This window comes from Schistocerca gregaria, chromosome 2 (assembly GCF_023897955.1).
Source record: "Schistocerca gregaria isolate iqSchGreg1 chromosome 2, iqSchGreg1.2, whole genome shotgun sequence".
NCBI lineage: Eukaryota > Metazoa > Arthropoda > Insecta > Orthoptera > Acrididae > Schistocerca > Schistocerca gregaria.
This window is the reverse complement of record NC_064921.1, coordinates 631701842-631773930: the sequence shown is the minus strand read 5'-3', so window position 1 is coordinate 631773930 and position 72089 is coordinate 631701842. Positions and strand designations below refer to the sequence as shown.

Below are 72089 nucleotides of genomic sequence, written 5' to 3'. Positions count from 1 at the left end.
CTAGCTGTGCACCATGATCTGAAAGACCATTCTCAACAGGATAAGCATTTATGTCCTTAAACTTATCTTGGTCTATAAAAAAGTTATCTATCAATGTCATGCTGTTCTTGGAGTAGGAAAATCAATGACGGAGCTCAAATTGAAAGAACTGAGTAATACTACAAGGTCATTCTTCCTATTACACTCTTTCAGGGAATCAACAAACAGCTCTGTCAATGACCATGTGACAAGAGATACTCAACTTACATTTACCAAGACAATATAAACATAAAACTCAAAACAGCATTTTCTGGCATACCTACCTACCTACAAAAAAATTACCAAGAGAGATTAAAGAAATTGCAAAAATACATTTATTTAAAAAGGCAGCTAAAAAGTACATGTTATGCAATACATTTTATACATTGAAGGATTAATTAGATAAAACAGAGTAGGGGTTTGATAAAAAATTTTATACAAATAAGTAACAATAATGATTATAAAACATCCAACATTCCACATAATACCTTCACTTTTTTCCTTTCTAGAAATACTCACCCCAAGCTTTGCAGATGACAATACTAACACCTCTTCTTTCTGAGCTCAACATAAAATATTATGGAGGTATGCTGACTCAGTTTTTCAGGATAGGAAATGGGAAGCTGTGGTACAGAAAATGGCCCAGATTGTGTGTGTGTGTGTGTGTGTGTGTGTGTGTGTGTGTGTGTGTGTGTGTGTGTGTGTGTGTGTGTTGAGCCTTCCTGTTAAATTCTCAACAGACACCCACGATATAGGAGCTCAAAAGACTTGCCAGTTACTGGATTACATGCTAAAGAATCATGGACTGACAACGCGGGCGTCGGCCACTCACTGGCAGCATCAGCCAACAGTAAGTGGAAACTGTTTTGGGGAATATTGGCTAAGAGTGGCTACAAATGGCATACTGCATTGTTTTAATCAGATGTAAAAACTCATACAAAACAATTTTTCTTGGTCATTCATTTTTGTAATTGTAAAATGTCATTGTGATGATTTTCATTTTCAGCAACATTCAGAATGGTAGTGAAAACTTGGTTTCATTCATTGAATTGTTTCTTTCATAATCATAATAACTTTGCAAACTCATCAGTTATGACATAATTCTTATTATTGCAAATAATTTCTATCAATACTAACACAGCAAATGTTAGTTTTATTCCTTTTCATCCGTTTTTGATTGCCAATATTTCTGTGTCGTTTGAAAATGTTTAACTGCATTTTCATGTTCTTTTATTTTACATTTAATCTGATAGGAATTGTGCTGTGCCGATGAAGTTAGTGTTGTGCTTTATATGCCACTACATTACCAGACAGTAGCACACTGCTAATTGTTCAGTTTGTTTGGGAGAATGTTAGCAACAGTAATTTCATTTGAACTAATGTTTTGGTTTTGGATAATTGCTTGCACGAGTAGGCTAAGTGTAATGTTCAGCTAAATTGAACAAAAAGTAGAGTATTCCTAGTTTCAATTATCTTTACGCATGTGAGAAATTAGGGATGAGGGATCAGGGTGCTGTCAATCTGAGTAGTTTTATTCTAGCTCAATCAATGTTATAGAAGGTTCTGTTTCAGATGATGCCTTCAAATTTTGTGATATACCCTGATCTGTTATCCTCTCGTGGGAGGGCAGAATAGGGTTTGCATCTTAATAGTTTATGAAGATATTGCAGCTAACAAATAAAAATCTTAACACTAAACATCAGCTGAGCAAATCACAATTTTAATGCACTGATCATGATACAACACTCACTAGAAATTAGAGACTCTGAAGATAACAAAAGATTCAAAAGAAATAAAATGAAAGATGTTAAAAGTTTGACTTCACATTAATAATTAGAATTAGTAATTTGTAATGAGCTACTTTATCCTTAAACTGATTTCACCGTTTGGTCCCCAGTCAAAGGTTCCAGACATAATAGCACAGCATCTACAGCATTGGGCCTTGTTTCTGAGTATATATGACATTCACCAGTGGTTCACTTTCCAGCATGTGAATGCAGACACATTGTCAAATTTAATGGTTGGTCCCGACATAGACTTCAGCAAGCAGAAGGCAATCTATTTCGTGCTTGACCAGAACCTTCAGGATCCCTAAAATTAATTTCCATCAACAGTGTAGCAAGTTCCAGCAGTGCAAGTGAGTATCCACTCCCGTGCAGTGTCATTACAGTGATGGCTGCAGTATTCTCTCACAGGGTCAGACCCAGTGCTTCAGCCATATTTCATTCGGTCATTATAGGCTCATTGTTGTCAAATGTCCTACTGCCAGCTATTTGAAATCAGATATGCCATGTTGTTATTCTGCTATCATAACACCATTCTGCAGATTTTACACAAATCCCATTGTTGGATGTCATGAACGACAGTACTGGCCCATCAGCACATCTACTGGCCAGCAATTGTGCCATTGGGAATACAGTGTTTGCCTGTTCAGTGTGTGGCCACAGCAAGGCAGCTCTGCCACAAAAATTTTCTTGTGGATCCTATTACAGCACCCATGGATCTGGGTGCACATGGATTTGGCTAATGTCTTTCTAGAGGCCATGTCTAATATCTGCTACAGAACTAGCTTGTCCTCCACACTGTCACATCTTACAATTCAGTCCACAGATACAATTTTCAGTATATAGTGTGGGACCACACACCTTGGTTGCCAGTTTGTCACAAGAAATTTGTTCAAATTCGGAAATGGTATTCAGCACGCGGTCAGTCCAGCATCAAATGAAGCGGTCAAGCACTCTGTCAGGACATTCAAATCACAATGGAGGTCCCTAGAGAAACAGCCCTGCCTATTTTTTGATGTCTTACTGAGCAACTCAAATCAATGGCCACAGTTCCACTGAGCTGCTGCACATCTGTCAGCTTTGCAGTCTCTTCGACCTGTTGCACTTGGCACCATCTGCTTTTGGTCTGAGGGCTGCACCTTGGTATTAGCAATGTTCCACTGTCTGGGCGTGCATATTTGGGCAGGTACAAGGGTGGGTGCAGTGCATTGTGGTGGGGAAATATGGCCAGCGAATTTTATATTGTTGTGATGAGTCAGCAGCGCCTGACACACAATGCTTAAGAGTTATGCCTGTGTAAAGTTATACAATAAGCTCCACAGCTCAAACTTCCAGGCAGCATTTTCACAGTTGAAAAGGACCAACAAGAATCAAGTGGCACTTGCTGACATTCCCACCATCTGTATGTCTCACTGTATAATTTATGCACACACCCTTTCAAATCTGTCACCTATGAGAAATTCTTGCCAGGAGGATATCTGCTGGAGTACCTCCCTACATTTCTGAGGCAGCTGGCAGAGGTTACCTCCACCCAGCCCTCATGTGTCCTTGACAAACAGCCTCAAGTGGAGCATCAGCCCATAGCTGTTCCCAGTATCGCCGTTATGCATGAGAAGAGAGTGTTGATAGGGAATATATGATAGAGATCTCAATCACCCCCTCAACTCCTGACGCAGTAACTCCTGACGCAGTAACTCCAGCATTAGTCTGGGCACTTTCAGTCCTATGTGCCTTTTAAAGGGGCAGATTGGGAGGCATGGATGTGGGTGGATGTGGGAACATCACCAGATACATGCACGTCAGAGGAGGAGTTGCTCACTGTTGAAATCGGTGTGATCCATGACTCCACTGAACCAGTGTGACTGGGAGTGACCCATGACTCCACCATAAGCAGCATGAATGTTGCACACCACACACTGGGCAGTGCCACTGGACTTCCTTGGTTCAACCACAGAGTCCAGAGTCAGATGCTAGTTGCTTGCCTTACACTGGCTGGTTTTTCATGTTATTATTTGAAATGTCTCATTCTTCTCCTTCTATGTTTGTACCTGACTGTGCATTTGGACACTTTGTTCACTGTTCAGCTTGATACTGAGTGGCACACATCATGTTACCCTGCACTCATTCTGAGCGTTTTCCATAATTGCTGTCATCTTAGTTTGTGATACATAACCCTAAATATAGAAACTGGAAAGAAAAGCAAAATATTCAAATCATGATAAAACTTTGGCAATGATGCCAAGGTTAACTATCAATGGAATGCACACTATTTTCCAGAAAACTGTCATGTGTTGTTGTTGTTGTTCTGGTCTTCAGTCATGAGACTGGTTTGATGCAGCTCTCCATGCTACTCTATCCTGTGCAGGCTTCATCTCCCAGGACATACTGCAACCTACATCCTTCTGAATCTGCTTAGTGTATTCATGCCTTGGTCTCCCTCTACAATTTTTACCCTTCACGCTGCCCTCCAATACTAAATTTGTGATCCCTTGATGCCTCAGAACATGTCATACCAACTGGCCCCTTCTTCTTGTCAAGTTGTGCCACAAGCTCCTCATCTCCCCAATTCTATTTAACACCTCCTCATTAGTTATGTGATCTACCCATCTACTCTTCAGCATTCTTCTGTAGCACCACATTTCAAAAGCTTCTATTCTCTTCTTGTCCAAACTATTTATCATCCATGTTTCACTTCCATACATGGCTACACTCCATACAAAACCTTTCAGAAACGACTTCCTGACACTTATATCCTCCTTTCCAGGCACTGTCCATTCCGTTCAACTGCTCTTCCAAGTCCTTTGCTGCCTCTGACAGAATTACAATGTCATCGGCTAACCTCAAAGTTTTTATTTCTTCTCCATGGATTTTAATACCTATTTAAAATTTTTTTGTTTCCTTTACTGTTTGGTCAATATAAAATTGAATAACATCAGGGAGAGGCTACAACCCTGTCTCACTCGCTTCCCGACCACTGCTTCCCTTTCGTGCCCCTCGACTCTTATAACAGCCATCTGGTTTCTGTACAAATTGTAAATAGCCTTTCGCTCCCTGTATTTTACTCCTGCCATCTTTCGAATTTGAGAGAGAGTATTCCAGTCAACATTGTCAAAAGCTTTCTGTAAGTCTACAAATGCTAGAAACGTAGTTTTGCCTTTCCTTAATCTTTCTTCTAAGGTAAGTCGTAGGGTCAGTATTGCCTCACGTGTTCCAGTGTTTCTACAGAATCCAAACTGATCTTCCCCGAGGTTGGCTTCTACCAGTTTTTCCATTCGTCTGTAAATAATTTGCATTAGTATTTTGCAGCTGTGACTTATTAAACTGATAGTTCAGTAATTTTCACATCTGTCAACACCTGCTTTCTTTGGGATTGGAATTACTATATTCTTGAAGTCTGAGGGTATTTCGCCTGTCTCATATATCTTGCTCACCAGATGGTAGAGTTTTATCTGGACTGGCTCTCCAATGGAATGTTGTCTACTCCCGGGGCCTTGTTTCGACTAGGTTCTTTCAATGCGCTGTGAAACCCTTCACACAGTATTGTCTCTCTCATTTCATCTTCATCTTCAACCTCTTCCATTTCCATAATATTGTCCTCGAGTACATAACCCTTGCATAAACCCTCTATACACTCCTTCCACATTTCTGCTTTCCCTTCTTTGCTTAGAACTGGGTTTCCATCTGAGATCTTGATATTCATAAAAGTGGCTCTTTTCTCCGTAGGTCTCTCTAATTTTCCTGTAAGCAGTATCTATCTAACCACTAATGATATAAGCCTCTACATCCTTACATTTGTCCTCTAGCCATCCCTGCTTAGCCATTTTGCTCTTCCTGTTGATTCATTTTTGAGATGTTTGTATTCCTTTTTGCCTGCTTCGTTTACGGCATTTTTATGTTTTCTCCTTTCATCAATTAAATTTAATATTTCTTCTGTTACCCAAGAATTTCTACTAGCCCTCATCTTTTTACCTACATGATCCTCTGCTGCCTTCACTACTTCATCCCTCAGAGCTACCCATTCTTCTTCTACTGTATTTCTTTCCCCCATTCCTGTCAGTTGTTCCCTTAAGCTCTCCCTGAAACTCTGTATGACCTCTGGTTTAGTCAATTTATTCAGGCCTCATCTCCTTAAATTCCCATCTTTTTGCAGTTTCTTCAGGTTTAATATACAGTTTATAACCAATAGATTGTGGTCAGTCCACATCTGCCCCCTGGAAATGTCTTACAATTTACTGCTACCACTATTAATAGTCATTATGCTAGTAAAATGATCAAAACCATAATTTCTCAAATTATCAAACTTCACAAACTCCAGGTAGGAGCAAGGGTCTTCTATTGTGCCTGTATGCAACTTCTTTACAGTAAGCAGCAATTTTTCAAATTTTTGTATTATTACACATGGTTTGATGTGGACTGCCATGAATTGATCTCCTGTGCCACACTCATCATCTTACGTAGCAATTAGACCCTGTTCTCATTTATTTGTTGGATGTATTCCAATTCTGTTCCTTTACAGTTTTAACATTGTACAGCTCCTCCTAGTATCATGGAGGTTAAACTTCCTGGCAGATTAAAACTGTGTGCCCGACCGAGACTTGAACTCGGGACCTTTGCCTTTCGCGGGCAAGTGCTCTACATGGAGGTTGTTTCCTGACGTCTTAACACTTCGTACAATTCTGTTCCTTCTTGTCAGTGTTTTCCAAGTGTTCATTCCCTTGCCATTTCCACAGAATCTCCTCACTCCTTACTTTATCAGTTCACCTTATTTTCAACATTGTTCTGTAGTGGCACATCTCAAATGTTCGAACTATCTTCTTTTCTGGATTAACCAGTTGATTAGGGTGATACAGGCAGCTAACCTACAGTAGCATAGCTCGAACTATAGATTCCACACTAAGTGCAAAGGGCCATAGTTAATTAATTTTTGTAGTCATCACATACTTGCTCCTTCAGTAACAGTGGGCATATTCAGTTTCTGTGACTAATGAACCCAGAAAATGAGTCAGTTGAAGGGTAAAATTCGAGAAAGTAGATCTAATGCAGAGGTTTATTGACAATCACTCTTCCCATGCACCACTCACATGTGGAAAAGGTTAGTGGGGATCAGTTAGTGGTATCAGAAGTACCCTCCACCATACACTGATAGGTGGTTTGCTGAATGTGAGAGGTGTAAAAAATGTTATCTGCCTTTTCCACAGCTGTCATGATTATTTCATAGGATGTTTGATTTTCAGCACTATTCGTGGATATGTCATCCTGATACCAAATGTTTGGGGTGTTCTACCAAAAGGAAACTTATTCAGGATGGTATACACTTTTTTCTTTGATCGTTACCTCTCAGCCAGCTTGTTGTTGGTGGATCTAATACTATTAGATAACTCCCTTAATTCTGAATATTTCTGGTCAACTGCCTTCCATACCACATGTAATTACTGGGAGTCAGCATAGACAAGTACATTTTGCCAGATTGATGTGATGATGAGATGCAGCACAAACGTTGTGTTTGTGGCTGGATCTCATGATGCTGTTGTGTAGTGAGCTGCCAATTGTGAGCTGCCAATTTTGTAATGAATTCTGACAGCTGTAAAGTCATCAAGAACTGATGACCTAGTTGTAGTCCTCCAATCCCAAATATGAAGTCATCTTCATCATTAAACAAATTTTGGTGTGCCCAATCTTGCTTTAGAATGGGTGTCTTTACAGTTGTTGACCTTGTTTTTATAGACAACCATAATGTTATTTATGAAACTCTTCCTAAAATTTAAAATTCGTTTTTCTTAACTTATTTCATGTTAAAGTTTCTTGTGTATGTAAATTAGTTTGTAGAACTACACCACATGTATACTTCAAAGTTTTCTCTGTTGTTGACATCAGTTGTCTAGAGCAGTGATGTATTTTCACAATGAGAATTTTTTTTTTGGAAAAGACAATCACCTAATCACCATTCTCTTCCTTCAACAGCTCTAACTTGCATCCTCCACTAGGGCAGCAAATGAAATGAAATATGGTCAAGGAAGTGTAATGCATGGAATTTGATGAGTCATCCTCTTGGGCTCAATGATGACATGTAGGCCTACTGATAAAATTTCTTGTGGTCATTTATTGTGAGGTTTTGTTAATTCAGACCTGCAAGACAGGACCAAATAACCAAATAACCACATTCTGCATCTGTAGATGGGGTGTTTCAGATTCTGGGTGGTTCAGGTGGATTCCTCTTGATCAGGGGTGGGAAACTGTTTTCATTTGGGGGTCATTGAAATCTTACTATTCATTTGATGAATTCATGCAGGACAAACTGGAAATTTAAGCTGGATCCAATGTGTTACATATTCCAAGAAATATCATAGCGTTACTACTTATTATTGTGATATTACTTAGTGGTGTAAAAATCACTAACTTTTTATAAAGTTTTGATATGTCTCCTGTACACAAACCAAAAGGATTGCACATGTCTGTCATGAGATGAATAAACTACAATTTCACAATGCCCACACTCTTTACACCTTCATACTCTGCACCCACATCCTCAAGAAGAGGTGTGAACTGTCAGTGGTGGAGTGCCCTTCCTCTGATTGTATTCATAACACCAACAGGATCTACCACATGCTTTAAGTATGGAATAGCTCTACAAAAGATTTGATGCAAAAAGCTGTGAAAAAACTAGATATCACTGTCTGTGTCTTGTGCTTGTAACCTGTTTTTCAAAAGCTTTATCCTACTGTTGTGGCACAGAATAGTAAGGGGTAGAAATTAGAAAATTTCATTGAAACTGATTTACATTGCCACAGGCAAAATCAAGTTGTGAAAGAGATTGAGGCAGAAGCAGGAAACGAGTTGGTATGTCAAAGGTGAGTCAGGTCAATGACACATTAAGATGTTTGGCCAGTGAGGATATACATGCAACAGAAACTAGACTGTGACAGAAAACTAAAAGTGAGGCAAGCATATCCATTAGCTCATAAAACATTTTGCAAAAAACTTTTACTAAAGAGCACATACTAAGGAACTGACCCAACACTTAACAGCCTGTTACACTTTGCCGGTAGTGCTAATTCAGATTACTTGACATTATCGGGAGCTTATAAATTAAGTTTTACTAATCTCATTGTTAGTTCTCATAAGTTCTCAACTCTGTTCCCCTACTTTCATCAAATTTTTAAGATGTACATACGTAAATAAATACAAAACTTTTTTTCATAGATTTATTTCCATTGTCTTTGGTCATAAGATATGCAGCAGAACAGTCTCCAAGATGTAATGCAACTCACAAGACTTGCACATAAAGTTTGTTGTTCTTCTTTGTGTTTTGTTTTGTTTTTGGAACATACATGGCAGTTTCTTCATTTTTGTTTATTCATTTTGGAAATACATTGACCTATAAGCTGTTGTTGTGTTATATGACCAGAAAGTCTGTTAACCAGATCATGAGACATACATAATGTAGTGCCAACCTCCAAGATTTGCTCCGCGTATTCATCGTAAATAATCATATCGTCTCTTTCATCTGCCACAAGTACTTGTATAAACAAAAAACTTGTTGACATGTGTAACTTACTGTTACCTAAACAAAACACCAACATAATCCAAAGGATACTAATGTGCTGTCACTGGCCACTGTGTGATACTATGCTCATGACACCACTGTGGTGTCGCTGGCCATTGACCACTATTTCACGTAGAATTTGGAGTGGGGCCAAGAATGACTACTCCAGCAGTTGGCCTGAGACTGCTTCACACCCCCCTGTGGGTTCGGGGGTAAGAATAGGCCCACGGTATTCCTGCCTGTCGTAAGAGGCGACTAAAAGGAGTCTCAAACGTTTTGGCCTTGTGAGATGGTCCCCTAACGGGTTTGACCTCCATCCTTTTAAATTTTCTGAAGAGCGAGCCGATTGGGGAAGGGCGCCTTACAAGGAGCAATGTGTCCATCATGCATTACCATATCTAGCCAGGTTTGTCGTCATCGCTTAGCAGTCCCGCTCACCTACCATCTCTTGGGCGTGGATTTGTTCTTGGGTGCAGTTTATTGCAGTCTGCTATGCTGTGTCGCTTTATGCGTCAATGATGATATTGGACTACATCACCTGAAATCCAGCACGGTAGCCAGTCTGTTGTGGTGGGGCCTCCATGTACCCTGTTGGTTGTAGCCCCCTGACTACACAGGGATCGCTCTGCTGATGCCAGCGCAGTTAACTCCCCACGTATGCCAAGGAGTAGATGCCTATCTCCTTGGGGCATTGGGACTCCCGGCAATGGCCATCCTGCCAGGTGGTCGTTGCTGAGGCTGGGTGGCCCCTGTGGGGAGGGCCCTTGGTCGGAGTAGGTGGCATCAGGGCGGATGACCCGCAATGAAGCGTGGTACATCATCTCTTGCTGGCGGCCAGCCGCCAGCTGTCTCTAAGCGTTCCAGGGCTCAATACAACGCAACTACATATCACCCCAAATCGTTCCCCTCCCTGGCTACACCATGGGAGGAACGAAAGGCTAAGGATGCCAGCGAACCATACTCGCCCCGCTACCTGGTGTGTACGAAAGCTGATGGTGAATCCTTTACATCCATGAAGCCTCAGTTCTTCGTCGAGCACTTAGAGGACAAGTTCGGGGAGGTGGAGGGCTTGTCCAAAATGCGTTCGGGCTCGGTTTTGATCAAATCGGCGTCCTCCGCCCAGTCCCACCGGTTACTCGATTGTAACAAGCTGGGGGATGTTCCGGTTACAATCACGCCCCATAAGAGTCTTAATATGGTCCAGGGCATAATATTCCATCGGGACCTTCTATTGCAGTCCGATGACGAGCTTCACGCCAATTTAGAGCGGTGAGGTGTTCACTTCGTCCGGCGCGTACATCGTGGTCCAAGGGATAAGCAGGTTGCCACCGGTGCCTTCATCTTGGCCTTCGAGGGTGATACTTTACCTGAGAAGGTCAAGGTGATGGTCTATCGTTGTGACGTCAAGCCATATATCCCTCCCCCGATGCGGTGCTTTAAGTGCTGGAAGTTCGGGCATATGTCTTCCCGCTGTACTTCCAGCCTCACATGTCGAGATTGTGGACGCCCATCACATCCCAATACTCCATGTGCTCCGCCTCCCATCTGTGTAAACTGCGGAGAGCACCACTCGCCTTGCTCGCCGGACTGCAGGATCTTCCAGAAAGAGCGCAAAATCATGGAGTAAAAGACCCTGGACCGCCTGACATACACTGAGGCCAGGCAGAAGTTCGAACGCCTCCATCCTGTTTGAATGACTGCCTCTTACGCCGCGGCTACTACTGTTATGGCCCCATTAGCTCTCCCTCAGACTGCCATCTCTCAGAGCCGGAATGCTACACCTGCCCCCTTGATGGTGGGGGGCACTTCACTCCCTGCTGCTCCTGCACTACCTGCCTCAGGAGCAGCAACCCCCCAACCATCGGGGACATTAGTCCCCACTTCTAAGCTGGGGAAGCCTCAAATTTCCCCGGCTCGAATAGCACGGAAAGGGTCCCTTGGGTCCCTTCCTTCCCAGGTTTCCGCCTCTGGGAAGGGTGACGTCAGCCAATGGAAGAAAAGCAGACCAGCGGCTGGTCGCAGGGCTTCCCGCTCCTCCTCCGTCCCGGAGACTGACTCGCTGGAGCCCTCCCAGCCAATGAAACCCAAGGACCAGAGAGACAAGACGAAGAAGAAGACCTCTAAGGCCAAGGACCACGCGGTGGCATCCACCCCACTGCTCCCTACAGGCTCTGCGTCCGAGGATAAGGTGGAGATCCGGGCGTCCGCTGAGGACCTGGATCTCGCCGGACCCTCAGACACCATGGAAGCAGATTGTACTGGTCCTCCATCGGTGGCAGCAGGTGATCCAGTGGCGTGATCTGCCTCCTCGGCCCCTTCACGCCTTTTTCGGACATGGACAAAGCGATACTCCAGTGGAACTGCAGCGCCTTATTCCGCCACCTTGCTGAGCTTCGCCAACTCATCAGCAGTCACCCTTTCCTCTGCATTGCCCTACAGGAAACTTGGTTTTCGGCAATGCGGACCCCTGCCCTACGTGGGTATCGGGGTTATTACAAGAACCGGGCAGCTTATGAGAGGGTATCTGGTGGAGTCTGCGTCTACATCCTTAACTCTGTCTACAGCGAATGTGTACCTCTTCACACACCTTTAGAGGCTGTCGCTGTAAGGATGTGGACGCCTCAGCCTATTACTGTCTGCAGTTTGTATCTTCCGCCAGATGGTGATGTCTCGCGTCATGTGTTGGCTGCATTGATAGCACAACTGCCTCCTCCTTTTGTGTTACTGGGCGACTTTAACGCCCATAACCCCCTGTGGGGTAGCGCCGCGATTACTGGCCGGGGTAGAGATGTCGAGACTCTTCTCTCGCAGCTTGACCTCTGCCTCTTAAACACGGGAGAGCTGACACATTGCAGCGTAGTCCATGGCACATTTTCGGCCATCGACCTTTCTATCTGCAGCCCCGGACTTTCACCATCCATCCACTGGAGTGTCCATGACGACTTATGTGGTAGTGACCATTTCCCCATCTTTCTGTCACTACCACAGCGTCACTCTTCTGAACGCCCCTCCAGATGGGCTCTGAATAAGGCTGATTGGGGCTTGTTCTCCTCTCTCGCCACTATCGCACCTCCTTCCCATGACACCATTGATGCGGTGGTTCAGTCGGTCACCACCGGCATCGTTTCTGTGAATTGCCAGCGACGCCTCCTAGATGTTTTCAACCGCATCTGGGTTGAGGGTGTGTTCCCGTCTCAATGGCGAGAAAGCATCGTCCTCCCCGTGTTGAAAACTGGCAAGAACCCGCTCGAGGTGGACAGCTACCGCCCCATAAGCCTCACCAACGTTCTTTGCAAGTTGCTAGAATGTATGGTGAGCCGGAGGTTGAGTTGGCTCCTCGAGTCTCGAGGCCTTCTGGCTCCGTCTCAGGGTGGGTTCCGTAAAGGCCGCTCTGCCGTCGATAATCTGGTCTCCCTAGAGTCTGCCGTCCGTACAGCCTTTGCACGCCGCCAACATCTGGTTGCCGTCTTCTTCGACATGCGGAAGGCGTACGATACGACTTGGCGATATCACATCCTGGCCACACTTCATGGGTGGGGTCTTAGGGGCCCGCTCCCGATTTTTATTCAGAATTTTCTGTCGTCTCGTTCCTTCCGCGTGCAAGTTGCTGCGTCCCATAGGTCCTCCCGGGTCCAGGAGAACGGGGTCCCACAGGGGTCTGTCCTCAGTGTCTCCCTGTTTTTAATTGCGATCAATGGGCTCGCTGAGGCGGTGGGATCGTCCGTCGCAGCTTCGTTGTATGCAGACGACTTCTGCCTCTACTACAACTCCGCTGGCATTGCAGTTGCTGAGCGCCAGCTGCAGGGCACTATCCGCAAGGCGCAGTCGTGGGCTGTAGCGCACGGCTTCCAGTTTTCGGCCGCTAAGACCTGCATTATGCATTTCTGCCGGCGTCGCACGGTTCACCCTGAGCCACGCCTTTACCTTGACGGTGAACCTCTTGCTGTGGTAGAGACGCATCGGTTCTTGGGACTGGTATTTGATGCCCGGTTGACTTGGCTGCCTCATATTAGGCAGCTTAAACAAACATGCTGGCGGCATTTAAACGCTCTCCGTTGCCTTAGCCACACCGGATGGGGTGCCGATCGGTCCACCCTTCTCCGGCTGTATCAAGCGCTGATCCAGTCCCGCCTTGATTATGGGTGTGTGGCTTATGGTTCAGCATCGCCATCAGCTTTGCAATTGCTGGATCCCATCCATGACTGTGGGATCCGACTCGCCACAGGAGCATTTCGGACAAGCCCTGTTGACAGCTTACTTGTGGAGGCTGGTGTTCCTCCATTGCGGATCCGGCGTGACCGACTTCTGGCCGCTTATGCTGCCCACGTTTGTAGCTTGCCAGGGCATCCCAACTACCGTCTCCTGTTCCCGCACTCGATCGTCCATCTTCCAGACAGGCGACCCCGGTCAGGGTGTACGATCGCGGTTCGCATCCGGGCTCTACTGTGTGGGATTGAGTTTTTTCCTCTCCCGCCTGTCTTCCAGGCCAATCTCCGTCTGCCCCCTTGGTGTGTGCGCCGACCATGCATTCGGCTGGATTTGGCACAGGGTCCGAAAGACTTGGTCCCTCCTCTGGCCCTCCGCCGCCGCTTTGTTTCTCTCCTTGCCGAGTTTCCCGGATCTGCCGTGGCCTATACCGACGGTTCGATGGTCTCTGGTCGCACTGGTTACGCTCTTCATCTAGAGGATCATTGTGAGCAACGGTCGCTGGCACCCGGGAACAGTGTATACACTGCAGAGTTGGTTGCCATCTATCGCGCCCTAGAGTATATCCGCTCCCGCTCAGGTGAGTCCTTTGTCATCTGTAGTGACTCCGAGTGGTTTACGAGCTCTTGACCAGTGCTTTCCTCGTTCCCGTCTGGTGATGGCCATGCACGAGTCGCTCCATGCTCTTGCCCGTTGCGGCCGCTCCGTGGTCTTTGTTTGGACCCCAGGTCATGTCGGCATCCCGGGCAATGAGCGGGTTGACACGCTGGCTAAACAGGCAGTGAGTTCACCGGCTCTGGAACTCGGCCTTATGGAGTGTGATCTCCTGTCGCCTTTGCGCCAGAAAGTGCTTGGTGCCTGGGGTGACGAATGGCGCACCCTGCCCACGCCCAACAAACTTCGGGCGGTGAAGGAGACAACCGGTATGTGGCGCTCCTCCATGCGGGTCTCTCGGAAGGACTGTGTCGTCCTCTGCCGGCTGCGCGTTGGCCACACGTGGCTGATGCACGGCCATTTGTTGCGCCGGGAGGACCCACCGCTATGTCGCTGCGGGGCAGCTCTGACGGTGGTCCACATTTTGGTGGACTGCCCGCTTTTAACAGGACTCAGGCAGACGTTTGCGCTGCCTGATACCCTCTCTGCCCTTTTATGTGATGACGTTGCTATGGCGGACCTCGTGTTGAGTTTTATTCGGGCAGGGGGTTTTTATCGTATGATTTGAGTGTTTGTCCTTTTATTTCCTGTATTGACTTGGGCCTTTGGCCTGTGGTTTTAAACTGTGGGTTTTAATGTCATTTGGTGGTTGGCTTTTCCTTATTTTCATGGTCGGCCAACCACCTTCACACTCGGTGTGATTTTAGTTCCATTTGTCTGGTCTTTGTCTTTCTTGTATTGTCGTCCCTTGTCTCAGTTCTCTGTTTTTAACGACTGACAGTTTTTATTTTGTGTGATTTTATCGTGGAACAAGGGACCGATGACCTTAGAAGTCTGGTCCCTTCAATCCCACACCCAACCCAACTGCTTCACACCAGGCCTGCTCACTGTCAACCTGTTGTAGTTCCAAGGCCACTGAACTTCACCCATGTGTGGAACTGCTGAGCTGACTGGAGAGACACCAGATAGAACCCCACACGTAGCTGAACAAGCAACAGTCAGGGCTGGTGCAGAACAATGACTAGTAAACATTGTGAACAAATAATTTACCTCTAATAATATTTTTGCGAGTGTTGAAGACATTTCACTTACTTCCAGCAGCTATTCTGACTTCATGCAGCAGTGTCTACACTTGGCAACCTATAAATTGGTGCCAAAAGTGTGCACTTTGAGCTGTCATCAGAGAATTTATCAGAAGATCTGACTCCAGTGCCTGAATTCAGAGGCTGTGGTATGCATCTATGATGTTCGCACATTGCAGCATTAACTGTAAGGTGATATTTCTGTAATTATGGTATATGGCAGAGTTTAGGCACATGGATGGGCATGCTCCTCTAAAGTACCTTTCATAAAACCTATGGAACCTGTTGATTTGTCAGAATTCAGAGGAAATTTCAAAGACATATATGGTATCAGTTAATTGTTGTACTTGTAGATGGTATGGTCAAGCAGCACCCAAGTGTAATGAGTGTTGCTGGGTGGTGATCAGGTAAAAGTAGTAGCCTAGTTTCATATATAATATTTTTCTTGATTTGTATATGTGTTCCATTTGATGCAAATATTATCAGTATAGTAAGAAAGTGATAAACTGGACAAAAATGCTAATACAAAGTCAGCTACTACTAGTGATAGTATAATTGCACTAATGCAGTAAGTGTCACAATTATTGGGAGGAGAATGCTCAACAGAACTTATATCATGATGAATTTATGGCTCAGTTAGAATCTTCATTGGCTGCACAAGAGCCTCTGTGGTGTTCAAGTGAATTTGTCACCAGTAGCAATGCCCGACTGGCCAGTAGATCCTTCAGTAGCTAACCTGATCACACTTTTCTCTGGAAAAACAGAGGATTTAATGTTATTTATTAATGATGTATTGGCTGCAGCTGGAATGAGGAATTTGTCAGATGAAACTACTGTGGATGGTCAAATCATACTTCACAGGTGAAGCTGAGATAAATGTCATGTCCCATGAAATGCTGAACAAGACAAATACCCAAGTACATTTGAACAGGTAGTGGAAGGTTTGCATCAGAGATACCATAAGCACATAGTGCAAGGGGTGTGCTTTTTTGGAGGGGGGGGGGGGGGAAGAGAGAGATAATGTGAGAGGTTAATGGGTTGACACATAAGGCAAACTGAGACAATGGAGACTTTACAGACAAAATCTGTAAAGCGAATGTGAAAACGTATGAGTTGGCAAGAAATCTGGAAGTAGATCACATCATACCAGGAGAGGCACGCTCAATGATGTTTTGTGAGGGAATCTTGGAGTTTTTGCAAAGAGTACAAATGGAAAATTCAGAGGATTTGGCTACAGCACTGTGTGTAGACATGCATTTACAGGGAATAGATATTGTTCCACAAGTGCACAATAAGCAACGTTTTGCTTCTGTAAAGAATTGTTTTTGTAGTGAGAAGAAGGGGCATTTGAAGGCGCAATGTATTCAACCTCAATGTTAAAGATGTGGACATTTTGGCCTCAAGGCAGATAAATGTAGGAATATAAAGGAGAGTAACAGAAATAAGTAATGGAAAATGTTACACAGACAAAGGTGTTTTGGCGATTGTAAGACATTCCCAGTGAGTCAATGTACTGCAGACACTAATGCAGAGACAGATTGATATTTGATGGGCTTTGTAAATGGTAAAGAATGTAAATATTTAGTTCATATTAATACACAAGTGATTCCTGTAGACCTTGTAGGTAGGAGAAGAGTAGAGGCTTCAAGGTACAAATTGTGTGGAATGGTAAATAATGATTTGCTATCGTTGGGGGCTATAATGCTCATTTTTAGGATTGGACTACAGAATTTTGTGATCAAATGGAAATGTTGCCAACTGTGGAGCAGGGTATTTTGCAATTCTCAAGCTTAACTTCCTGTAGAGGCATCATGCAAAGCTTTATCTAGACCAGCATACTGTGAACTTGGCAGGAACTTGATTCCAATGAATCCAACAGGTATAAATGTTTCACTGTCACACAGTACACTGATTGCTAAAACGTCACCACCTGAACTGTGTGCTTGAACATTGAAGATGATTATGCTTGAACAAGTACCTGATGGTACGGGGGAGTTGGTTTGCATATCTGTAGATGATGTGCCACTAGGGGAGATTAAGTGTGGTTCAGCCACAGCAGAACAGTGAAGTATTAGATGAAATGCATTGTTTTATATGAAGAATTCCATGTGTAACCAATGTTAACAGGGAACTGATGATTCCGTTAAGCTTTGATAACATTGGGACAGATGAGCTGAATATCCCAAAGGCTTAATAATATCAAGTTCAGAAATACTCGAGGAAGAGGATATCAATAGATTATGAGGTGATCAAAGCCCCAAATAAGCTTTGTTTTTAGGATACTCTGGTACACTGTAGTGTCACTGAATAGTAAAGAGTTGGAAACGTGCATTATTGTCAAAGTTTTTTTGCCTATGCCGAGAGCCGGAGGCAGTACATTAGCCAAGAGGTAGGAGGATTGCACATATATCGGAATGTGTCATCACTCAGTGGCAATGGCATGGTTACACACAACAGGCAAGAGAGAATTGCTTAGCACGCGGGTTTGTGTTAGACGGAGACTTTCGTAGAGTGAAAGACAGAGTTATAGCATCAGCTATACTGCTTTTCACAACTTCGCATAAGTCTGCCATAACAAGACGTAACTCTGTCACAAGAACACCTAAGGGGTGAGCACAACTGATGACCCAGCAGCATAAGTGGAACAAATGCATTCATTACAAATGAGCAGGACGTTGCTCATGCTTTCTTTAAATACGCCAGCTTTCATAGCAACAAGGCACTCGCATTTAGACTTGCAGTTAGATGTGTACTGGGTCACTGCATAGCGCTCAGCTTGGTGAACGATATGTTAATCTTTATTAAGGAGATGTTGCAGTAAGGGTGGCCCACCCAGGAGCAGATGTGAGGGGACAGTACCAGCTCTGGTCCTCTCTGCTGCCACTGTCAATCATCAACCCAGGATTAGTATACATCATGGCAGACTCGCTCGCCACAAATGCTGACCATATCAGTGAGCCATCATCGAGATCGTGTGGTGCTTAAGCCCTGTGCATCTGCCGTCGCAACCGAGTGAGCTGACGATGCGGGGGGAATGCAGCCCGTTCTGTCCGTCCATGGGCGAGCCACCAGGAGGAGTAGGGAAGAAGATGGGGTGGGATAGAGAGTACACTCCGCACTACGAGAACGCTTCTCGTGCAGACAGTGCCAGGACTCCAACCCAGAGCCGCCATGCGCAGTAGCTTGCTGTCTGCAGCCGAGCCGGCTGCCCAGCCGGGCACCACCAGCCAAAGTAAGGGCATTCCTGTGCTACGTCACAGCACGCGGCGCTGCGCTAGCAAGATTGGTGCAGCCCGGATCTGGTGTCATCGCTACGAGTCAGTGAGGACTCAGGGACGGTTGTTGATATCACCAAGCCACATTGCTCTCAGCAGGAATAAAGGTGTTATGAATTAATAATGTTCCTTTGGCGTTTCTGACGCATCGACAGTCATTTCCTAGCATCATGACAACTGGAGAGGTCACCGCTCAGCCTCCAGTCCACTGTAGGCAACCAGGACCACCGGGGCGCTTACAGATTTGGTGTCAGAAGTCCTTGCGCCCACCGCCTACAGATTTGGTGTAGTGGTAAGTGCACAAGGTGATTTTTGTTAATAACTATGGATGCACGTTCTTTGTTGGGAGTGCATTTTGTGAGACCTGCGGAAACAGCATATTTATCTGAGTTTAAGGGAAACAGATGGGAAACGTATTTGGTACCAGTCAGATGTACTATGTGTAATTTAACTGGGCATGGGGAGCCATGAACAAAGTTTGTACCAGTAGAATGTTCAATATGTAGATGGTTTGATCACGCAGCACATAATTGTAGACAGTGTCGCTGGGCAATAGCAAGGCAGAAGGATTAATTTTGTTTAGTTGTGCATTGTGAGTCTTGTTTGTCTTCTTGTGTGTAGTGCTAAACTGTGACAAATGAGTTGAGTAGCTAGTGTAGTTATTGTTCTGAGGAGTAAATTCAGTATAGAGAAACTTGTTGGTAATTTGCACAAATCATGCCGGAAACAAGATCTGTTAGTACTGAAGTGAGTATAGCTGTTCTGACGAAGCAAGTCTCAAAATTGTTAGAAGAGAATGTGCAGCATAAGTTACATCATTTAGAATTAATGATTCAAATGGAGACCTTGCGTTCGACTCAAGAGTCACAAACTGGTTCAAGTGAGTACAAGTCAGTAGCAATGTCCAACCTTGTAATATATTCTTCAGTAGCTAACCTGATCACTCCTTTCTCGGGTAAAACAACAGAGGATGTCACAGAGTTCATTAATGATGTTTTGGCAACAGCTGCAATGAGCAATTGGTCAGACATAACTACGTTAAGCAAATTTGTGACTTTCAGGGGAAGCCAAGACGTTCGTGATGTACCATGAGACGCTTAGTAAGGCAAGCACATTTGAAGAATTGGCAGATGGGTTACGACAAAGATATCGTAAGCAGAATAGTGCAAGATTTTATAGGGAAAAGTTAGCTAATTTGGCACACAAGGTCAATGAGACAGTGGAGTCTTTTTCAGATAGGATATGGAAAATTAATTTGCAGACCTATGAATTATCAGGTAATCCTGATGCGGATCATGTATTACTACGAGAGGCAGAAAACAGATGCCTCGATGCATTCCTCAGGGGAATTCCTGCAGAATTTTCTCGTAGGGTTAGGATGGAGAATCCTGGGGATTTAGCTGCAGCACTGCATATTGCAACGCATACACAGGAGATAGACATTGCAACAAGGGTTCGCAATGATAAACGTATCTTTGCGTTGGAGAGGAATTGTTACCATTGTGGGAGGAGAGGTCACGTGAAGGCTCAATGCAGACAGCCGCAGTGCTATGCTTGTGAACACTATGGTCACAAGGCAAATGAGTGTCGTAAGCAGAATGGTAATGGGAATAACAGCAAAAAACCATTAAACGGGAACGGGAGTGTTTCGTCTGTCAGAAGACATTCCCGGTAAGCAGAAGTACAGTGAAAACTAGTACAGAGACAGATTGTTGCTTGATGGGTGTTGTAAGGAATAACAGATGTAATTTTTTGATTGATACAGGGCATATGTATCTCTTGCTAGTCTAGACCTCGTGGCTAGAAGACTAGGTACTCCTAGGTATAGATTATGTGGAGTAGGGAATAATGAGTTACAATCACTGGGTAAAACACAGTTTATTTTTAAGATTGGAATTAATATTGCACAGCGTATAGTTGAACTTTGTGGAAACTTGTTTTCAATGGGTACAACAGCTGTAAATGTTTCTACATCATGAGGTGCATCCATTGCTAAGATGTCACCAATTGAACTGCGTACAAGGGCATCAAAGATGATTATGCATGTCAAAGTGCCTTCGGGTACAGGGAAGTTAGTTTGGTTGTCAGTAGGTACCGATGTACCACAAAAGAGACTGTGTGGTGGAGCCACTGCAGAGCAATGAAGCATTGGATGAAACACATTGTTTTATTAGGAGGAGCATTGCGCGCGTAACAGATATAAATGGGGAACTGATGATTCTGGTCGGTGTAGATAATTTTGGTGCAGATGAAGTGGATCTCCCAAAAGGTTTAGTGGTAGCAAGTTTGGAATTACTCATCTATGAGGATATAGGTGAATCCCAAGGTGATTATAACTTAAAGCAAACCATCAAGGCATCTGTACTACGCGATAGGATTCATCATTTGGTGAATGGTGGTTGGAAAGCTATGGAAGCTTTGTTATTAGAGTACTTAGATTTGTTTAATTCAGAAGGTCCATTACCAGCAAGGTTAGCTATTGAAGGATCTACTGGCCAGTCAGGTATTGCTACTGGTGACAAATTCACTTGAACACCACAGAGGGTGCTCACTTTCCAAGGGAGAACACAAAATAAAAGCTCCAGACTACGTGAAAAAGTTGAAGAAGCAGCAAATATTATTTACAAAGCAGTCGTCACTTTGAAATACTGTTATCGAAGCAAGTTGCAGCATAGCCTGTAACCTTGCTAAACACAATAAGACTTTTTCCAATGATGAGTTTATTAAGCATTCTATGATAGTGTGTGCAACCATTTTGTATCCTGATGTTGCAAGCAAATTTGAAATCATTTCACTGTCAAGTAGGGCCACAGTTAGCACATTGACTTAAGTAGTGACAAAATTATAGAATTGGAGTCTATGAGGAAAGATTATGTTTGGTTTTCGTTGGCAATGGATTTGGGCACAGATAAATACTTTTTACATTTACTGATCTGTATCCATGACATTAATGAAAATTTAATCATCACAGAGTAATTACTTAGCCTAGAATCAATTGAAGTTTATAAACACTAGCTAGGACTAGCTTGAATGTGCTGTGAATTGCATGGAGAAAAGTGGTTTGTCTTGGAACAAAATTGTAAGAGTTACAACAGATGGGACCAGGGCTTTCTGTGGGGAAAATGTAGGTATTACAGATCGGCCAAGGGAGACAGCTCTGTGTGAAGTCAGAATAGCTGCTGGGAACCTAGAATCATCTTTGATGCCAGTAAAACATTTTTAGAGTTCAATCATTTGTTCACACTGTTTACAAGTCATTGTTTTTCCGCACCAGTCTTGGTTAACATTCATTCAGTTGCATTTTATATTCTAACTGATGTCTGCCCAGTGACTCAGCTGTTGCACACCCAGGTGAGGTTTGGTGACTTAAGGGCTGTGGCGGATTGCTGGCAAGCAGGTTCAGCTATTGCCCAGTGCAAAATGGTCCCTTGCTGGATGCTGGATTGTCCTGGGTCCCACTCCAAATTCTATAAAGACTCTTGATGACCCATCCACGATGTACCTGGTGTGGTTGGTCGATGATCTCCCTACTGCCTGATAGATTTCAGAACCCTGAGGAACTTGAGTATTGAACACGAATAGGGACCCCTAGAGGCCCTGTTGCTGGCTTCCACAGACTGTGCTGAACCATCTAGGATATAGACTCACTGTAGTACAGTAATCATGGAACTTAGTGCAATTATTGTGAATGCCTTTGATCTAAATGATCAGCTCACTATGAGGGCTGAAGAGCTGGATATATTTAAAGGAAACCAGCATGATGCTATGACACGAGGCTCAGTTTATAGTGATCATGTGTTGCCCTCATTCCACTATATTCATTTAACAGGCAGTTAGTTGCTATCAGTTCCTTGCTACATGCTCTTTTGTGTGTTGCTTGTCACATATTTTATGAGCTACTCAACGTATTTGTCTCACTTTCTATCATTATCTGTCACTGTTGCCTGACAGGTAATGTCTGTGGCAATTTCTCTGGCCCATACAACTTTAGTCCCAGGACACAATCATTTTTGTCCCCATGACTACAGCTAGAGGGTTAAATTGTCATCATGCTATTTCATATATAGTTTTATTAATTAACAATCCATTGTTTGAAATTATAGTTCAATTATTCTGGTTGGTTCACTATATTATAGTGAGTGATGATTATTGTTTCGGGTGTTAATATGGAATAAATCCAGTGATCCTCAATTTTCTGTAATTTTGCTTGAGAAGGTAAAACTTTTTTCTTTCATACTCTGCTGCTTCTGTTTTTTCTAATGACAACTGCATTTCCCATGACTGGTTGTTCACTTTTATCACCGTTGCTAGAGAAATATCTTCTCTAAAACAGTCTCAAATCTGCTACAGACATAATGACATGTGCATCTTTCCATCTAAGTACTAATGATACTGAATAAATTTCTCTCTCTCCATATCTGAATTCCATTCCATTTAATCTGATATGGATGTACCACGAAACACTGGTGCTGCGCATTTATTCATACTACTGGAAACTATATTTGAATGTGAAATTTAGCTTGAATAGTATCAGGATGGTTGCTACTCACCCTGTAGTGGAGATGCTGAAACACAGGTAGGCAGGATAGGCACAACAAAAAGACTGTCATGAAAAACACACACACACACACACACACACACACACACACACACACACACACACACACACACACACACACACACACACACACACACACACACACGTCTGCAGCTGGAACCACAGACTCGTATAGGTGCGATTACTGTGCATTTAATAACATTGGACAGAAATGTCCATGAGTAACATGATTGAGTGCTTAATTAAAAGTTTCAGCCTCAATCCTTGCATCATATAACCTGTCCGATAAGATTTGCAACAATGTAGCTATTACCATTTTCACATCTACTTTGCTTATCTAGGTTCGCATTTTCTATACATCACTGTTTAAGAAATTCCTGGTGTTCTGCACATAGTTTTCTAATTCTGTTGTCAAGTTCTGTACTGCTTTAGTAACATTAAGTATTTCCTGCCCCATATTTCTTCAGTGTGTTGTATGCCTATCTACTTTCGCTTTTATACCTTCCACTAATTCCTGTGCATTTACAATTGTGCTGCTTAAATTTTTGATATCATTATCCGCTTTCCAAACAAAGGTTTTAACAGTTTCCCCTCCTGCATATAATCAACTTTGATTTTTACATGTTATCATTCATAGAACAACTATTGTTAACTGTTGAAACTGGGTCTTCAATTTGTCATGTAAGAGTTAAATTCATGTGAGAAATGGTTGTACCATCACTCATCTCCCTCCTTCAGACAAGAAAATAAACACAGTACATGACAACTAAAGAAAGGACTAACATAAATAACCAACAAATATTATATTTGCATTTCACATGGAATTTACATCATTTCCTAGACCTAACTGCATAAGGTACATATTTCTCTGATGTTCCTCTTTTATTGATAATTCCTCTTTTCCCACAATGGTTGAAGGAATCAGTGGCAGTGTATCAGTCTCACATCTAAATGGCTTGACTACTTACATGGACTGTAAAAGTTTTAGTTGGCAGTTGTAATTTTATGTTGGCTGGCAAAGCCACTTCAGTAATTTTGATGAGGTTTCGGGACGGCAGCCGGATCATGTTTACTTCTTCACATGATATTGCAGCTGGCAATTGTCCATCCATCTTCAGGTGAGTGTGTCACTGGAGAATGCAAGTTCCTGGCATCGGATTTATAGCAAAAATTGGTGCAGAAATGCATGCGCATTGGTGGTCGTCATAGGAGTGTCGTCTATCAAAATCCACGCCCTCTGGAAATGCTGTTCTATCTGTGCATGCATAAAGGTCAAAACTGCATATCCACCCTCTGGTAGTCTCTGTTATCAAATTTTCTGATCACTCCAATCTGCTCTTTGTGCACACAGGATGGCAGTTTCTTCTATATTGTTTTACATCACTGCAACATATTTTCCTCCAAAATCTTTCAGCTACACATCTCTCAGTTGGTCTTTGCCGCCTGTGACTTGATGTAATACTTCGTTCTCAAACACTGCAAAAGTTGCTGGTAGTGGACCAACTGAATTGAGTATATTGGAGCATTCTAACAACAAAGCTTCTTTGGGGCTTTGATCACCTCATAATCTATTGATATCCTCTTCCTCGAGTATTTCTGAACTTGATATTATTAAGCCTTTGGGATATTCAGCTCATCTGTCCCAATGTTATCAAAGCTTAACGGAATCATCAGTTCCCTGTTAACATTGGTTACACATGGAATTCTTCATATAAAACAATGCATTTCATCTAATACTTCACTGTTCTGCTGTGGCTGAACCACACTTAATCTCCCCTAGTGGCACATCATCTACAGATATGCAAACCAACTCCCCCGTACCATCAGGTACTTGTTCAAGCATAATCATCTTCAATGTTCAAGCACACAGTTCAGGTGGTGACGTTTTAGCAATCAGTGTACTGTGTGACAGTGAAACATTTATACCTGTTGGATTCATTGGAATCAAGTTCCTGCCAAGTTCACAGTATGCTGGTCTAGATAAAGCTTTGCATGATGCCTCTACAGGAAGTTAAGCTTGAGAATTGCAAAATACCCTGCTCCACAGTTGGCAACATTTCCATTTGATCACAAAATTCTGTAGTCCAATCCTAAAAATGAGCATTATAGCCCCCAACGATAGCAAATCATTATTTACCATTCCACACAATTTGTACCTTGAAGCCTCTACTCTTCTCCTACCTACAAGGTCTACAGGAATCACTTGTGTATTAATATGAACTAAATATTTACATTCTTTACCATTTACAAAGCCCATCAAATATCAATCTGTCTCTGCATTAGTGTCTGCAGTACATTGACTCACTGGGAATGTCTTACAATCGCCAAAACACCTTTGTCTGTGTAACATTTTCCATTACTTATTTCTGTTACTCTCCTTTATATTCCTACATTTATCTGCCTTGAGGCCAAAATGTCCACATCTTTAACATTGAGGTTGAATACATTGCGCCTTCAAATGCCCCTTCTTCTCACTACAAAAACAATTCTTTACAGAAGCAAAACGTTGCTTATTGTGCACTTGTGGAACAATATCTATTCCCTGTAAATGCATGTCTACACACAGTGCTGTAGCCAAATCCTCTGAATTTTCCATTTGTACTCTTTGCAAAAACTCCAAGATTCCCTCACAAAACATCATTGAGCGTGCCTCTCCTGGTATGATGTGATCTACTTCCAGATTTCTTGCCAACTCATACGTTTTCACATTCGCTTTACAGATTTTGTCTGTAAAGTCTCCATTGTCTCAGTTTGCCTTATGTGTCAACCCATTAACCTCTCACATTATCTCTCTCTTCCCCCCCCCCCCCCCCCCCCCTCCAAAAAAGCACACCCCTTGCACTATGTGCTTATGGTATCTCTGATGCAAACCTTCCACTACCTGTTCAAATGTACTTGGGTATTTGTCTTGTTCAGCATTTCATGGGACATGACATTTATCTCAGCTTCACCTGTGAAGTATGATTTGACCATCCACAGTAGTTTCATCTGACAAATTCCTCATTCCAGCTGCAGCCAATACATCATTAATAAATAACATTAAATCCTCTGTTTTTCCAGAGAAAAGTGTGATCAGGTTAGCTACTGATGGATCTACTGGCCAGTCGGGCATTGCTACTGGTGACAAATTCACTTAACACCACAGAGGGTGCTCACTTTCCAAGAGAGAACACGAAATAAAAGCTCCTGACTATGTGATAAAGTTGAAATTCTATATTCTTTTTGAAATGTCATTTCAGATATTACTCCTTAAAACAGCTATAATTTCATGACTCAGTAAACACATTACTATGTGTGTTTGTCCATTCTTAATTAAAAACATGACATTCATCACTGATTTTATGTCTTTTTTTGGAGGATTCATTATCCCACTAAAGTTGGATATTTATATTTTGTTGCACATGCGAAATAGAAATAAACCAGATAAATTGGAAAAACACTGCACATTTTACTATTTGAAATTAACATAAAACAAAGTTGACAGTTGGTGAGGTGGCTTATGGGAGTTGCTCCATTCAACCACCATACCAATTGTCATAAAACAAAGTTGACAGTTGCTGAGGTGGCTTATGGGAGTGCTCCATTCAACCACCATACCAATTGTCATCCTGGTTTGTGAGAATAGCATGTGTATTGATATGGCTGTCGTTGTTGAAATCTTCAGTCACATACAGGAAGGAAATCTTGGTTCAAGGCAAATTTCTCTGGCTGAAGGCGGGGTGCACAAAAACCATTAGCAGGCCGCATGTGGCTCATGGGCTGCTGTTTTCCCACATGCTCTAGATGGCCCATGAGTAGGTTGGCATAGGATGGTTCCATGCAGCTGCCAGTTGCTGTACTTTGGATTTGCTTCTAGGTATAACTTTCAAAGAACTAGTAACAGTGGTTGAGGATACAATTTGTCATTCTGATCAGGAGGGAGGTTAGAGTTTGAGTCAATAAAGCATTGGGAAAAGTAATATTCCATAGTAGCATGACCATTTGCTTTGTGGATGTTGTTGTAGAGAATGTGGCATCAACAGTGATGAACAAGATGCCATATGTAAATGAACAGCAACTGTGGAGAGTCACTGGTGTGAAAGCTTGATGCCATTTGTAAATGAGGTTAGGTTATAGGTAATGGCCTGAAGGTATTGGTCCATGATAACAGAGATTCTCTCATTGGAGGGACAGTAATCAGCTATTATGGGGTGTCCTGGGTGGTTGGGTTTATGGATTTTATGAAGCATGTAGAAGGTAGGAGTGCAGGAAGCGGCAGGGGTGAGGAAAGATATAAGGCGAGGTTCTGGGATGGGTCTAAGGACTTGAGGGAGGACTGGAAATCCTGGTGGATTTCTTGAATTGTCACTTTTGCAGGTGGACAAATGGGACGGCTGGTTAAGTCCCTCCAACAGGTAACCTCAGCAGTTAATAACCACAGTGGTGGAGTCTTTGTCAGCTGGTTGGATTATAAGGTTGAGATTTATGTTATTCAGTTCAGGAATAATACTTAAAATATGTGTCCAGAATAGTTTCTTAAAGTGGTATGAGGAATTCAGTGGCTATGGGACATTGCATATACTTTTTGTACAGTTTTACTTAGAAGTAGCAATGGCTGTGCAAAATAAGCAACAAGTACTTCAGTAGCAAAGGTATTGCAGGTCTAATATATTCTCTGAGAGAGATCCACAACTTTTGCTAAAAGTTTTCATGCTGAATAAATCTGCTCTAGTTGTACATCACAAATCCTTTGTGAATTGTAGTGACTTTTCTTCATTTTTGGCATTGGTCATATGTGAGCTCTTCCACTTGTCTTGCCTTTGCTGCGGTGTGACTGGATGCACAGAGCGCAGGATAGTGGGCTAGAATGGTCACGAGGTCAGTCAGTTTGCAGTGATGTTGGAGAGAAAGTTACGGGGACACCTGGGAGAGGGTTGTATGCCCATGTGGTGAGGCGATTGTGATCAGACCTGGCAGCCAGTGTTGGAGCAACGCAGGGTCATTGTTGGTCTGGCGCAATGCAGTGAAGCAGCACAGCCGAGGGACTGCATAGAGCAAGGCCTCCTTGGCATAGCAGAATTAGGGTTGGCAGTGCCTGCAGTGGAAGCCGTGGCTGTCCATGGTTGGTTTACATCTAGGTGCAGTCGTTTCCTGTCCTGTGGCATCGTGCAGTGTGTTCTGCTTTCTTGCTGGTGCTATCTTCTATGCTCCTTCCTGCAGGTGAACTGTTTGCTGTTATTAAGTACAGTACTGTGCTCCAAACTATTAAAATGTTGTCCATCCATTTCTTGTTAGAGACTATACCATGCTATGATTGATTGTCTTATTATTCTGGTTCAGCAGTGTCTAAATTCTTTCCATCCTATAGTGCTATATGAGATGAGCTTAAACCAGTTGTTTGTGCCTGTTGATGAGGCCAGTATTAACAGTTGTCTCTCTTCAGTTGTTTGGCAATCATTGTGGAAGGCCTGTACTAGTTAAGATGCTCTTGTATGAAGCCATTACAAGTTCTAACTACCAGCAATTCTGTCATTTAGGAATAAACTGCTTTTAATTCCAACTACTGTAAGATTCCAATGCTTTCTGCTTCACCTTACAGCAAATGGGTGTTGCTTATGCTAGTCTGTGTCTTAATTACCTAGTGCTCCTGGGAATTATCTTATGTAATAAAGAACTGAGGAGCTGCCTGATTTGGTTGTGGTTACAAAGAAACGTTGGGTAGCTGTTTCATTAATTTTCATAATTTTCATTTTCCTGTGTGATAGGTTAAAGATAGAATTACATTGCCCATATGAATGCTAACAGCTCCCACCATTGAGATTAACAAAAATTCTCTTCTATTAATAAAGATTGGTCACTCACCAAGTACCATCACACTGGGCCATGAATTTATTTATTTTTAATGTATTTGTAGAGGGGGACTTACTTTGTCTGCATCATGTTGTGCAGTCAGGAAAAACCATGCCCTCTGTAGGGCAGAATGACACCATAATTGATGTATGTTGTTAAAGTGCTTTCTCTTTAAATTATGGTTTGTAAGCCATACTGTTTAAAGCTGAAAGGGTAAAGAGTAGAGTGTTCAGACTCCATTAGGCCCATTTGTTAGGGGCAACACAGCGTGTTATGTATCGGTACATGGAGAGTCATTGTCAGATGTAGAAGTAATGTCAGGTGTTCCCAGGGAAGTGAAGTGGAACTCTTGCTGTCCCTGTTGTTTATTAATGACTGTGCAGACAATATTAATAGTAAAATCAGTTTTTTTGCATATGGTGCAGTTATCTATAATGAAGTGCTATCTAAGAGAAGCTGCATAAATATTGTCAGATCTTGATATGATTTCAACATGTTGCAAAGACTGGTAACTTGCTCTAAATGTTCAGAGATGTAAAATTTTGCACTTTACAAAACGAAAAAACTTAATACCCTATGACCATAATATCAGTGAGTCACTATTGGCATCAGCCAACTCATACGAATACCTGGGTATAACACATTGTAGGGATATGAAACGGAGTGATTACATAGCTGCAGTCCTGGTTGAAGCAGCTGGTAGCATTTGGTTTATTGGTAGAATGCTGGGGAAGTAAAAACAGTCTACAAAAGAGATTGCTCACAAATCACTCATGCATCCAATCCTAGAATATTTCTGATGTGTGTGGAATCTGTACCAGATAGGACTAAAAGGGGATACTGAGTGACTACAGAGAAGGACAGCACGAATGGTCACAGGTTTGTTTAATTGATGAGGGAGTGCCACAGAAATACTGAAGGAACTGAACTGGCACACTCTTGAAGAGACAGACATAAAATATCCTGAGATAGTCTCTTAAAGTTTCAAGAACTTTTTTTAAATGATTAGTCTAGGGGTATTGTATAAACCCCTATGTATCACTCACATAGTAACTGTGATTGTAAGGTAAGATTAATTACAGCATGTACAGAGGCAGGCAGTCAGTCAGTCATTCTTCCCACACTCCATACATGAATGGAACAGGAAGAAACCTTAATGGGACACATCTTCTGCCTTGCATGATGTAGATCTGTCTGGAGGTTTTGACAGATTACCCTGTTGCCTAAAAGATTTCTCCTCCCTTTTCAGAGGGGTTGGTTGGTCTTTGATACTTATTCTGATTAAGGCTCATGAAATTATTACTAGATTTAATTTCTAAGTTTAGTTTTGGAATTTTTTGGTTAATAAAGAATATTGTTACATTGTATCCTCAATTGCATTTGCACATTCCACTCCTGCAGCCCTCTGCCCTTCTATCACCTATCAATGGTAGCAGAGACTGGATGTGTTCTCACAGGGCAAGAATACAAATTGCACATTCGTTGTATCATAGCTATTAGTTTGTTTATCATATTTGTGTTTTTTTGTGTTAAAATTTCATGTGGAAACTGTGCCGTTGTTTGTGTTTCAGGATGGACTCTCCAGGAGCCAGGAGGGTCATCAGTGTGGTGAGCTTCAGAACACTGCACCTGCAGTAGGAGCTACATATTTGTAAACCAAACATGGAGGGCAGTATAGCTAGACTTTGTCAGTGCTTGTGTGCTGCCTTGATTGTACCAGTAAAAATTTCTAAGTCAGTGGGTGAGGTGAGTAAAGCTGTTGAATTCTGTAGAAGTTTACTGGGTGGTGTTCAGGATGATACATCAGGTTTTGAAGTTGCATTCCCATCTCAAAGGCAGATTTTCCAAATAAAGGACTTTCTGGACCACCTAGCCCATAGAATTCATGACTTACTCAGTGTTAGTAAGAATCCCTCAGTGTTTACTGAAGTGCAGAGGCTGTAGGGTGAAGCTTGGTCTTTACAACAAATGCTATTCCTAGAAATCAAGAGAAAGAAAACTGGCATTCTACGGATTGAAGCGTGGAATGTCTGATCCCTTAATCGGGCAGGTAGGTTAGAATATTTAAAAAGAGAAATGGATAGGCTAAAGTTATATATAGTGGGAATTGGTGAAGTTCGGTGGCAGGAGGAACAAGACTTCTTGTCAGGTGAATACAGGGTTACAAATACAAAATCAAATATGGGTAATGCAGGAGTAGGTTTAATAATGAATAAAAAAATAGGAGTGCGGGTAAGCTACTACAAACAGCATAGTGAAAGTATTATTGTGGCCAAGATATACACGAAGCCCATGCCTACTACAGTAGTACAAGTTTATATGCCAACTAGCTCTGCAGATGATGAAGAAATTGAAGAAATGTATGATGAGATAAAAGAAATTATTCAGGTAGTGAAGGGAGACAAAAATTTGATAGTCATAGGTTACTGAAATTCGACAGTAGGAAAAGGGAGAGAAGGAAACAAAGTAGGTGAATACGGATTGGGCCTAAGAAATGAAAGAGGAAGCCGCCTGGTAGAATTTTGCACAGAGCATCATAGCTAACACTTGGTTCAAGTATCATAAAAGAAGGCTGTATACATGGAAGAAGTCTGGAGATACTGACAAGTTTCAGATAGATTATATAATGGTAAGACAGAGATTTAGGAACCAGGTTTTAAATTGAAAGGCACTTCCAGGGGCAGATGTGAACTATGACCACCATCTATTGGTTATGAGCTGTAGATTAAAACTGAAGAAATTTCAAAAAGGTGGGAATTTAAGGAGACAGGATCTGGATAAACTGACTAAACCAGAGGTTGTACAGAGTTGCAGGGAGAGCATAAGGGAACAATTGACAGGAATAGGGGAAAGACATACAGTAGAAGAAGAATGGGTAGCTCTGAGGGATGAAGTAGTGAAGGTAGCAGAGGATCAAGAAGGTAAAAAGATGGGGGATAGTAGAAATCCTTGGGTAACAGAAAAAATATTGAATTTAATTGATGAAAGGAGAAAATATAAAAATGCAGTAAATGAAGCAGGCAAAAAGGAATACAAACGTCTCGAAAATGAGATCGACATGAAGTGCAAAATGGCTAAGCAGGCATGGCTAGAGGACAAATGTAAGGATGTAGAGGCTTATCTCACTTGGGGTTAGATAGATACAGCCTACAGGAAAATTAAAGAGACCTTTGGAGAAAAGAGAGCCACTTCTGTGAATAACAAGAACTCAGATGGAAACCCAGTTCTAAGCAAAGAAGGGAAAGCAGAAAGGTGGAAGGAGTATATAGAGGGTCTATACAAGGGCGATGTACTTGAGGACAATATTATGGAAATGGAAGAGGATGTAGATGAAGATGAAATGGGAGACAGAGCACTGAAAGACCTGAGTCGAAACAAGGCCCCGGGAGTAGACAACATTCCATTAGAACTACTGACAGCCTTGGGAGAGCCAGTCCTGACAAAAGTCTACCATCTTGTGAGCAAAATGTATGAGACAGGCGAAATACCCCCATACTTCAAGAAGAATATAATAATTCCAATCCCAAAGAAAGCAGGTGTTGACAGATGTGAAAATTACTGAACTATCAGTTTAATAAGTCACAGCTGCAAAATACTAATGCGAATTATTTACAGACAAATGGAAAAACTGGTAGAAGCCAACCTCGGGGAAGATCAGTTTGGATTCCGTAGAAATGTTGGAACACGTGAGGCAATACTAATCTTACGACTTATCTTAGAAGGAAGATTAAGGAAAGGCAAAACTACGTTTCTAGCATTTGTAGACTTACAGAAAGCTTTTGACAATGTTGACTGGAATACTCTACTTCAAATTTTAAAGGTGGCAGGGGTGAAATACAGGGAGTGAAAGCCTATTTACAATTTGTACAGAAACCAGATGGCAGTTATAAGGGTCGAGGGACATGAAAGGGAAGCAGTGGTTGGGAAGGGAGTGAGACAGGGTTGTAGCCTCTCCCTGATGTTTCTCAATCTGTATATTGAGCAAGCAGTAAATGAAACAAAAGAAAAATTCGGAGTAGGTATTAAAATCCATGGAGAAGAAATAGAAACTTTGAGGTTCGCCGATGACATTGTAATTCTATCAGAGACAACAAAGGACTTGGAAGAGCAGTTGAAAGGAATGGGCAGTGTCTTGAAAGGAGGGTATAAGATGAACATCAACAAAAGCAAAACAAGGATAATGGAATGCAGTCGAATTAAGTTGGGTGATGCTGAGGGAATTAGATTAGGAAATGAGACCCTTAAAGTAGTAAAGGAGTTTTGCTATTTGGGGAGCAAAATAACTGATGATGGTCGAAGTAGAGAGGATATAAAATGTAGACTGGCAATGGCAAGGAAAGTGTTTCTGAAGAAGAGAAATTTGTTAACATCGGGTATAGATTTAAGTGTCAGGAAGTCGTTCCTGAAAGTATTTGTATGGAGTGTAGCCATGTATGGAAATGAAACATGGACAATAAATAGTTTGGACAAGAAGAGAATGGAAGCTTTTGAAATATGGTGCTACAGAAGAATGTTGATGATTAGGTGGGTAGATCACGTAACTAATGAGGGAGGTATTGAATGGGATTGGGGAGAAGAGAAGTTTGTGGCACAACTTGACTAGAAGAAGGGATCGGTTGGTAGGACATGTCCTGAGGCATCAAGGGATCACAAATTTAGCATTGAAGGGCAGTGTGGAGGGTAAAAATCGTAGAGGGAGACCAAGAGATTAATACACTAAGCAGATTCAAAAGGATGTAGGTTGCAGTAGGTACTGGGAAATGGAGCTTGCACAGGATAGATTAGCATGGAGAGCTGCATCAAACCAGTCTCAGGACTGAAGACCACAACAACACATTCCTAGATTGAGGGGATTAGGAGCAGGGAGTTGAATTAATTCTAGTGAAGGTGGACACAAACAACAACAAAAAAATTGTAAGCCCTTTGGTAAGTTATCAAACACACTGTTGGCCATTCTTAGTGCCATGTTTGTCACTGGATAGTACCAATCTGTGAACTGAATTCTTGTGGCTGTTGATTAGACTAACATGAACAGGCTAGTGTGTAACCGGTTGGTCATGGGATAGTCTTAAAACTGGTTTATCCATTGGCCATATGCTGCCTGCGTAGGATAATTCCAGAAGCATTTGAAGGTGGAGATACATTGTTTGACTGAAGGTGCTGTGAGGTAAATGCATTGGGCTCATTATGTTAATGAAGTGCATCTCATCATGTTAGTACTGTGTGTTAAGATCTCTGAAGACCTAGTGGGGGTAAATATCTTGGAAGATATGAGAGCAAAGGAGAGGTTCTTATGAAGCAAGCTTGGGCTCTCTCTACTTCCTCTTTTGTTTTGCAATCTGCCTCCTTAAATTCATTCTATTTTCATTTTCGTCTGATTACCATTAACATGTATGGGTATAATCAGCATTTCAATAAAAGAGAAAGGTTGGCCCTTAGTTGTGAGGAATAAAGCATAAAGTTTAATTTTGTGCCTAGTTTTACGTACATAATTAATTTATAGGGTGAAATCGGCAATTGTTCCATGATTTAGATCCAACTGTTGACTTATAAACAAATATAAATTCCATACTAATTATAAACATTTGGATGTACCACTACTAGGATTCTTAAAGTATTTATTTTGCTCTATTCAGGAATATATTAGTGAAGCCAGCCCTTAATTCCAAAATAATTACCAGGTTTGTAAAAAGTATTTTTTGTATGTCTATATCTGTTAATTTCACTATTTAAACAAATAATTTGGCCTAACCTTTGTGATAGAAGGAACTATTTAAAAGAAGGAATTTTTCGATGTATTCAGTTAATTGAATGAATTAGGTTTAAAATGGTACTTTCTGTAGCTTAAATATTTAACAATGTATAGTTTCAGTGTTCATTACTATGAGGATATATGAAGGACTAATTTTTGGTCCTGAGACAGGCAGTCCACTGCTGATTTTCATATGGGAATTATGTATTGGTTAAATTAACAACAATGCATCAACTTAACAGTGGAATTAGTGAACACAAATAGGTTGTGTGTTAAAACAATAACAGTGTCTGTTCCACTTATTTGAGAAATAGTGTCTCACATATTCTACAAGAACTGTGAACTGTGGGGTTAGGTTTTCACTGCTTATAGATGTTTAACAGTGGACTATTGTAGCAGTATGCTGATGTTTGTCTGCAATCTATTAATGAGGGTTATCAACATTTACCAATAGTGAACTGGCCATATAATTGCGTAATTTGGAGGATTGTGAAAGTAAATAACCATGAAATGCAGTTGTGCAACTGTTGGCTAAATCATTTACAGTAGTCAGTGTTGAACTTCCATCCCCCATTTTTCAGCTAGTATAATAATGAAGTATGTCAACACCGAGGGCTATCAATGAAGAAACAAAGCAGGCAAATGTTGGAAGGTGCAGGATATTGTTTAGTTAAAAACCAGTGTACATTGCTGATACATACTAGCTTTTGGTTAGAATCAAGACTGTTTATTATACTGACCTTGAATGGGGGAGGGGGGATCAATCTGAGTAATGACCTGGGCTTGGTAAATAATGTGTGAACTCAGAGGGGTTCAGTCACATTTTGTTCCTGGGACTGTGGGCTACCATTGCTTGAAGCCAAGAGATCTCGTCCGGAAGTGTGCATTACGTAAAGGAAGGTGAAACTAATAGCTGATGCTAGAAGGATGCATTATACAGAAGCGCCCCCCCCCCCCCCCCCCCCAAATTGTCACAAGATGTGTGCCATGTAGGGTGAGTCAGCCACTCACAGCCACACAGTGTGAACAATTGGCCAAGTTGCCAGAGTGAAGTGTGATTAGTCAGGTGTGTCATGTGGCAGATGAGTAATCCTTTAATTTTGTTGATCAGGCTTGATTCAAACAGAGCATCTAAGGCTTCTTGTCACCACTTTTGTGGATGGTTGTTAACAGTTTGGTTGTGAAGCTCATTCTGTGTGTTTTGCAGTTGATCCAGTGCTTGTTTGATTATGTGAGTGGTCATGTTCATTTTAAATTTGGAGCAGAGGAGAGAGTTACATTTTGTGCCCATGCCACTGGCCTGAAGCCATGCAGAGTTAGTGTACAAACAAACAGGGGTCAGTGTTAGCCACTTACCTGAAGATCAAGCTGCACAATTGATGGGAGAGTTGGATGAATTTCTGGAAGTGTTAAATTATAGGTTGGGAGTAATTAGTGAAATTGAATACTGGATCCAGCTCACAGATTGGCACCCAGTATGTCAGATTCCCTATTGGTTGTCACCTCTTAAAATTTAAAATCTATGTAAACTCATTTTACAATGCTGTGCCTATATTTCTGGTCCCCAATCCTTATTTAGAGGGATTTAGACTTGTAGCCGATTACCAGGTCCCCCCTGCGGGTTTGGGGGTTAGAATAGACCCGCGGTATTCCTGCCTGTCGTAAGAGGCAACTAAAAGGAGTCCCTCCCCCTCACGGGGTTAGTTAGGGCCTGCGTCTGGAGACGGACGGTTTCACGACCTATATTTGCATACATTTTGGTTTTTCACTTCTTCTGGTTTCTTCCTTCCTTTGGTTGGTTCCTTTTTTTCTTCTTCTCCATCTCACTGTCTTACTTACTCTTCTCCTTGCCTTCTTGTCCTTGCCTTCTTGTCCTTGCCTTCTTGTCCTTGCCTTCTTGTCCTTGCCTTCTTGTCCTTGCCTTCTTGTCCTTGCCTTCTTGTCCTTGCCTTCTTGTCCTTGCCTTCTTGTCCTTGCCTTCTTGTCCTTGCCTTCTTGTCCTTGCCTTCTTGTCCTTGCCTTCTTGCCCATGCCTTCTTGTCCTTGCCTTCTTGCCCATGCCTTCTTGCCCATGCCTTCTTGCCCATGCCTTCTTGCCCATGCCTTCTTGCCCATGCCTTCTTGCCCATGCCTTCTTGCCCATGCCTTCTTGCCCATGCCTTCTTGCCCATGCCTTCTTGCCCATGCCTTCTTGCCCATGCCTTCTTGCCCATGCCTTCTTGCCCATGCCTTCTTGCCCATGCCTTCTTGCCCATGCCTTCTTGCCCATGCCTTCTTGCCCATGCCTTCTTGCCCATGCCTTCTTGCCCATGCCTTCTTGCCCATGCCTTCTTGCCCATGCCTTCTTGCCCATGCCTTCTTGCCCATGCCTTCTTGCCCATGCCTTCTTGCCCATGCCTTCTTGCCCATGCCTTCTTGCCCATGCCTTCTTGCCCATGCCTTCTTGCCCATGCCTTCTTGCCCATGCCTTCTTGCCCATGCCTTCTTGCCCATGCCTTCTTGCCCATGCCTTCTTGCCCATGCCTTCTTGCCCATGCCTTCTTGCCCATGCCTTCTTGCCCATGCCTTCTTGCCCATGCCTTCTTGCCCATGCCTTCTTGCCCATGCCTTCTTGCCCATGCCTTCTTGCCCATGCCTTCTTGCCCATGCCTTCTTGCCCATGCCTTCTTGCCCATGCCTTCTTGCCCATGCCTTCTTGCCCATGCCTTCTTGCCCATGCCTTCTTGCCCATGCCTTCTTGCCCATGCCTTCTTGCCCATGCCTTCTTGCCCATGCCTTCTTGCCCATGCCTTCTTGCCCATGCCTTCTTGCCCATGCCTTCTTGCCCATGCCTTCTTGCCCATGCCTTCTTGCCCATGCCTTCTTGCCCATGCCTTCTTGCCCATGCCTTCTTGCCCATGCCTTCTTGCCCATGCCTTCTTGCCCATGCCTTCTTGCCCATGCCTTCTTGCCCATGCCTTCTTGCCCATGCCTTCTTGCCCATGCCTTCTTGCCCATGCCTTCTTGCCCATGCCTTCTTGCCCATGCCTTCTTGCCCATGCCTTCTTGCCCATGCCTTCTTGCCCATGCCTTCTTGCCCATGCCTTCTTGCCCATGCCTTCTTGCCCATGCCTTCTTGCCCATGCCTTCTTGCCCATGCCTTCTTGCCCATGCCTTCTTGCCCATGCCTTCTTGCCCATGCCTTCTTGCCCATGCCTTCTTGCCCATGCCTTCTTGCCCATGCCTTCTTGCCCATGCCTCCTTGCCCATGCCTCCTTGCCCATGCCTCCTTGCCCATGCCTTCTTGCCCATGCCTTCTTGCCCATGCCTTCTTGCCCATGCCTTCTTGCCCATGCCTTCTTGCCCATGCCTTCTTGCCCATGCCTTCTTGCCCATGCCTTCTTGCCCATGCCTTCTTGCCCATGCCTTCTTGCCCATGCCTTCTTGCCCATGCCTTCTTGCCCATGCCTTCTTGCCCATGCCTTCTTGCCCATGCCTTCTTGCCCATGCCTTCTTGCCCATGCCTTCTTGCCCATGCCTTCTTGCCCATGCCTTCTTGCCCATGCCTTCTTGCCCATGCCTTCTTGCCCATGCCTTCTTGCCCATGCCTTCTTGCCCATGCCTTCTTGCCCATGCCTTCTTGCCCTTGCCTTCTTGCCCTTGCCTTCTTGCCCTTGCCTTCTTGCCCTTGCCTTCTTGCCCTTGCCTTCTTGCCCTTGCCTTCTTGCCTCCTTGCCCTTGCCCTTGCCCTTGCCCTTGTCTTCTTGCCCTTGCCCCCTTGCCTCCTTGCCCTTGCCCCCTTGCCTCCTTGCCCTTGCCCTTGTCTTCTTGCCCTTGCCCCCTTGCCTCCTTGCCCTTGCCCCCTTGCCTCCTTGCCCTTGCCCTTGCCTCCTTGCCCTTGCCCTTGCCTCCTTGCCCTTGCCCTTGCCTCCTTGCCCTTGCCCTTGGCCTTGCCTCCTTGCCCTTGCCCTTGGCCTTGCCTCCTTGTCCTTGTCCTTGGCCTTGCCTCCTTGTCCTTGTCCTTGGCCTTGCCTCCTTGTCCTTGTCCTTGGCCTTGCCTCCTTGTCCTTGTCCTTGGCCTTGCCTCCTTGTCCTTGGCCTTGGCCTTGCCTCCTTGTCCTTGGCCTTGGCCTTGCCTCCTTGTCCTTGGCCTTGGCCTTGCCTCCTTGTCCTTGGCCTTGGCCTTGCCTCCTTGTCCTTGTCCTTGTCCTTGGCCTTGCCTCCTTGTCCTTGTCCTTGTCCTTGGCCTTGCCTCCTTGTCCTTGTCCTTGGCCTTGGCCTTGGCCTTGCCTCCTTGTCCTTGTCCTTGGCCTTGGCCTTGCCTCCTTGTCCTTGTCCTTGTCCTTGGCCTTGCCTCCTTGTCTTTGTCTTTGTCCTTGTCCTTGGCCTTGCCTCCTTGTCTTTGTCTTTGTCCTTGTCCTTGGCCTTGCCTCCTTGTCTTTGTCTTTGTCCTTGTCCTTGGCCTTGCCTCCTTGTCTTTGTCTTTGTCCTTGTCCTTGGCCTTGCCTCCTTGTCTTTGTCTTTGTCCTTGTCCTTGGCCTTGCCTCCTTGTCTTTGTCTTTGTCCTTGTCCTTGGCCTTGCCTCCTTGTCTTTGTCTTTGTCCTTGTCCTTGGCCTTGCCTCCTTGTCTTTGTCTTTGTCCTTGTCCTTGGCCTTGCCTCCTTGTCTTTGTCTTTGTCCTTGTCCTTGGCCTTGCCTCCTTGTCTTTGTCTTTGTCCTTGTCCTTGGCCTTGCCTCCTTGTCTTTGTCTTTGTCCTTGTCCTTGGCCTTGCCTCCTTGTCTTTGTCTTTGTCCTTGTCCTTGGCCTTGCCTCCTTGTCTTTGTCTTTGTCCTTGTCCTTGGCCTTGCCTCCTTGTCTTTGTCTTTGTCCTTGTCCTTGGCCTTGCCTCCTTGTCTTTGTCTTTGTCCTTGTCCTTGGCCTTGCCTCCTTGTCTTTGTCTTTGTCCTTGTCCTTGGCCTTGCCTCCTTGTCTTTGTCTTTGTCCTTGTCCTTGGCCTTGCCTCCTTGTCTTTGTCTTTGTCCTTGTCCTTGGCCTTGCCTCCTTGTCTTTGTCTTTGTCCTTGTCCTTGGCCTTGCCTCCTTGTCTTTGTCTTTGTCCTTGTCCTTGGCCTTGCCTCCTTGTCTTTGTCTTTGTCCTTGTCCTTGGCCTTGCCTCCTTGTCTTTGTCTTTGTCCTTGTCCTTGGCCTTGCCTCCTTGTCTTTGTCTTTGTCCTTGTCCTTGGCCTTGCCTCCTTGTCTTTGTCTTTGTCCTTGTCCTTGGCCTTGCCTCCTTGTCTTTGTCTTTGTCCTTGTCCTTGGCCTTGCCTCCTTGTCTTTGTCTTTGTCCTTGTCCTTGGCCTTGCCTCCTTGTCTTTGTCTTTGTCCTTGTCCTTGGCCTTGCCTCCTTGTCTTTGTCTTTGTCCTTGTCCTTGGCCTTGCCTCCTTGTCTTTGTCTTTGTCCTTGTCCTTGGCCTTGCCTCCTTGTCTTTGTCTTTGTCCTTGTCCTTGGCCTTGCCTCCTTGTCTTTGTCTTTGTCCTTGTCCTTGGCCTTGCCTCCTTGTCTTTGTCTTTGTCCTTGTCCTTGGCCTTGCCTCCTTGTCTTTGTCTTTGTCCTTGTCCTTGGCCTTGCCTCCTTGTCTTTGTCTTTGTCCTTGTCCTTGGCCTTGCCTCCTTGTCTTTGTCTTTGTCCTTGTCCTTGGCCTTGCCTCCTTGTCCTTCTCTGGTCTCCGCTTCGGCGTTTCAGACAGTCTGCCCTTTCTTTCCCTCTCTCCTTTCTTTTTCCTCGTCTTCCTTCCTCCCTGTGCGTGCCTGAAGGCTGACCCACGCGTTCGCACGCGTAGCCGGTGACGGGGTAACGCGTAATTCCCCACGCTGGGTCGACAAGTAAGGCACGCACGTACCCCCTGGTAAAGGTCAGGCCTAGGGAGGGGTGATTGCCTGAGCTGACACCTTCCGACCATGCCGATTGGTCCCTCCGGCCGTTTCTCGGGAGGTGTGACCTGAGGTGTGAACAATCACCTAAGTTCTACCGCCTGCCCCACAGTAGTTTCTCGATCTGAGGACGGAAAGGATTTTTCCTCTGTCAACCCTTTCGTTATCCAGAAGGGCGTAGATGCCATAGCCGGATCTGTCAAGTCTTGTACCAGGTTGCGTAATGGTACATTGTTACTAGAAACTGAGAGCGCCTTTCAGGCACAAAAACTGCTTCGGGCCATACTCCTGTACACGTTCACTGTCCGGGTGGAGGCTCACCGCATTTTGAATTCGTCTCGTGGTGTGGTATATATTAGATCACTCGACGGATTGACTGACAAGGAGATCCAGTCTTTCCTCGCTGAGCAGGGCGTGACGGCTGTCCATAGGGTCATGAAAAAGGTCAACAATGACCTTGTACCGACCCGCACACTTTTCTTGACCTTTGATAGTGTTCAGCTGCCGTCGCGCATCAAAGAGGGCTACGAGGTTATTTCTGTTCGCCCCTATGTCCCGACACCTACGCGCTGCTACCAGTGTCAGCGTTTTAATCACACTCGCCAGTCTTGTTCCAATGCGGCTACATGTGTGACTTGTGGCAGGGATGCCCATGAGGGTGGCTGTCCATCTCCGATTCTTCGTTGTGTGAACTTTCACGGTGACCATGCAGCGTCCTCCCGCAACTGTCCCATCTACAAGGAAGATCGCTGTATCCAAGAAATTCGGGTCAAAGAGAAAGTCTCCACCTCGACTGCTCGCAAGCTATTTGCTAGTAGGAAGCCCACGTTGTTCCCAGCAGGGAAGTAGAGTACTGTCCTCGCCTCTCCTTGGAATACCAGGGAGGTGGCGACGCAGACATGCGATCTGACCTTCAGCACTACGGTCGTCCGTTCGGCCAGTGCTAAGATTGCCCGGTCGACGTGTCCTCTTCCTCCCATCGCCCCTCCGACACAAGCACTTTTATCAACTTCTGCCAGGACGAAGACCCAGAAGTCAGAAGCACGGGCCTTCAAGAAGGAACCGTCTCGTGCAGACCTTCTACGTACCTCGAACCCTCAGCCATCCTTCCACAAAACGACCTTCCAAGAAGGCTCATAGGAAGCACAGTTCTCCTTCCCCGCCACGGCGCATTTCTTCTCCTGCGCCCCCCAGCGGTTGCCGCCCCAGGCCGTCATCCGTTTCGCCTGGCCGCACCGCTGGTAGCCGACCATCTGGCCGTTCACCAGCGGAGGAAGCTCCCCCTCCAGGCCATCTTCACAAAATGGCCGATGAACCTACAGAACAAATGGACGATGACTGTCCGCCTCCTGCTAGCGGCGGCAGTGCTTGCTCGAAGCCGGGCCCTCAGCGGCCTTCAAGGTCACCCCTTCTTGCATCTTCTTCTCACGATGGCACTTATTCACTGGAATATTCGCAGCATTCGCTCCAGCCGAGAGGACTTGAAATTGTTGCTCCGCTTGCACCGTCCACTCGTCGTAGCCCTCCAGGAAACGAAGCTACGCCCATGCGATCAAATTGTCTTGGCACACTACACCCCTGTGCGTTTTGACTTACCCCCTGTGGAAGGTATTCCGGCTCATTGAGGGGTTATGTTGCTGGTCCGGGATGATATCTACTATGATCCCATCACCTTGCACACTGGCCTGCAGGCAGTTGCCGTCCACATTACTCTCCCCACTTTTACATTTTCGATCTATACCGTTTACACTCCATCGTCGTCTGCCGTTACCAGGGCAGACGTGCTGCAAATTATTGCTCAGGTCCCTGCACCATTTTTGTTAACTGGAGACTTCAATGCTCACCATCCTCTTTGGGGCTCTCCAGCATCCTGTCCGAGGGGCTCCCTGTTAGCAGACGTTTTCAACCAGCTCAATCTCGTCTGCCTCAATACTGGCGCCCCTACTTTCCTTTCAGACACCTCTCACACCTATTCCCATTTAGACCTCTCTGTATGTACTACCCAACTTGCACGCCGGTTTGAGTGGTATGCGCTTTCTGATACATATTCGAGCGACCACTTCCCGTGTGTTATCCATCTCCTGCATCATATCCCCTCTCCGTGCTCAACTAGTTGGAACTTCTCCAAAGCAGACTGGGGGCTCTTCTCTTCCAGGGCGACCTTTCAGGATCAAACCTTCACAAGCTGCGATAGTCAGGCCGCACACCTCCCGGAAGTCATTCTCACTGCAGCTGTATATTCCATCCCTCACGCTACTTCTTCTCCACGCAGCGTAGCAGCGTACCGGTCCCCTGGTGGACCGCAGCATGTAGAGACGCCTTACGTGCTCGTCGACGTGCTTTACGCACCTTTACGCACCTTTAAACGCCACCCTCCAGTGGCGAATTGTATTAGTTATAAACGATTACGTGCGCAGTGTCGTCGTATTTTTAAAGAAAGCAAGAAAGCCAGCTGGGCTGCTTTCACAAGCACCTTCAACAGTTTTACTACTCCTCCTCCTGTTGTCTGAGGTAACCTGCGCCGGCTATCTGGCACTAAGGTCCACTCACCAGTTTCTGGCTTGACGGTCGCGAATGACGTCCTTGTGGCCCCTGAGCATGTCTCCAATGCCATCGGCCGCTTTTTCGCAGAGGTTTCGAGCTCCACTCATTACCCCCCCCCCCCCCCCTGCCTTCCTTCCCCGAAAACAGGCAGAGGAGGCTCGGCCACCTAATTTCCACTCCTCGAATTGTGAAAACTACAATGCCCCATTCACCATGCGGGAACTCGAAAATGCACTTCCCCTTTCACTGTTCACTGTCCTCCGCTCCGGGGCCTGATTCTATTCGTATTCAGATGCTGAAGAACCTTTCTCTTGCGAGTAAAGGTTTCCTTCTTCGTACTTACAATCGCATCTGGATTGAGGGACATGTCCCCGCATGATGGCGCGAGTCTATTGTTGTACCGTTTCCTAAGCCGGGGAAGGACAAGCACTTGCCTTCCAGTTATCGACCCATCTCGCTTACTAGCTGTGTCTGTAAGGTGATGGAGCGAATGGTTAACTCTCGTTTGGTTTGGCTGCTCGAATCTCGACGCCTACTTACCAATGTACAATGTGGGTTTCATAGGCGCCGCTCTGCTGTTGACCATCTGGTTACCTTGTCGACCTTCGTTATGAATAACGTCTTGCGGAAGCGCCCGACCGCGGCTGTGTTTTTTGATTTGGAGAAGGCTTACGACACCTGTTGGAGGGCGGGAATTCTCCGCACCATGCATACATGGGGCTTCGCGGTCGCCTCCCTCTTTTTTTTCGTTCCTTTTTAATGGATCGACAGTTCAGTTTACGTGTGGGTTCTGTCCTGTCAGACACCTTTCGCCAGGAGAATGGGGTGCCACAGGGCTCCGTTTTGAGCGTTGCTCTCTTCGCGATCAATCCAATAATGGATTGCCTCCCAGATGATGTATCAGGCTCCCTTTTCGTGGACGATTTTACCATCTATTGCAGCGCGCAGCGTACATGTTTCCTGGAGCGCTGTCTTCAGAGTTCTCTTGACCGTCTTTACTCCTGGAGTGTCGCCAATGGCTTCCGTTTTTCTGCAGAGAAAACGGTCTGTATTAACTTCTGGCGCTACAAAGAGTTTCTCCCACCGTCCTTACGACTCGGTCTCGTTGCTCTCCCATTCGTGGAGACAACAAAATTTTTAGGTCTTACATTTGACAGGAAACTTAGCTGGTCTCCACATGTCATATTTGGCTGCCCGTTGTACCCGTTCTCTAAATGTCCTCCGTGTTCTCAGTGGCACGTCGTGGGGAGCGGATCGAACCGTCCTACTTCGCCTATATCGGTCGATCGTCCGCTCCAAGCTGGATTATAGGTGCTTTGTATACTCCTCTCTGCACGGCCGTCCATCTTACGCCGCCTCAACTCCATACAACATCGGGGTTTACGTCTTGCGATCGGAGCGTTTTATACTAGTCCCGTCGAGAGTCTTCATGCTGAAGCCGGTGAATTGCCACTCACCTACCGGCGCGATATACTGCTTTGTCGTTACGCCTGTCGGCTACTGTCAATGCCCGACCACCCATCGTATCGTTCCTTTTTTTGACGACTCTCTCGACCGTCAATACGGGTTGTATGTCTCTGCCCTGCTATCACCTGGAGTTCGCTTTCGTCGCCTCCTTCAACACCATGATTTTTCACTCCCTGCAACCTTTAGAGTGGGCGAGAGCCACACGCCACCTTGGCTCCAGGCTCAGGTTCGCGTTCACCTTGACCTCAGCTCGCTCCCAAAGGAGGGTACCCCCGGTTCGGTATACCACTCCCGTTTTGTCGAACTTCGCTCGAAGTTAATTAATATGACCTTCATTTATACAGATGGCTCTAAGACCAATGACGGGGTCGGGTGTTCTTTTATTGTTGGGGCACAAAGTTTCAAATACCGGCTACATGGCCATTGTTCGGCCTTCACAGCTTAGCTCTTTGCCCTCTACCAGGCTGTTCTTTACGTCTGCCGCCACCGACATTCTGCTTATGTCCTCTGCTCCGATTCTCTGGGCGTTATCCAGAGCCTCAGTGATCCGTATCCGGTTCACCCTTTCGTGCACCGGATCCAACGCCCTCTTCAGCAGCTGGTGGACGTCGGGTCTCCAATTAGCTTTATGTGGGTTCCTGGCCATGTCGGTATCCCTAGGAACGAAGCTGCAGATGCCGCGGCCAAGGCTGCGGTCCTCCAGCCGTGGACGGCTTCTTGTTGTGTCCCTTCATCAGATTGTAGCAGAGTCATTTGTCGGCGCATTTTACCTTTGTGGCATGCCGATTGGGCTGCACTTAGGGACAACAAGCTTCTGGCCTTGAAACCTCTTCCCTCAGCTTGGACGTCCGCCTCACGTCCTTCTAGGCGGGAGGAGGTCGTTTTGGCCCGGCTACGAATTGGACACTGCCGGTTCAGCATCGCCATCTGCTGACGGCTGCGCCGGCGCCGTTCTGTCCATGTGGACAATTGCTGACGGTCCGCCACATTTTAACGTCCTGTCCGGATTTTACTACGCTGCGTCTTGATCTTGGCCTGTCATGTACTCTGGATGCCATTTTAGCGGGTGACCCGGGAGCTGCTGCTCGCGTTCTTCGTTTTATCAACTTGACACACCTGTCTAAGGACGTTTGATTATGCTGTAGTTTTTTAATCCTATGCCTGTTAATACGTCTTTTATAGTGTTGTCCCTTTTAGTTGCTGTTTTAACCTTGTGCCTCGCGGTACATTCCTAAATTAGTAAGGGCGCTAATGACCATTGTAGTTGTGCGCCCTAAAACCACAAAAAAAAAAAAAAATACCAGTTGTTACATCAGAGGGTTGTGCTTGAATCTGTCCCACTCGTGGAATTACACAATTGCTTTATGTGGTTTTCAGGGGCCAAGATTTTTATGGTTTCAATCTTAAAACAGGCCTGCAATCAGATCCCTTTAGCAAAGGCCTGACTGTAATGTCTATAGGATTTGGTTCGGGGGGGGGGGGGAGAGGGGTGTTAATTTAGAGTTTATTTATAATTGCTTAAACAATGTAGTTGTGTAAAATGCCAGTTTTTTGGAGCATCTAGACAACATCCCCAAGGCTTTTGGGTGCCTGAGGGAAGTGTGTCTGGCTGTTAAACCCATCAAAGTAACCTTGTCCAGTGACAAAATATCCTTTTTGGGACACACAGTTTATCAAATAGGAGTCGCAATCAACATGGCTGGACCCAGACCATTTGTTCATTTCCACTTCTGAAACACAAGAAGGCTGTCACCTTATTTTATAGGCATGGTGAATACCTTTTGAAATTTCCTCCCAAGTTTCTCACAGTTAGCGGCTCTCATAAACTGTGAATGCTTTGAATCTATGCAGATAACTTTGAGGCATTATAACTGGCTATAACCATGGCACTTGTATTATGGATCTATAATATTAACTGCCCATTCATTTTTCAAACCAACACTTTATCAGAGTGGCAGTTGTCCTGTTATAAGAGCATATTGGAGAGAGAAGGCCTTCTGTTTATGCCCCATAGGCACTGTTGCCGGGTGAAACAAAATACTCAGTATACAAACTGGAAGCATTGGATGTGATGTTCACACTAGACAAATATAAGTTTCATTTGGATCATCATCAGTTTCACTTGGAAACCAATAACCAGGCACTGAGCTGGGTGTCATGCAAAGTGAGGCAAATAGCATGGTCCACAGTAGGTGTCTCTGTGTTCCAATTTGACGTCTGTCATATTAAAGGAGGGCAGAACCAAACTGTTAATGTTTCAGGTGGTAAGCCCTCAGAGGCTCAGCATTTGTTTGCTGAGTATGGTCTTGGTGACCCCCCTGGGGACTGGTAAGCACCACCAGTCTCTTGTTACCATAAGCTCTGGGCATGCTTCAATGGTCACAGTATGGCATGCAGCAGAACATTGTGTCTCACAGGGAATGGGGATCTTGGCTTGACCATCTGGATCGCGAGTATAGTAAACTCCATAATAACCCTTCAATCTCAAGGTGTGCTGCACGCTGATGTGATGTGTGGCTGTTGAGGTGGAACAGTTGCTAGTGGGCAACCTCTGGGGAACCTGCTGCACCTCAATTGCATAAGGATTACTCAGGCATGTGGGGCTCTGTCCCAGTGGACCCTTGTTTTCCTAGATGTTCCATGGACCGAGCTGGAACCCTCAAAAACATCTTCCTCTCCTCCCAATGGGAACGGTGTGCAGCCTAGGAGTATTTTCACCCAATCCTCCAAACAAATGAGGGAGGCTAGCCCTCCTGGTAATCTGCATCAGCTGAATTATAGTAACAGGGCTCAAGGAATCATAAATCAAAATGTATTTTTGATCATTAAGAGGAAGGAGGGGATGTTTGAAAAAGTGTCCCCCATTCTATATTGACAAAGGCTTGGAAGGACTTGCTGGAAGCCTGAAGTCTATTAAGTGACTGTGGAATGGTTCTCTACTGGTAGAGACTGACAGGGCAAACCAAGTGGAACTACTCATGAAGACCAAAAAATTGAGTGTATATGATGCAACTGTTGAACTCCCTTAACTCTGGCAAAGGTGTGGTAACATGCCATGACATTATGGATATTGACATAGCCGAACTTAAACAGGAATGAGGAGTATAGGGGATAGTGGATGTAGAGAAAAGAATGTGTAGGAATAATGGATAAATTGAGAAGACCTCTACCTTCATTGTGACCTTTAATTCTCCAACTTTGCCTGACCACATCATGTTAGGTTTCATCTGAATTAGGATTAGCTCTTACGTACCTAACCCTATGTGCCTAACCCTATGTGGTTCTACAAATGCCAGCGTTTTGGTCACACAGTGCTGAGTTGTGGGGGTCAAGGGAACTGTGGGAAATGTGGAAAGGCAGCCCATGAAGCAGGGATTGACTGTCCACCTCCAGCAGTCTGTGTTAACTGATCTGTGAGCCACCCAGTCTGGAGGTAAGACTGCTCTGTTTTTGCAGAGGAATGAAAAATTCAGAAACAAGTCACCAATTGGATCCCCTATGCTGAAGCCAAAAAGTAATATAAGGCGACAAAACCACCTGCCTTTCCCACTTCTTATGCTTCCATGGTGCAGAAACTTGTTCCTAAGATCAATGCCTTGATGCAGATATCATCCAGTCTACAACGATCCACCTCCACCTCCAGCACCTTTACTTGCATGTGCACATGCTAAAGTGGAACGAGTAAGGGTAAAGCAATCCAAGCAGCCACCACAGAAAAGACCAGCAACAGTTCTGTAGTGAGAGTCAAGAAGGCACACAACAAGCAGTGTGCCTCTCAATGAATCCGTTCCCCTTCATCCTCAAAGGGTTAGGGGCAGGGAAAGGTTCACAACGTTCCGGTCAAAAGCTGTCCTGAGCACCATCAGACATTATTCTTCCACATCTGACTGATGAGAACATCATGGTGTTGCATGCTTTGGATCCAGGCAGCCCCTCCAGTCCCCCTTGATCTATAAGTGCTTCACCTCCACGTTGAAAAGATAGGGATAATCCTAGAGTGAAACTTGGAGTGGTTAAGGAAGCATGTGGAGGAACTCCGTCTCTTATCTCGGTGTAGACCACTGTGTCTCTCACCAGGAGAATCATTTCAATCACTTTGTCTATCTATCCATTCGACTGTTAAAGCGCTTTTCCTCAGGAACGGCGGGACGTGTCAAGTCGAAATTTAATTCGCATACTAAGATCAACATACCCTTGGCGGTGCCAAAATGAAGCTTCTAAGTAAATTTGATCAAAAAGATACGGCCATATATGTCACTCATTTTGATAATGGAAAACTTATTCATCAAAATCTATAGCGTACTTCCTGTTGACTTAGAGTCATGAAATTTGGCAAGAAGTAAGATTTCACGGTAGAAACAAAGGAAAAAATCCGAAAACTGTAATTTGCGATCGTCTCTCACAAAAATTGCTGCTGTTATCAGACTGTCTGTCTAGCCCTCCTCGGCTCAGGGACGGGTAGACGTTTCAAGTTGGAATTTGTCAGGTACTAAAGTCAGTAGTTCCTTGGCAGTGTAATAAACGTAAACTAGTAAGTCAATGGAACCTAAATATACGTCTATTTATGTCAACAATTAGGGAAACGCTAGATTGGTACTCACCCTAAAGATGAGTTGCAGATAGGCATAACGAAAAGACTGTTACACACTTACCTTTCAGCCAAAACCTTCCTCAGAAAAGAAAGTAAATCATACACACATTCACACAAGCAGGCACACCTCATGCACGCATGACCACTATTTCTGGCAGCTTTAGCCGGACAGACTAAAATAGACGGGCATAGTGTTCACATGTACCTGCTCTTCTGAATGCGAGAGGATTTTTTTCCCCTCGAAGAAGGTATTTGCCGAAAGCTAAGTGTGTAACAGTCTTTTCGTTGTGCCTGGCTGCAACACGTCATCTTCACGGATGAGTAGCAATCTATCCTTTTTATAGTTGTTGATATTCCAACTTGGTGGTTCTATTGTAGGTCATTTACCTTACATATTTTGATACTCGAAAAGTCACTCATCGAAACCTATTGGATACTTCCTGTTGACCTAGATTTATGAAATTTGGCAAGAAGCAAGGTTTCACAGTATAACTGAAGGGGAAAAAATCCAGAAATTGTTCATTTGTAATTATGTCGCGCAATAGATAATTCTTTTTTCATTTGTTACCCGACGTCAAACTTGTAATTAAAACATTCTCGAAAGTCTTGGAATCACTGCCTGTATCTATGTCGATAACAGGCAAAAATCATTGAGATTCTCGATGCCCAGAAAGGATGGACTGTCTGTATGCATAATTATATTTGTATGGAACCCAAAGTGAACGAGTCCTACTCGCACCTCGACAGTTTTTACCGTTGGTCACGCTGAAGATTCGTGATATCGCTGAGTCACGCTATAGTAATAGTGGTTACTACTGCCGCGTATTCTTAGAGGAATACGCTTAGATGGAAAAGTGTCAGTAAATAACTGAGTTCAGTTCAGTCCAGGTGCCATCGTTCATTTTTGCCAGATGCAGTGCTGATGCCAACGCGCTGTCCAGTCCATATATGATGCTAGTTAGTAGTTTGTAACATTCTTCTAATTATGTCTTTGCTACAGGAAAACGGTAAGGTACTAATATCCATGGCCGTTGAAAGATCGACTGTTGCAGATGTCTTAATGTGGTGCTTCATGGCATGTAATAGTTTACCTAACTCGCTGCCAACTTCCTGTATGGTATGGTATCGAGCTGCAAGGTGAGGCGACGGAGATGATAGCGTCTCTGCCTATAGTACCTGCGATCGTCTCATTGTTAATCTTAAACTGTGCCATACTGAGTTTTATCTCCAGCGTTTAGTGATGAATAAAATTACTCCCAATTCCGATTCAACAACATTCACCAGCACGAGCTTCACTTGAATTTTCTACTGAAATCTAAATCTGCATGGAACTCTGCAAATCACATTTACTTGCCTGGAAGAGGATTCATTGGACCACCTTCACAATAATTCTCTGTTATTCTAATCTCGTGCAACGTGTAGAAAAAACGAACACCTATACATTTCCGTGCGAGATCTGGTTGCTTTTATTTATTACGATGCTCTCATCTGCCTATGTAGGTCAGCATCGACAAAATATTTTCGCATTCAGCGGAGGAAGTTGATGATTGAAATTTCGTGAGAAGATTCCGCCGCAAAGAAAACGCCCTTTTTTTTTTTTTAATGATGTCCACACCAAATCCTGTATCAATTCAGTGACACTCTCTCCTCTATTTCGCGATAGTACAAAACGTACTTACCTTTAAATTTTCTCCATGTACTTCGTCAGTCCTGCCTGGTAAGGATTCCACACCGGGCAGCGGTATTCTAAAAGAGGACGGATAAGCGTAGTGTAGGCAGTCTCTTTAGTAGATCCGTTACATTTCCTAAGTGTCCTGCCAATAAAATGCTGTATTTGGTTAACTTTCCCCACAACATTTCTGTGTACTTCTTCCAATTCAAGTTGTTCATGATTGTAATTCCTAGGTATTTAACCGAATTTAAATTCGAAATTTAATCATTGTAACAAATCAATAATGTATTTTAATGATACAGATCTTCAAATACTAACAATGTTCATACATGACCTCACATGAGCTCTGTTTGAAGTATGTACTGTTAGGGCACATTGAATCAAGCTCTCCTGGGCACAATGAGGCATGGTTCATTGTGCCCCAAGAATCTTTTAATTGTTCAATACAAGCACTCTGTACTTTGTGTCCTTAGCATTTGTAAAAACATGTGTGTAGATATTTAAGGCTTTTAAATTACGGATGTTCAACAGTCCTGTCTTATATTATCATGTTTGAAGATGGTTCGTTCATACCGCAGGAAGATGGACAGAGGTAAATCTGACCACGACGGCGGGCCGGGATGGCCTAGCGGTTCTAGGCCCTGCAGTCTGGAACCGCGCGACCGCTACGGTCGCAGGTTCGAATCCTGTCTCGGGAATGGATGTGTGTGATGTCCTTAGGTTGGTTACGTTTGAGTAGTTCTAAGTTCTAGGGGACTGATTACCTCAGAAGTTAAGTCCCATAGTGCTGAGAGCCTTTTGAACCATTTTTTCACCACGATGTTATGCAAGAAGCTGTACAGGATGTTCTTAATAAGGGTTTGGCAGTTCGCCAAGCAGCTAAATCTCATTCCATACCTTACCCTACTCTTCGACGATATGTTCAAAACATTAAATGTGGTTCCAGTGAAAGATGGACACTAAACTAAGATAATCATAAGGTATTTTCTGTGGAACAGGAGAAAGAATTAGTGGAATACTTGTTGCATTCTTCTAAGATATTCTTTGGTCTTGACACACAACTTGCAGGCGCTTAGCAAGTGAGCTGGCTTTCAAAAATGTCGTGAGAACCGGACGGAGGGGAATGGCTGGTGTAGACTGGTTCTATGGCTTGATGAAACGAAATCCCAGTTTAAGTATCCAAACCTCAGACGGCTGCAGCTTATCCAGAGCAACGTCTTTTAATCGGTATACTGTTTCGATTTCTTCAAAAACTTGAGACCTTAACCGGAGATACCCTACTTTCTCTGATGGTACAAGGGTTTTCAGTCTGGTTGAAACCAGTTCCTCAACTGCACCAGATAGGCTTCCAAAGGTAGTGGCACAAAAGGGAAGTAAACATATTTCTCAAGCTACTAGTGGAGAAAGTGGTGTCTTAGTGACCACCTGTTGCATAATAAGTGCGGGTGGTACTTTCCTGCCCCCAGCAATGATATTTCCTCGAGTACATTTTAAACAACATATGATAAGTAATGCTCCACCAGGCACCCTGGGGTTAGTGACAAAGACTGGCTGGATGATTAGCGAACTTTTTGTGGATGTCATGAAACATTTCATCCACAAATCCATTAGTAGCAAAGACAATCCTGCGCTTCTAATTTTAGACAATCATGAGAGCCATCTGTCAATTGAGGTTATAGATGTAGCAAAAGCCAGTGGGATGGTTATGCTAGCTATACCCCCACATACCTAAAACAAACTGCAGCCTCTAGATGTGGGAGTGTTCTCTTCATTCAAGGGAACTTATTACTCAGCATTCAATTCAAAACTCCTACACAGGAAAGGCACTCCTCTCACTACTTATGATGTAGCTCTGTGTGTCAAAATTGCTCATGACAGATCAATGACACTAACATATGTTCAGCTCTCAAGAAACGTGGAATATTTCCATTTGATGAAGACATCTTCACTGACGAAGACTTTATGGTTAGTGAAGTAAAAGACAGGGCCGTGGAGGCAAACAGAACTACTTCAGATTTTAATTCTCTCCATCATATCAAGGATACACACTCTGCAGGACAAGCCTCAGTCGATGTCAGCCAGTCACAAGATCTGCAGCAAGCAGGATCGTCTGTAGTGCTTAACACCCAAACAGCTTTTCCTAATGGAGTTTCTCCTGAAATAATTCGAGGATATCCAAAAGCAGAGAACAGAAAGAAGAGCACTAAACGTAAGAAAAGACGAAGATTAATTGCAACTGATACACCTGAGAAAGATTTGTTGCGAGCCACAAAACATCCCAATAAGAAGGTCAACCGGACGCTTTATGAGCAGGAATCAGATGACTTTAGTGAGGCGCATTATGAAGAGAGTGATGCCAACGTGGATGTGCCTGGTGAATCTGAGTACAGTTACCAGAAACAGATGATTTCGTTTTGACCAAATTTGAAATGATAAACAAAACACCAGTTTACTATGTGGGGAAGATTTTGAAAGCAGAGGATGATGGAGACTATCTGGTATCGTTTTTGAGAAAAAGTGAAAAAAAGGAAGTTTTATTTTCCTCAGGTAAAGGATGAAGCTTTTGTTCCAGCTAGCAACATACTTTACGTGCTCCCACGACCTGGTACTGATGGTGTGACACAGAGACAAAAATCATATTTCAAATTTGGAATCAGCTTCGAGTCCATTGATGTTCGGTAATTCCAAAATAAGTTATGTGATTGTGTGCCTGCAGATTTAATTATATGATTCACATGTGGAATATATGTAAACATTATATTTGAAGTACATCTACACTTACTTTGTATGCTTAAATAGGTTCTTTCAATGAACCTGTTTAAAGTGGTTGATTGTACCCCACATGTGGGGCACAATGAACCATTTCCCAAATTTTCTTCAAAGGCGTGCAGCTAAAAAACAATGACAATACAATCAAATAAGGCCATTTGATACTTAAATGATTAAACTGTAACACCTGTAAATTAAAACTCTGTAATAAAATTGTTGGGTGAGTAACACGGAGAAATATTTTTTATGGTTCAATGTGCCCCACTCTCCCCTTCTATTTCCTTGAATTCAAGCCACATCTGGTTTAAACTTAACATTGTTAATTTGGAAGGAATAGAGATTGTCTCTCAGGAGGGCGTCAAGTGAATTTCTATCTAATTTTTTTGAACAAGTATATTTTTGGTTTATGGAGGATTTGTGAGTTACAATATTCAATCTCGCTACGACAACCCGGTGATCACTAATTCCTGTGTCCATTTTGTTGCTTGCTACCAGCTCAGGATTATTTGTTAAGAGGGCAAGTGTGTTTTCACAAACGTTTACTATTCACGTGGGGTCATGAACTGACTGCTCGAAATAATTTTCAGAGAATGCATTTAGCACGATTTCGGATGATTTTTTTACGTATACCTCCGGATTTAAACATGCATTTTCGTCCACATATCGAGGGTAAATTAAAGTCACTACTCACCATAATTGTATGAGTCGGGTACATGTTTGAAATTAAACTCCAGTTTTCTTTGAACCTTTCAACAATTGTATGATCTGAATTGGGAGGTCGGTAAAAGGATCCAATTTTTATCTTATGCCGGTTGCCAGGAAGAACCTCTACCCACACTAACTCATAGGAACTACCTACTTCAATTCCGCGACAAGACAAACTACTTCTAACAGCAATAAACACGCCATTGCCAATTATGTTTAGCCTATGCTTTCGGAACACAGTTACGTTCTTCACAAAAAATTCTGCTTAACTTATCTCCTGTTTTAGCCAGCTTTCAGTGCCTATAACTACTTGAGCATCAGCGCTTTCTATTAGCGCTTGGAGATCTGTAACTTCCCCAGCACAGCTACGACAATTTGCAACTGTTATACCGATGGTTCCTGTATCTACGTTCTTCGTGTGTTAAGCCTGCACCCTTTGAGACTGAAGCCCTTGTAGCCGCCTCCTACGTGTAGTGTAGTCCTGACCTGTTCAGCAGAACCTGAAACCCAACCACCCTATGGTGCAAGTCGAGGAATCGGCAGCTTAAATGGTCACAGAACCGTCTGAGCCTCTAATTCAGACCCTCCACACGACTCGCTACCAGAGATTCGCAATGGGTCCTGTCGACTACGCTACAGATTGTGGGCTCTGCTTTCATCTCACAAGCAAGACTGACAGCGTTTGTTACTTGTGTTAACCACTTGAAACCAGAGAGAATTTCTTTCCATCCAAAGCATCACACATCATTGGTACCAACGTGAGTCACCAACTGCAGTTGACTGCACCCTGAAGGTGCATCCAGAAGGACCCGTTTCACATCTGGAAAGACTCCACCCAATATGCACACAGATTGCACATTGGTGTTCTTCCCCTTCTTGGCATCCATGTCCCTGACGGGCCGCATAGCGTGCCTAAACATTGGAGCTCCCAGCTACCAACAATCCCACCCTCTGTGATTGCTCGGATCTTGCAGGTGAGAGGTTTCCTCTGAAACAGGATAGGTGACTGCATCTTGCTGAGCTGTAGACAGCATTTGGAAGTTGTTTGTCAGACTAACCAGGAAGGCCTTATGTGCATCTCCCTGGGAAGTCTTTCGCTGCCTGCCATATCCTGAGGCGACCTCCAACTCGATCACAGGTGAGGGAACCACCTCAGTGCAAGCAGTAACTGGGCTGACCACTATTGAGGACCAATCAGAGAAAAACTACACTACTAAGAAAAACGAACTACCGACACACGCTACGGAACTCTACTGCAGACCTGACGAAAACGCAAGAACTGTGTCTAAATAAGTTACATTAATATGCAGAGATCCAAAAACTGAACTTCCGAAGCACTCTGGTAAGATTAAATAATTGTCCCTGATTAGGAACTTATAATATGCCATAAAATCCATGTCAGCTATCACCTCACGATCACTGTGTGTGATTATGGGTGAATTATTGGCTGTCATAAAGTGAAAGGGACGTGACTACCACTGCATTCTTGTTCTGCTTGAATGGTAGCGTATAACCTGCTATTTTACAGCTGCCGACAGCAGAACGGGGAACTAAGCTTTGCTTACCTGCAGACGGGACTGAAGGTGTTCGACAACACTCAACAGTACTGTTTGACCACGATAACTTCACAATTTCACTAGGCTGCCAGAAGCGGAGAAAATCGGCACTACTTGAAAGATATTCATTTGTCTCTGAGCGCTGCCAACGTCCAGCTGTGTATAGAAGCGAAGTATTACGAAAGGCTTGTGTCCACTAGCAAGAAATTTCTGTAAGCACTTGCTGAGGTGTTTACATTAGAACAAAAGCTTACTCAAGTTGACTTCAGGTCACCGGGGCAAGGTTATTTCAGGAACTTGCTGCAAATACTTGCTGCAGAAGTGCAGTAATTCTTAAAACCAGGGCAATCACCATTGTAGTTGCTGTATTATTAATGAACAAATATCGTGACGAAAACCAAAAAAATAAAAAATAAATGTTGGAGTACATATCGATGTTACTAAGAAACATTTCATTTAACAAAAATCAGGACTTAAAGTAGATTAAATACTTTGTGGACGTCATACGCAAATTTCGAACATCTCTTACTTATGTATAATCAAATATTCGATAGGCAGAAACAAAACTGCGGCGCGGGATGTGACCAAGAGACTGCGTTTTAATTATTCTTCGATTTTTGCAAGCAGTGTTTACTACTTTTATCATTAGTGTAAGGCATTAATGATTGCAGTAACACTGAAAATGCAGCTAAAATTTAAAGGCATCTGTACTGCCATTCTACTTTCTTTTCTGATGAAACAGATTGATTGGTAAACTCATTTTGCATTCCCTTGACTGATTGTGCCAATTTTCTGTTTTCCCATACAATATGTCTTTGTGACATTCTCCTTTTTGACAGTGATATTTTCGCACTGGAACTGAACACACACAACTTCTATAGCTCGGGGAAAAGCTTTCACGAAATGACAAATTCCACAATTACTTGCAGCAAGACGCAAATAACTAGAAAGAATTTTCACCCTGCAGCGGAGTGTGCACTGATTTGAATATTTCTGACAAAACTGTGTGAGGAGACTCGAACCTGGAACCGCGTCTGCAAGAAACTGTTTCCACTAACTTGCGAACTTCCTGAATTGCATGAAACTAGCGGAAGCCGATGGGAGGGTTGGGGGTGGAGAGGGGTTGCAGATATGGTGGTGCCTAGTATTCAACTTAATAACCCAGTTCTGTGCGGACAATCTGCCGTATCACGGCAGGAAGTTAGACAGGATGTCTAACAAATATGATTTCAGAATAACGGTGTTAGAGGGTTGCGAGAGGCAAATAAACTGCAACGACTCAATGAGAAAGTCTGAACTGTCATCTAAAACCAAGAAAACAAATAAGCCGTGAAAGTGTATATTGTGGACAAAATCGCTGAGAGCAGACGCCACAAAGTATTCCATTTACCGCCCTACAACTACGATGTAAATCCGACATAATAGGTATGGCCAAACTAAAACACAATTTCAGGGGAAAAAGTCACTGGTGACATGTCTAAGAAAGATTGCAGACTCTTGTTCATTGTGCTTTTCTTTCAGTTACTGCGCAGGGCCGGCAAGGTTACTGCAGTAAAAAGCAACAACTGGTGCAAGTATGTTGGGAACGACGTGGAACAATGGAGATGGGCATAAATGAAATTGTCATCAAACCACGTCCTCAGACGATGACGAAGATGATCTTGAATCAGACACAAATGACAATGACCTTTAGTGAATATCACTTTGATATTTCTTTCAGGCACAGTTACGTACACGATAAACATTACTGCTCTGTCGTGTTTATTAACAACAGTGTGAAAACAACTCAAAAATCAGTTTTTGACTTTCGATTCACAATATCATAAGTTGTACACTAATCTACTTTCATTTTTAATTACTGTATATAAATAAGTAATCCATAAGTTGTAGGTTAAACTCTCCAGCATGAATATATCAACAAAGTAGGTGAAACTTCCTGGCAGATTAAAACTGTGTGCCTGACGGAGACTCGAACTCGGGACCTTTGCCTTTCGCGGGCAAGTGCTCTACCATCTGAGCCACCGAAGCACGACTCACGCTCGGTACTCACAGCTTTACTTCTGCCAGTAGCCGTCTCCTACCTTCCAAACTTTACAGAAGCTCTCCAGCGAACCTGCAGAACTAGCACTCCTGAAAGAAAGGATATTGCGGAGACATGGCTTAGCCACAGCCTGGGGATGTTTCCAGAATGAGATTTTCGCTCCGCTGCAGAGTGAAAATCTCATTCTGGAAACATCCCTGGCAGAAGTAAAGCTGTGAATACAGGGCGTGAGTCGTGCTTCGGTAGCTCAGATGGTAGAGCACTTGCCCGCGAAAGGCAAAGGTCCCGAGTTCGAGTCTCGGTCGGGCACACAGTTTTAATCTGCCAGGAAGTTTCATATCAGCGCACACTCCGCTGCAGAGTGAAAATCTCATTCTGGGAACAAAGTAGGTGATTTCCGATCCGACGGAAGTGTCACTTAGGCGGGTAATATTCCCTCGATTGCAGTTTCTGATTTCGTGTTGTTGTTGCTGTGATCTTCAGTCCTGAGACTGGTTTGATGCAGCTCTCCATGCTAATCTATCCTGTGCAAGCTTCTTCATCTCCCAGTACCTACTGCAACCTACATCCATCTGAATCTGCTTAGTGTAGTCATCTCTTGGTCTCCCTCAACGACTTTTACCCTCCACGCTGCCCTCCAATACTAAATTGATCCTTTGATGCCTCGGAACATTCCTACCAACCGGCCCCTTCTTCTGGTCAAGTTGTGACACAAACTTCTCCCCAAACCTGTTCAATACTTCCTCATTAGTTATGTGATCTAACCCATCTAATCTTCAGCATTCTTCTGTAGCACCACATTTCGAAAGCTTCTACTCTCTTTTTGTCCAAACTATTTATCGTCCATGTTTCACTTCCATACATGGCTACACTCCATACAAATACTTTCAGAAATGACTTCCTGACACTTAAATCTATACTCGATGTTAACAAATTTCTCTTCTTCAGAAACTCTTTCCTTGCCATTGCCAGTCTACATTTTATATCCTCTCTACTTCGACCATCGCAGGCCGCGGTGGTCTCGCGGTTCTAGGCGCGCAGTCCGGAACCGTGCGACTGCTACGGTCGCAGCTTCGAATCCTGCCTCGGGCATAGATGTGTGTGATGTCCTTAGGTTAGTTAAGTTTAAGTAGTTCTAAGTTCTAGGGGACTGATGACCTCAGAAGTTGAGTCCCATAGTGCTCCGAGCCATTCGAACCATTCGAACTTCGACCATCATCAGTTATTTTGCTCAACAAATAGCAAAACTCCTTTACTACTTTAAGTGTCTCATTTCCTAATCTAATTCCCTCAGCATCGCCCGACTTAATTCGACTACATTCCATTATCCTCGTTTTGCTTTTGTTGATGTTCATCTTATATCCTCCTTTCAAGACACTATCCATTCCATTCAACTGCTCTTCCAAGTCCTTTGCTGTCTCTGACAGAATTACGATGTCATCGGCGAACCTCAACATTTTTATTTCTTCTCCATGGATTTTAATACCTACTCCGAATTTTTCTTTTGTTTCCTTCACTGCTTGCTCAATATACAGATTGAATAACATCGGGGAGAGTCTACAACCCTGTCTCACTCCCTTCCCAACCACTGCTTCCCTTTCATGTCCCTCGACTCTTATGACTGCCATCTGGTTTTTGTACAAATTGTAAATAGCCTTTCGCTCCCTGTATTTTACCCCTGCTACCTTCAGAATTTGAAAGAGAGTATTCCAGTCAACATCGTCAAAGCTTTCTCTAAGTCTACAAATGCTAGAAACGTAGGTTTGCCTTTCCTTAATCTTTCTTCTAAGGTAAGTCGTAGGGTCAGTATTGCCTCACGTGTTCCAGTGTTTCTACAGAATCCAAACTGATCTTCCCCGAAGTTGGCTTCTACCAGTTTTTCCATTCGTCTGTAAAGAATTCGCGTTAGTATTTTGCAGCTGTGACTTTTTAAACTGATAGTTCGGTAATTTTCACATGTGTCAACACCTGCTTTCTTTGGGATTGGAATAATTATATTCTTCTTGAAGTCTGAGGGTATTTCGCCTGTCTCATACATCTTGCTCACCAGATGGTAGAGTTTTGTCAGGACTAGCTCTCCCAAGGCCGTCAGTAGTTCAAATGGAATGTTGTCTATTCCTGGGGCCTTGTTTCGACTCAGGTCTTTCAGTGCTCTGTCAAACTCTTCACGCAGTATCGTATCTCCCATTTCATCTTCATCTACATCCTCTTCCATTTCCATAATATTGCCCTCAAGTACATCGCCCTTGTATAGACCCTCCATATACTCCTTCCACCTTTCTGCTTTCCCTTCTTTGCTTAGAACTAGGTTTCCATCTGAGCCCTTGATGTTCATACAAGTGGTTCTCTTATCTCCAAAGGTCTCTTTAATTTTCCTGTAGGCAGTATCTATCTTACCTCTAGTGAGATAAGCCTCTACATCCTTACATTTGTCCTCTAGCCATCCCTGCTTAGCCATTTTGCACTTCCTGTCGATCTCTTTTTTGAGACGTTTGTGTTCCTTTTTGCCTGCTTCATTTTTATATTTTCTCCTTTCATCAATTAAATTCAATATTTCTTCTGTTACCCAAGGGTTTCTACTAGCCCCCATCATTTTACATATTTGGTCCTCTCCTGCCTTCACTACTTCATTCCTCAAAGCTACCCATTCTTCTTCTACTGTATTTGTTCCCCCCCCATTCCTGTCAATTGTTCCCTTATGCTCTCCCTGAAACTCTGTACAACCTCTGGTTCTTTCAGCTTATCCAGGTCCCATCTCCTTAAATTCCCACCTTTTTGCAGTTTCTTCAGTTTTAATATACAGTTCATAACCAACAGATTGTGGTCAGAGTCCACATCTGCCCCTGGAAGTGCCTTTCAATTTAAAACCTGGTTCCTAAATCTCTGTCTTACCATTATATAATCTATCTGAAACTTGTCAGTATCTCCAGACTTCTTCCATGTATACAGCCTTCTTTTATGATACTTGAACCAAGTGTTAGCTATGATGCTCTGTGCAAAATTCTGCCAGGCGGCTTCCTCTTTCATTTCTTTGCCGCAATCCGTGTTCACCTACTATGTTTCGTTCTCTCCCTTTTCCTATTGTCGAATTCCAGTCACCCATGACTATCAAATTTTCGTCTCCCTTCACTACCTGAATAATTTCTTTTATCTCATCATACATTTCTTCAATTTCTTTCTGCAGAGCTAGTTGGCGTATAAACTTGTACTACTGTAGTAGGTGTGGGCTTCGTATCTATCTTGGCCACAATAATGCGTTCACTATGCTGTTTGTATTAGCTTACCCGCATTCCTATTTTCCTGTTCATTATTAAACCTACTCCTGCATAACCCCTATTTGATTTTGTGTTTAGAACCCTGTAGTCACCTGACCAGAAGTCTTGTTCCTCCTGCCACCGAACTTCACTAATTCCCACTATATCTAACTTTAACCTATCCATTTCCCTTTTTAAATTGTCTAACATACGTGCCCGATTACGGGATCTGACATTCCATGCTCCGATCCGTAGAACACCAGTTTTCTTTCTCCTGATAACGACATCCTCTTGAGTAATCCCCGCCCGGAGATCCGAATGGGGGACTATTTTACCTCCGGAATATTTTACCCAAGAGGACGCCACCATCATTTAATCATACAGTAAAGCTGTATGCCCTCGGGAAAAATTACGGCCGTAGTTTCCCCTTGCTTTCAGCCGTTCGCAGTACCAGTACAGCAAGGCCGTCTTGGTTATTGTTACAAGGCCAGATCAGTCAATCATTCAGACTGTTGCCCCTGCAACTACTGGAAAGGCTGCTGCCCCTCTCCAGGAACCACACGTTTGTCTGGTCTCTCAACAGATACCCCTCCGTTGTGGTTGCACCTACGGTACGGCTATGTGTATCGCTGAGGCACGCAAGCCTCCCCACCAACGGTAAGGTCCATGGTTCGTTAGAGCAAAACACGGATAGTGGTGCCAGCGCTGCTGCAAGGAGGCGATGCTGCCTTCACCTCACCACTTCACTTCATTCCCCTCGGCCTTTCCCAACAGCCACCGTGCTAATCGTCAGCTTAGCGTCACAGCCTAATATATTAGACTGTGTGAGCGTGGACGAACAGTACACGATTGACGCACGTGGCTCGACACTGTACAGTCACGCTATAGTCGTAGTGGTTTCTGCTACTGCTGCGTATTCTTAGCGTCTGCTCTTATGGATAGTTAAGGTCCAAATATATGTTATCGAAGAGTACGCTCAGATGGAAAAGTGTTAATAAATGACGTAGTGCAGTTGTGTATAGAAAAGGAACGGTAAGGTTTAATAATGGCGTTAGAAAAGCTATGGAGAGAGAGTGGTTTAGAACAGGGCGTATTCATGAACGATGTTAAGGAAGTCGAAATGATCAAAGAACTGACACCAAGAAAGAAGAGACTGAGACGACTTCGCTTAGTGTTTAGTGAAAAGAAAGTTCTTAGAATATTAAGACGTTAAAAGAGAAATACTGTCCCTTCGAAAGCTTTACAATTAATTAGATGAAAGGATGATACAGTCATCAATTTCAGAGGGAAACTGAATCAGTTTCCGGAAAATTTTGAAGGATGTGGGGTGTCGTATTCAAAAATGTAAAAGCAGAAGAACCTTTCCAGTTGAAAGGGAGGACATTGTAGTATGGCGTGCATTCGTTCTCACGACAGTGAGAAATAGCAAGAAAACCTGAAGAAGTCCGTCGTGTATTCTGATGTAAGATGAGTGAATGTACACTGTACTGTTACTAAATATTGTCAACGTAGTGACTTACCCACCAGGTCTGCAAAAAACACACTTCTCGACAAAGGACAATAGTGACTCATGCGGGAGGAGAAATGGAGTTCATTGAGGGAGCAGAACTCATTTGTGATCCGTGATCTGCATCGGAATATTATTTCAACTAAATAAACGCTGAAAATTATATAAAACGGTTGTAAGAGTGCCTAATACTAAATACTCCAGCTGATACTAGACAATGCACTCTAACATTGTGCACACAAGAATAAACCGCCTAAGTCAACTTGTAAAGCAGACATACATTCGTGGCTGATTAAGCATGAAATTTCGTTCGGTTCGGATTTAACTAGGAATGAGCTCTTGGAAGTTGCGAAACCTTTACAAGCCCGTATACAATAGATAAGAGTACGGAAAGAACCCGGGAAAGGACGTACAATGTTACGCCTTCCACCCAACGACTGTGATCTGTACACATCGAACTTATCTGGATTTTAATGAAACAGAAAATGTCATTTAACAATATTAACAGCGTTGCCCTTTACTAATTTGAACAAATAACTACGTCTGCAATACAGAGCATTACGAACGGAAGATGATGATGTCACAGAGCGAAAACTATTATGAATGTATACTGGCACGGAGAGGCGCTGATGGACGAAGCTGTTCAGAGGGTACTTACCCAATGTTAACCAGACAGTGACACTGAAATCTCATGGTTCTGAGGATACACCTGACGACGCAGATTCCGACTAGACAGAAACAGCCGTTTCGGAACCGGCAACAGCTTCACCGAGTCAGCAGACGCGGCAGAACTGTGTACAGATGAGCTAGGTGCTCAGCTCTTACACATCGATTAAATGTGTTGTGCACGATTACAATTCATCATTCGCCTCATAACTCTTTACATTAACTATCTGATTACAAAACAAATTTTATTTCCTCACATATGTGTGTAAAACAACCTATTTATATCAAATGTAATTTTACATTTTTTCTCCTACCTTAGTTAGTAGCCCGTGCACCAAACAATTTTATTTCCATATCACATGATTTCCTGTAGAATAATGTATTAACAGAGAATGTATTTTTATCTGCTACACAGCCAACTCAAGTTATTAGAGCGTAACACAATAGTTTTATACTTTTCACTTCCTACACTTTCCTGTAGAAGAATTCTTCAACGGTTTTTCTGTAGAAGTGTGTGTTAATAGACTGTATATTTGTTTTATCTGCTGACATACGAAGTACAATTCAGGAACCGTGTTACATTTTGATTTAGCGTAGTTACACCGTTCGGGCGTCATTCGAAGCAACCAATAGCACAACAAGTCAACATTGTTATGTTCTTAACTAAAGCAGCAGTCGTAAAGTGAACAGGTTAAACTTATGTCTGAAACCGAGTCGATTAGATAGTAACGGTGTGCTTTCTTGCCCTTTATACGTAGAGAGACCTATAACGTAAGCTAGCGTGACTGGTTCGTTGCACGTGTGGTTGGGGCTATAGTTAACTCTTGGATGCATGAGAGTTTGGACTCTCAAAAATACATGAGGTGAGTCTATCAGACCCAAGCATTTAAGACAAATGCAAAATGTTAGTATTAAAAGAAATGTGACCGCATTTATTACGATACTTTGACCTTCATTTAGTATAATATGAAATATACAATAGTAATATAAATTATGTTCCAGTTTTTCAGGTATTGAATAACTAACTATGCGTTTTCCTGATCCACACCAGAAGATTTACCCATTAAAAATAACATCTTTCATAAATAATTTCACTGTATTCTTTGCTCGTGTTTTTTGTGCGTTTGCTGAGCGGTTAACCACTTTTTGTGTTTAACTGATGTTGGCGCATGACGCACTTCCATTTTCAGCCATCTTTGTCTGATGACGAGTCGTGCCTCGGCCTATAGAAGTTTCTACTTTCCAAATGTAAAAAATACTACTTGTATCAGACCTGCCTTCCATGAATGTGGAAGCTGCTGTGAAAGTAAGCACAGTACATCTATTGCTACTATATCTAATAGACCTACATTTGTTTGCAAGGCAAAATACCATCTTTTTGACTGTCGGTTTCAAGTCTATGTAGATACCTTCTGGTCACGAGAACCAGTTCTTGAATTACATTCATTATAAAATAAAACTTCTCTCGTTTGTTTTTGTGTCCATTTATAGTGGTGTTGCGGTGCAGAGAACTTTGCAATATCACATTTTTTTCATTTTGGCCACATGGCGTACAACTGTCAAATTGCCTTTCAAGCCAAAGTGATGATAAAACTTTCTTGGCCGTGTAAGTCTTAATTTCTGCATTTCTGCTGGATATTTTTTATTTATTTTTAAATATTACCCTACTTCTTGATGAACGAGGAGGATTTTCGTGATATTGTGTGCTTGCATTCTGCACTTTGATTGCAGTGATTTACTCTGTTGAGTTAAATCATCACTATTAAAGAAATCAGCAATTGTGTTGCCTGTATCATCTAATTCTTCACTGCTTGCTTCAGTTGAGACGCCAGAAGACGGTAGGATTTTAAAATACCAGGAGCCATCTGTGTTTGAATCTCTATGTTCCTTCATTTATGTCATTCAGAAATAATTGATTAAAATTTTCGATCATTAGTGGTGACTTAAGATGGTCTTTTAGTACCTATCTTACAATTAGTATGGTACTGCTGTTCTAAGTAAATAATGAAAGTATCTTACATAATCGTCTGCTTTGACACTAAACTTACGCTCATTTGAAAGTATTGCAGCATTGAGCAATTCAAATGAGTAGTCGGATATAGCTTTCGTAGTACTGCCGACCTCTCGACGAAGAGTACCGCTGTGTGAATCTGATAATCACACAAGACAGTAGAGCAGAATGCACAGATAAAATTGTCGTGAACTTTCTAAAATCAGTAGATGAATTAGTGTGTAGGGTCTTTTAGCTCTGAGACATACCGTCGGACTATATGGAGAACATCATACACAAAATATCTAAACTGCAACGACGTATAAATGTGAGAACTATCGCACAACGCGATTGAGAGGTCATGAATCAAATATGCTAACCAGAAGAACGGAAAACTAAATGAAGGATCTGTTACATAACGATCAGTTTGACCTTAGGAAAGCTAAATACATCAGAGAGGGAGTTGTGGCGTTACACTTCACAATGAAAGAACATTTTTACGTGTTTGTCGACTTAAAAACTTAGGCAATATGTAGTGATTAAAGAGTATGAATAATCAGAAAAACGTAATGTCCAGTTTGTACAAGAAGCAAAGGGAAGAATAAGAATGGAAGGACAAGAACTAAGAGATCGAATAAAACGGCTGAAGACAGGGGTGCTGAAAAGATTTCAGTTGTGAGACTCGTTTGAAATTTCTGTCTCAGTGAATGTGGGGAAGAATTACAGGACCTGTTGAATAGAATGAACAGTCTAATAAGGACAAAGTATGTGTTGAGAGTAAAAAACTAAGGAGGCGCACAAATGACGTTGGTGACAAATCTGACATTAAAATCGATGACGACAAAGTAGACGAAATGAAGAAATTCTGCTATCTCGGAAGCAAAATAACACAGGAAATACGAAGTAAGGAGGACGTATAAAAACAGACTAGTACATGAAAAAAAAAAGCTTCCTCGCCCTCTCAAGTCTACCACGTGCGCCTTAATTTGAGAAAGAAACGGCTAAGGATGTAGGTCTATGTCAGGAGCACAGTACTGTTCGGTAGTGAATCATAGACTGTGGGGAAACTCGAAAAGAAGACAACACAGTGTTTGAGGTGTGGTGTCACAGAGGATATGGAAATTAAGTGGACTGATATGACAAGTGAGGTTCTCTGCAGAACGAGCGAGGAAGGGCATATTGACTCTGACTAGGAGAAGGGGCAGGATGATAGGACGCGTGTTAAAACATCTGGGAAAAACTTCCGTGGTAGTTAAGGAAGCCGTAGAGGACAGAAACTGTATGGAATTGGAATATGGTCAACGAATAATTGAGGAAGATGGGAGTACTTGTTTCTCTGAGACGAAGAAACTGGCACTTGTATAGCGTATGACACAGACAACATAGGACGTAGACGTCTGCTTCGAGGCGACCTAACGAATTACTCTGGCCATTTCTCACAGCGGTCGTCCTGGTGTAAGTATCGTTGCCAATCTAAGAGTAGTTACCCGACGACTGTTTCAACGTGCTGTGCCTCATCGTCAGATTACCTTGCCAGTAGTCTTAACAAAGATGAGGTAGCGACTCTCCCTTTGCCCCCTGTCGTCTCACATATTAGAGGCCATCGAGATTTTCGTGAGTGGCGAATCACGACGAATTCGGTTACCAGTCGTCGACATCCTGGCTGTTGTTAATGAGAACAGGGATCGAGACTGCGCTGGGCTGGAAAGATTTCCACGTTCAGGGTCGACGATGATAGTGGCTGGCGATTAACAAAGCGGCACCAATACTGGAGGCAACGCACTCCGATGGACCTCCGATGTTACTTGCGAGATTAAGGGACTACACTTTCATTCCGATATCTACTGTATCGATACCAAGTATACGATAATTCCAATTATGTAAAAACTGGTAGAGTTTCTGTATGGGAAATATCTAACGGTTTCGGAGAATGTAACGCCTTCCACTACTGGTTTATGGAGGATTAAAGGCTTGTCTTGGCACTGTACGTATGTAGGAGGAATAAGAGAAGGAAGGAATGAAAACACTTCGAGAGATGATAGTCCAAACCTTAAAAAGAAGAAAGGAAAAAGTAGAGGAAAGATAAGGAAAAATCGAAAGTACTATAACCAAGGCAGCAGAAGGAGAAATAGGATATTTCCAAAGCTGACAACAAAGAAAACACGGATAACAAGAGAGGAGGACAGCCAGACACTCTACAAAACACTAAATATCAGTTGAGCAGGGGAACAAGAAAGGAGGGAACTGTCGTTAAAGGAAAACTGCGACGATGTGGGAAACCTGGAGAGAAAAGGCCAATATGAGCAACGTTATAAGAAAGTTTGGAGAGCTACTTCGGATAAAGGGACAATAACGGCAGGGGAAGAGACACTGAAGATAAAAATGGTGGGATACTTTACAAGGAGGAAGAAAAAAGAAAGAGATGCGAAAGGCGTGTGGAGGAAAGGAGATACCACATCTAACCACTTTAATGGAAGATGAGATACAAGAAAATAGAGTACCAAGAAATACACAGAATACAGAACAGTAAGTATAACCTCTCATGCGTATGAATAGTAGATTGATACATGTAATGATAGATAACGTATGAACGAAAATTCTGTTTCTGAAAAGGGAGAAGTTCAAAGTTCAAGAGATGGTATTGCACTAATCAGAATGATTTGTGAAAGATACATAGAAATAGGGAAAATATTGAGTTTGTGCTTCACGTATCTAGAAAGACCTTTGAGTGAAATGGAGTTAGATGACGGAAATTCTGAAGATGAAGAGACTGATTAAGGAGTGATACACAAGGCAGAAAGCAACCATGGAGTTTAGTTGAAATCGGGAGTACGGTTGTTGTCTTTCGCCAACTCTTTTTAATATCAAGTGCATCAGATTTGGTGATGATTTGCTACTGCTTGGAGATAAAACAATCTCTCTTCCATGGAACACTACCCTGACTTGGAGGATTGCGAGAATACGGAATGAAAGCCAACACACAGAAAAATGAGATTATGGCAATACTTAACCAAGAACTGGACGACTGAAGAAGAAATGAAATCAAGGCAATGGCAAAGCAAGCTTAGTAGAAAAAGAAGTTTGTTAAATACTTAGTGAGGAGTGTTTTTATGTGCGGCTGTGGATGCTAGAACTGAATAAGAAATAACATGAAGCATTCGAGATGTGTGTCTGGAGAGGAATCGAGAGAGTAAAATGAATTGATAAGATTGGGGGCGGGGAGGAGGAGGAGATTAGTGTTTAACGTCTCGACGACAACGAGGTCATTAGAGACGGAGCACAAGCTAAGATTAGGGAAGGAAATCAGCCGTACCTTTTCGAAGGAACGATCCTGGCATTCGCTTGAAGCGATTTAGCGAAAACTTGAATCAGGATGGCCGGACGGGGGTTTGAATCGTCGTTCGCCCGAATGCGAGTCCAGTGTGCTAACTACTGCGCCACCACTCTCGATGTATTGATAAAGTGAAGAACAGCGAAGATAAGGAAAATGGTAAAAGGAGGAAAGAACTCTCCTAAACTTCGGTAAGTAAAGGAAATCAAACTGGGTAGGAAGTCCTACCTAGTATGATTTCCTTTACTTACCCAAGTTTAGAAGAGGAAAAGAAATTCTAACAACGGCTGTAAAAAGAAAGGGAAAGAACAAAAATGCTGGATGAAATAAAAAGAGGAAAATGCTAGAAAACGAGAGAGATGGACTGGAATGGGGTCAGATGGATATAGAAAAGGTGTCAGGAACACACGACGACGACGACGACCGACGATGTGCACTGCTGGCCTTAAAACTGCAACACCATTAAGACAGAATGCAACAAACTTAAAATTGTCATAATGCCTTCAACATGCTTGGATATACAAACAGAATGTCAGCACAGCTGCACAAAGTAGGTAAATCCGAAGATCGTCTCATGCCTTGTGCAAGGAGGAGAAACTCTTCCTGCACATAACAGGAACACGACAATGCGACAGTGGCAGGCTCTCGGTCTATCGAGACGGCGGTTAATCGTTCCGAAATATTGCCACTCTGTATCTACGTGACTACTCTGCAATTCACATTTAAGTGCTTGGCAGAGGGTTCATCGAACCACAATCATGGCAGCTCTCTACCATTCCACTCCCGAACAGCGCTCGGGAAAAACGAACACCTAAACCTTTCTGTTCGAGCTCTGATTTCTCTTATTTTATTTTGAAGATCATTCCTACCTATGTAGGTTGGGCTAAACAAAATATTTTCGCATTCGGAAGAGAAAGTTGGTGACTGAAATTTCGTAAATAGATCTCGCTGCGACGAAAAACGTCTTTGCTTTAATGACTTCCATCCCAACTCGCGTATCATATCTGCCACACTCTCTCCCCCTATTACGTGAGAACACAAAACGAGCTGCCCTTTTTCGCACCCTTTCGATGTCCTCCGTCAATACCATCTGGTAAGGATCCCACACCGCGCAGCAATATTCTAACAGAGGACCAACGAGTGTAGTGTAAGCTGTCTCTTTAGTGGACTTGTTGCACCTTCTAAGTGTCCTGCCAATGAAACGCAACCTTTGGCTCGCCTTCCCCACAATGTTATGTGGTCTTTCCAACTGAAGTTGTTCGTAATTTTAACACCCAGGTACTTGGTTGAATTGACAGCCTTGAGAATTGTACTATTTATCGAGTAATCGAATTCCAACGGATTTCTTTTGGAACTCATGTGGATCACCTCACACTTTTCGGTATTTAGCGTCAACTGCCACTTGCCACACCATACAGCAATCTTTTCTAAATCGCTTTGCAACTGATACTGGTCTTCGGATGACCTTACTAGACGGTAAATTACAGCATCATCTGCGAACAACCTAAGAGAACTGCTCAGATTGGCACCCAGGTCATTTATATAGGTCAGGAACAGCAGAGGTCCCAGGACGCTTCCCTGGGGAACACCTGATATCACTTCAGTTTTACTCGATGACTTGCTGTCTATTACTACGAACTGCGACCTTCCTGACAGGAAATCACGAATCCAGTCACACAACTGAAACGATACCCCATAGGCCCGCAGCTTGATTAGAAGTCGTAGAATGAAGACTTTCACGACCGGGTGACATGGCTGTTGATATACTTTCCGGGATGTGAGGTCGTGGTCCAAGAACTTTTTCTGCTCCTTACGTTTCGTCCAGGACTGCGCTGGACTTCCTCAGAGGCGCTGCTCCGCTGGTGGAGTAGGCAAGACTCAGCGGAGCAGTGCCTCTGAGGAAGTCCAGCGCAGTCCTGGACGAAACGTAAGGAGCAGAAAAAGTTCTTGGACCACGACCTCACATCCCGGAAAGTATATCAACAGCCTTGATTAGAAGTCGCTTGTGAGGAACGGTATCAAAAGCTTTCCGGAAATCCAGAAATGCGGAATCAACCTGAGATCCCCTGTCGATAGCGGCCATTACTTCGCGAGAAAAAATAGCTAGCTGCGTTGCACAAGAACAATGTTTTCTAAAACCGTGCTGATTACGTATCAAGCGCTTTGAGTTGCTTTGCAACCCCTAAGATATCTACTTCTAAGAAACCCATGCTAGCAGCTGTTAGCGTTTCAAATTCTGGAATATTCCATTCGTCTTCCCTGGTGAAGGAATTTCGGAGAACTGCGTTCAATAACTCCGCTTTAGCGGCACAGTCGTCGGTAACAGTACCATCGGCACTGCGCAGCGAAGGTATTGACTGCGTCTTGCCGCTTGTGTACTTTACATACGACCAGAATTTCTTCGGATTTTCTACCAAATTTCGAGACAATGTTTCGTTGTGGAACCTATTACAGGCATCTCGCATCGAAGTACGTGCCAAATTTCGCGCGTCTATAAATTTTAGCCAATCTTCTGGATTTCGCGATCTTCTAAACTTCTCATGCTCTTTCCGTTGCCTCTGCAACAGCGTTCGGACCTGTTTTGTGTACCCTGGGGGATCAGTTCCATCTCTTACCAATTTGAGGTATGAATCTCTCAATTGCTGTTGTTACTATATCTTTGAATTTGAGCCACATCTCGTCTACATTTGCATAGTCAGTTCGGAATGAATGGAGATTGTCTCTTAGGAAGGCTTCTAGGACATTTTATCCGCTTTCTTAAATAAAATTATTTTGTGTTTGTTTCTGGTGGATTTGGAAGAAACGGTATTTGGGCCTAGCTACAACGACCTTGTGATCACTAATCCCTGTATCAGTCATGATGCTCTGGATTGTTTGTGGCTAAGAGGCCAAGTGTGTTTTCGCAACCATTTACAATTCGCGTGGGTTCGTGTACTAACTGCTCGAAATACTTTTCGGAGAAAGCATGTAGGACAATCTCGGAAGACTTTTTCTGCCTATCACCGATTTTGAACAAGTATTTTTTCCAACATATCGAGAGAAGGTTGAAGTCCCCCCCCCCCCCCCCCAACTATAACCTTATGAGTGGGGTATTTACTTGTTACTAGACTCAAATTTTCTCTGAACTGTTGAGCAACTATATCATCGGAGTCTGGGGGCTGGTAGAAGGAGCCAATTATTAACTTAGTTCGGCTGTTAAGTATAACCTCCACCCATACCAATTCGCAAGGAGTAACTGGCGTTCTACGGATCGGAGCGTGGAATGTCAGATCCCTTAATCGGGCAGGTAGGTTAGAAAATTTAAAAAGGGAAATGGATAGGTTAAAGTTAGATATAGTGGGAATTAGTGAAGTTCGGTGGCAGGAGGAACAAGACTTCTGGTCAGGTGACTACAGGGTTATAAACA

The 72089-nt window shown here is 43.7% G+C and overlaps 1 protein-coding gene across 1 annotated transcript; it reads right to left on the bottom strand.

Moving 5' to 3' along the window:
- Positions 1–34028: 34028 nt before the first annotated feature.
- LOC126335906 (filaggrin-2-like) lies at positions 34029–50405 on the bottom strand. Its single transcript, XM_049999379.1, has 3 exons — positions 50369–50405; positions 36541–40373; positions 34029–34109 (listed from the first exon to the last, which is right to left on the bottom strand). The coding sequence occupies exons 1-3, from the start codon at positions 50403–50405 to the stop codon at positions 34029–34031; spliced, it is 3951 nt and encodes a 1316-aa protein (XP_049855336.1).
- Between the last annotated feature and the right edge of the window lie 21684 nt (positions 50406–72089).

Excerpts from the sequence above, each read along its gene's own strand:
- LOC126335906 (XM_049999379.1), bottom strand. The coding sequence starts at position 50,405 with ATGGCACAGTTTAAGATTAACAATGAGACGATCGCAG. Across the intron at positions 40,374-50,368 it reads TAACAATGAGACGATCGCAG|GACAAGGAGGCAAGGCCAAG; the intron begins GTACTATAGGCA and ends AGACCAGAGAAG. Across the intron at positions 34,110-36,540 it reads ACAAGAAGGCAAGGAGAAGA|CACCTTCAGTCAAACAATGT; the intron begins GTAAGTAAGACA and ends TTTACCTCACAG.